This window comes from Perna viridis, chromosome 8, assembly GCF_037379345.1.
Source record: "Perna viridis isolate PV_CMFRI_1.1 ecotype Kerala chromosome 8, ASM3737934v1, whole genome shotgun sequence".
NCBI classification, from domain to species: domain Eukaryota; kingdom Metazoa; phylum Mollusca; class Bivalvia; order Mytilida; family Mytilidae; genus Perna; species Perna viridis.
The window spans coordinates 29,394,323-29,466,411 of record NC_142452.1 but is presented as its reverse complement, the minus strand read 5'-3'; the positions used below and the strand labels follow the sequence as shown (position 1 = coordinate 29,466,411).

Genomic DNA, 72,089 nt, shown 5'->3' with positions numbered 1-72,089 from the left:
TAGTACTACTTACTCTTGTATGAAGTATTATAGTATTCGCCTATGTTGGCTTTCTTGATTAACCCCATATCATAAGTATTACTGTTAAAAAAAACTTTCATTTCATTGAAAGTTACATTGCCTACTTTATACCATTCATGTATTTTGAAAACCATGGAATTCTGGGTCCACTTGTAATGAACTACATAGCATACACAAAAGTAAGGAATAAACATTTGTACTCTCATAAAAATGAGAATAAGAACATCAATTTACGCTTTATTCTATAGTTTACCTGCAGTTTGATTGTGAATTATGTTTAGAATACCATGAATCGTCAGTGCATGTACGTGTACAACATCAAACGCTATTAAAGTATGCAGGTTTAATATATAATAGCTTTAATTCACATTGATTTAAAATGGTAGCCACTCCTTCCCCGCCAAGCATACAACTTGTAAGAGATAGAGTGATGACTGGTTAGCTCAAAGTCAGAATAACGTGTCGGAGAGGGTTGAGATGCCTTTTTGCTGGCTTTATTTTCTACGAATACCAGTGTGTTTAATTTTGTAATATTTTTTTAAGTGGCCAGATTTTAAAGTAGGAGGGTTGTGATCACGCCAAAGTACGTTCACCCTGCCATATTTTTTACGCCTGTCCCAAGTCAGGAATTTCTGATTTCTGCATGCCTTGTTTTACTTTCTCCTTCAGTTTATCTTCTTATGTTACTTGAGTATATAAGGGCAACTCGTTCTCTGTACCTATGTATAATGATATTTTGGGGATAGCTGCAGCCTGTCCCGTGGTATGAGGATTTCCTCGTTCTAATGGGTGGCCTTGGGCTGACATTTTCATCCCAGTGGGGTTGTTGTCTTTTTGACGTATACACCATACCTATTATCGTTACATTTGTTCCCACTATATCGCGGGTCCCACCGCATCGCGGTATTACTAGAAAAATGAACACACAGCAATGCACATGTTGCTTTGTATGAACTAAGAACCAAGTGTAAACTTCGAATTCAAATATTTATCCAGTTTTACATTTTCTCCGCGACATACCACTTCCGACTGATATTTTTTTGTTCTCATAATTCTGTACCCCACTAACATGCACGTGCCTGTTTGCGTAAAGTGTGCTCGCTATTACTTGCCAATATGCAAATCACCACATAGCAAGGCTATTGTATCAATCCAAATTGAACATACATTTAATAAAATGTAAATTATGCTTTCTCGTGCTGTGTTGATGCGGCATCCCCTTGCTTGAAGTGTATACCCTTATATTTTAACAGTTATGGGGTGTTTATTCAAGAGAGTCATTTACCCCTTACTAATGTTGATATAACCATTTTACTACTGCTATCTATCTTATTTTTACTCTTATTTGATGTTTTAACGAAGCACTCATGCTTTCTTTCTAGATTTTCCCTGTATTTTGTCTGTTTGTTGGTTGTGTCCACATTTTGTCGTCGGGTATCTATCTAATAACAGAATTTGTATAAGTTCTTCCGCTCTTCCTAACACATTTATGCATATATTTATTTTACTATGTGATTTTTATTCATTGCTAGGATTTTCGACCTTCCAAATACTTTAGATTTCATCGTAGATATAATCATGATATTGCGGAACGGAAAAATAACACAAAAAACGTTATAACAGGTACCAACATTCACCAAAAGCCGAGTTTCTAACATAAATATATTGATTAAAATTCATACCAGTCCTTGTATCCTGATTTTTAAAACTTCTCCATCTACATTTTCTACTTTGACCAATTGTGCTGAGCCTGGTAACGTATTGCCGCTCTTTTATTTGATAAAAATGCGCGTAGATACCTATAAATTACTCTGGAAAATGCCAATAAATGACAGACTTGTCACTTTCGACTATAGTCAATACAGATAAATTTATAATTAATCGTAGGAACTTTTATTTTGAATTTCTATATGACATTGATTGAAAATCCAAAGGTATTATAGGCTAAAAACCACTAATTCCACTTCCCATATGCTTCTATGCTAATTTCACAATATTCAATGGCTTCCTGGACTTTACCTTAACTTTAACCTACAGAGGACTATATATCAGCATGATTCTACATATGTCAGCTCACAATCCTCAGAATGGCATGTGGGGTTTGCAGACTTACAGTGCAGTACTGGTCACCGGATGTGAAGGGTCTATAAATAGCATGGGAAATCCCAGTGTTTTCACAGATAGGGGTATATTTAGAAATCATTATGGAGATTAGGCTTCACATCACAAGAAGCAAAATGCACCTATAAAATGTACAGAAATGTTTTTCCTTTCAGAAACTGTTTAAATTTTTAAAATAAAATGAGAACTTTTTTCACAGCACTATGAGGAACAGGGGTAATTTCTGCGTAGGACTATTTTTGCATACGTTCCAAATGCTCATTGGTTGAATTGGTGGTCTGTAACCTAAATTATATATGCTTTTTAACATGGTCAGCTCCAAACTGTTGGTTCAAATATGTGGTGCAAACTAGACGTGAACTGTTTAAACGTACAAGCGAACATCTACATGTGTATATCGTTTTTCAAAAACATAAAAAGACATCAAATGTTTAGTCTATTAACATTTATCTAAACACATTCATAATCGTAAAACCTTTACACCTAAAACTCTAAAGGTGGTTATAAAACAACCCAGTAAATATCATAAACAATTGGAAAATACAGGTAAAACAACAGAATTTAATTGGGTTAAAATGTACAAAACGTTTATTCTCTCAGTCGCAATGATAATATCACGGGTAAAGGGAACATATCTCAAACATAGTCTATTAACATCATAGATATTTTCATCGAAGCAAAATATTTTCACAGGTTTCATGGTAAATAAATTGATCGAAATAAACGTGCTAAATAACGCACCGATTATTCACTGTAGGGTTTACTAACTATATATAAAAACCATTGTAGATATCAATTGTTGTATAAATTGGGTTTCTTACCTATAAGAAAGTTACATGACATATCTAAAGAAAATGAAAATATATCTTTTTATATTCAACTCTAAGTAATTATCAAATTATCAAAAACGTAAACCCAAGAGGACGTTTATTAGACAGAGTCAACAAAATTCAGCAAAAACAAAAATAAAATCTTTGCAATAGAAAATTCTGTGAAAGTTGTTTAAGGACGTATTCATAGGATAAGAGACATAACTCTTGAAATCAGTGGTATGTTTCTGTCTTATTCAATTTCACCAAAGCCTATCAAGTTTTCATTTGAAACAGAATGAAATAAATCAAGTCACTTTGATGCTTACATTGATGTAAAATGTTAAATACAAACCTTCTTATTACATTTCATATTCAGACAGACTAGATGGATGTGAGGTACGAAATACGGCAGATAAAACGGTCAGATATTGACGCAGTATATAATTTTGTAAACGCCCACGATTGGAATATAGAAAAATCCCACCTAGAATGTGTGTTTGATACCGGTCCAAGTGGAGTTGTTGTTGTGGTTAAGGATTGTTTGTTTGTTTGTTTGTTGGGGTTTAACGTCCGAGCAGCAATATTTCAGCTATATCCAGGCGATGAACATGAAATTGATGATAAAATGAACATGAAATGATGATGAAATGAAAAAGGGATGAGACACAAGGACAATGGGGTCGACAAATGTTGATTGCCACTGAAAATAGGGAGAGGTGGGTAGGGTCGGGCAATTTAGCCTCCTGTGGCGGAGCCCTATGGTTCCTACTCCGGGAGAATACCACAGTAGGGTTCTTTAACGTGCGAGGAACGTGGCATCTTTCCCAACACGGTGCACCACTATGGTTTGCGGTCAGGTTTTCCGTATTATAGCCTGACAACCCCAGCATGTAACGCCAGGGGTACCCCATTCCACTACCTGGGGCACACATCCCAGTTGCTCTGTGGGCAGAGCTCCCTAGACCCGGCTAGGGTTCTGAGCACTATTTAGTTGCCTTTTACGACAAGCTTAGCGCTGCTGCAGGCCTATTCTTTTGACACCCGGACTTGCACGGGGCTGTGGTTAAGGATAACGGTGAAATCATAGGTATAATAAAAATATAAAAGTAATCTAATCTGAACTGGAATCATAGTAAGAATAATCAAGGGAACAAAGATTCTAGCAAAAATGAAAAGAATCTGATCCAAGGATTAAGACATGTAAAATAAACACGCACAACGAAGAACACAACGCGCACGACAAAACCAAAGTAAATGAGCACCCATTCTACACTATAAACTGGGAGTATGGACCAGTTGGAAAAGTAGGGTAAGCGTTAGAAGAAAGAGGAAAGGAAACTATGACGCAGTGTACTAATCGGTTTTCATGAAATAGATGGATACACCATGACTATCCACGAGTTCATTATGACGACCATAACTTTTGTAGTAATGACTTAAATAATGTAGCAACATCACTCGGTTTCAGAAGACTAATTATAAGAAGTAAAACATAGTACAAAAAGTTCGCGTAGTTTCAGTAAGCTCTTACCTAACGTATGAGATGTGATATTAAAACTCCTTACGCAAGTGCTGAAGATGAAAGGCGTTGACAACTAGGAATTAGAAATCATACCGTTAGTCGCATAGTTTGGTCATAAGATTTCCTTTTCAATCAAAATGGTCAAATTATGAGGCTGACTTCATAATGACATTAGTCATAATCTCAAGTGTCCTTTTGGGTTGATGCGATGTATACAATTCCCGAAACTAACGACGATACGACATCTATATACCGGGATCAAAGGATCTGGTTAAACAGTGTTCTTTTTTTTTTGTCTGATCAGATAATCGACATAAAAATATCTCAACCAGTTAAACAGAAACCTTGAAACTGAGTTGCAACGGAAAAGACGAAAAGACACAGCACTTATAGAGGGTCCAAAAGCGGAAGCATCGATCCTTGTGAATATGTTTTGTTTTTAATATTTTTTTTTAAATTCAAGCATCAAAAATACACAATAAATTTATTTTTTTCAAATTACGGACACCGGGTTATTTGCTCCCCTCCTCCATCTCTAGTCTTACAAGTGAACATGAACAAAATACAAAATAGGAAATTCTGCAATTCCTTACCGAATCGAGTAACATTTTATGAGCAGTTTGGTTTCAATGTCCAATCAATTTTGCTGAATTCGTGTCAAGTACCAGTGAGTAAATCCTCTAAATGTGACGTTCCAACAGGTGACTTTGAAATTGTTAAAATGAAAGATATTGACTTTAATGACGTCATCGCTTATGATGCTTCTGTAAATACTGTATCTCGTCCCTGGTATCTAACAAATATAGCGCTGAATGAGCATGCAAATGGTTATGTAGCTCTGAAATCTAGACAAGTAGTCGGTTATGGTATCATTCGGCCTGCAATTATTGGGTTTAAGATGTACCCACTCTATGCCGACACTAAAGATGTCGCAAAAGCACTCTTTTGTTATCTAAGATCACAGATCTCAAATGAAGAGAAACATATATACACAAGCCTAGAGAAAAATGACAACTCAAATGAAATAATTATGGCGAACGGTTTTAAAAAGACGTTCTCAATGGTGCGATTATACTACAAGAACGATATTCCTGTTGATTGTAAGAGGGTTTACTCAATTGCATGTCTTGATTTCGGCATCGTCTGAACATGGATGATTTTCAGTCACATTCTTTGCAGTGTAAGACAGCAGTTTGAATTACTACTATCTAAACGTTGTACTAATCTTGTGTCCGTGGTTTCATATGTGTGTCAATAATGACGAATTTGCCTTAATCTGTTGAAAAAAGTTTACATTTATGTAAAACGAAAGGTTTTTTCACGGTATTTTTAAAGGTCGGTTAATATGATCAAAAATTAAAAAGATAACACAGGATAGGTATATACTATACGAACTATTTTTTTTTCAAATCCGTGATTTACGCGTCTTTATCTGTTGTAAATAAGAGCTTTAGTACTTTAAAAAGGGATTTCTTTAGCTATATTCGAGGAAAGTTAATATACTGGAAAAAAACAGAACATGTAACATCAATTAAAATATCGAACGCATCAGAATATGGAACATTCTGTTGCACAAGTTCCGCTATAGAAATAATCAATGACTCGTTATGCACGATTTGGTGTTATATTTAATTTCCAAACATGAAAAACAGATCACAAGACAAGAGATGGAACCAAAGGTGTAACACATATCACACTGAACAACCAGTTCTTACAATCCCATATATAAGAATAGTTTGGTGAAAGCATGGTCGAATAAGTTTATATAAAAAAAAATAATAATAATAAATACGTAACTGACGGCGTAAAAAGCCTACACCTGACTTGGACCTGGAGAAAGGGTCGTTGTTGAAATTTACTTACTTTAATCGAGTCTTCATGGTGTTATCAGAAGGAATATTTTCTCTTACATTTAGAACTTGTTGTTCTTTGTAAGTTCCGTTATTTTACTTGATATTAATTGTCCGGCTTTTTTTATGAATAACTTCACATTTCGAATGATCATTTAAAAAATTACACCATAACCATGATAAAAATACATGAATATTCATTGTAATTACATGTATTTCTTTCAAGAGTTTATTTGTTTTGTGGCCATCTAATCTTTAAAATAAGCATTTTTTTTTCATTTTTCTTACTTTATCTTAATTTGTTTTAAAGGTTTATTATCTTCAGTACATTTTTGTTATGATTTTTACGATAATATATGAAAGCCCCCTCAGCTCATTTTCGTAATTTTTTGTAAGACCCATTATTACGTTTCAAAATAATTTCAAACTACTTACAATTTTTCTTTCAAAATTTATGCGTATCAATTATTGTAATTTGTGATTTTATGGCATTTAGGCTTAGGATAAGTTCGGCAAGCCTATTTACACTTGCATGATTTAAATAATTTTTATTAAATTTTTATCGTTCTAGCAGACATGTTGCAGGAAATATGAGAGAATTTGTAATTGAAATACGGTGCATATTAAATAAAGCAAGCCCATGCGTCGACATCGAAATCCAGTTGATATTTTCTCAAAGCTTAAGCTGTGATTGCCTTTCAAGTGATATGAGGAATGTAACAAAATGAATATAGTGAATAGTCGGAGGTATTGATTTGTTCAATTTTTGGCATTATTCGTTTAACTTGACAAACAAATCTATTCAAAATAATCATACTATTGCATATTCTGTATTGGATACGGTAATGGAATGAAACAAGTATTTTAACATTTAAATCAACAATAGCAAAAACACTTCCTCTATTGGTGTTTTTCGTAAATGCAAATGAAATGGATGCGCATACGGAAATGAAAAGGTATTTCCCATCGAAAGGGAGGTATATCGTAAAGAGGGTGATATATCATGGTGATATACCGAAACTATCAATAATTTAAGGAGGCGGGGCTAGAAAGGAATAGACCCCAAACATACACACAATTCTGATCCAATAGAAATTTGTATTTTGTGTATTAACTATAAACGTCAAAACCAGAAATCCACACCACCTTTAACAGATATATAAAAGACGTATTCGTATGAATAGTTCTTGCAATATTGTAAGAAAAAAATGTGTTTTTTTTTTCGAATTTTTCGATTAGGACAACACTAAAAGGCCTATGAAAACCTTTATTTCTTTATTTATGTGCGACTTGCGGCAATACACCATTGTTTTTCTGCTGTTTGGCTGACGAAGTTTATGAACAGGTGTTATATAGGTTACAGACAATTCAACCAATGAGCATTTGGAACGTACGCACAATTGTCCTACGCAGAAATTACCCCTGTTCCTCATAGTGCTGTGAAAAAAGTTCTCATCTTATTTAAAAAAATTAAACAGTTTCTGAAAGGAAAAACATGTCTGTATTTATAGGTGCATTTTGCTTCTTGTGATGTGAAGCCTAATCTCCATAATGATTTCTATATATACCCCTATCTTGTGAAAACACTGGGATTTCCCATGCTATTTATAGACCCTTCACTTCCGGTGACCAGAACTGCACTGCAAGTCTGCTAACCCCACATGCCATTTTGAGGATTGTGAGCTGACATATGTAGAATCATGCTGATATATAGTACTCTGCAGGTTAAAGTTAAGGTAAAGTCCAGAGAAGCCATTGAATATTGTGAAATTAGCATAGAAGCCTATGGGAAGTGGAATTAGTGGTTTCTAGCCTATATATACTTCTGCGAGGCCGGGATTCGTGTTTAACAAAAGATTTTTTCTCGCGGAAGTATACATGTGTAATTATGATGAATGCACCGTCATCGAGCTTGTTTATACTCGGCAAATATACGCAATATACAAAATATACACTAAAAATATAGAACATATATTTTTAGCAGCAACTCGCAGCCGTGTATGCTTTGTTGCTACTGGAATTAACATATTCATAACGTACCTATTAGACGGCTATGGTATATACGATCCGGAACTTGTTCTTTGGTGGGGATGATTAAGCTACCTAATTGTAATAATAAACAAATATATACATATGTCATAAATGTAATTGTTAAAGTTTTATTAAAATTCTCATATTTTCAAGGTTTTTTTTCAGAAAAAAAGCAAATGTCGTCATGAAGTGTTAATTACGCAAATCAACCTGTAAATTAAACTTAATATAGAAACAAGAAAAGTATGAAATTTAGAAACGAACCCGATCGTTGACAGTTTATGTGCGACTTTATAGCGCATTTTTTCGCTAATGACGATACGAAAGAAATATTCAATATAAACAAATATATATATACGTCATTTTATACTTCTGTGGTTGTACATGTAAAGATTAAAATGCTTTTGAGATAAATAAAAACATGAACTTGAATGTACTGTTGATAAATGGCAAAAGTCCTCCAAAAATGGTCATTTTTGATCAGTGCAGTGAAAACAGTTCAATTACGTTTGAATGTACTGGACCAGGTAATGTCAAATAAAATGTGCTTTTTTTTTTTTTTTTTTTTTTTTTTTTTTTTTTTTCTCAAATCTCAAATCACTTTTATTGTAGGGAAAATATTTCCCGCTGAATATAAGAAAATAAGTCTGAAACGATATGTCCACGAATTTGAAGCATGAATTATTATGTCAGAACTAGAAACTACATCTACAAGTAGGAAAATTAAGATACTCTCTCTTAATTTCGACATATCAGACTTTGTCTGGTCCCTGTACCGATAGACACGCGCTTTTATGAATAAGCTACACTTTGAATTTAACACATGGCTATTGAAGATTATTTTGCCATTTTAGGAGAACCGGATTCAGTTGCGGAAAGATGACAGAATGCTGACTCAACGCTATCAGTAGAGAACTCTGGAGATATATGGGCAATATGACGTTGGATGCAATTATATTCCCGAAATCAAGGGTTTACGGGTTCAAGCTTGCCGAAGAAGTTTCGGCAATAGACTACGAAGGGAAGGTATAAAAGTAGGTGGCATAAGATGCTCAGGAAGGGGTGGAGGGGAAAAATAAATTATTAGGGTATGTACATTTACTAACATCAATTAAAAATCAAATTAATGGAAGCGATTATTTTAGATAACAGATGCTGCCATTACTAACATGTTTGTTCTTTTTCGAATCATAACACCCCTTTTCCTGCACTCTCCATTTTAATTTGTAATTTTAAAATAAAATAAAAAAATATGTTTCACAGTTACCAAAGTATTCCGAATTTCTTCCTCAATTGACATTTTTGTTTCTCCTTTCAACTGAAGTTAACTGCAAATATAGGTGACGACGGCATTGGGAGGGATGGAAACACATAGCAAGCACAAAAAAAAAGATTTTATTAAAACGTTTCCTTAAAAAGACTGAATTTCTTTTCAGAAATGCTTTTAAAACATAAAAATGCATTGCTACAGAAATGTTATAATAACTAATAACGTTTTCAATAACCACTCAATAAAATGTTTTTAAAATGTTTTTGTATCAATAACATTCTGTCAAAACATTCAAAACGAATTTCAGAATCATTTTTATAACGTTTTTATAAAATATTATTTTATCATTTTTTAAACTATTTTTTTACTGTTATCAAATATTGCGACTTAAAATTGTTCAAACTTACTTTTACTGATAGTTTTTGTAAGATCCATTAATCATCTGCAGACATTGACTTGGATGTTTGGTCGAATTCTACTACTCGAGAGATACTTTTGAAATGTTTAGTAGCGCAATTATATCGAAAACAGTTTCGAAATGCACCATCAAACAAATCGAAAGAGCAATTTGAAACTTCATCTTGTGTGATAAAACCAGTGATTGTTTGAAGATGAAAATTAAGACCTAAAAAGCATTGTAAAAGTATCAAACTAACGTCTTACCGCAGCACAATGAAAAGACTGTTTGTCAATCAACAATACACGGGTAACTGTTCGGAACTATCTACTTGAACCGGGGAATCCAGGTGAATGACGCTGGTATAAGCCATTAAAATGTATTCCGGTAAGGACCATCTTGAAACAACCTTAAGATTGTTGCAATGAACTGATGAAATAAGTATATAGACACGGGTCTTATATATGATGCTCTAGTGTAAATGATAGGTTACATGTATGTACTGTTTTATGAAAGTATGGTTGCGATTTTGAAAGAGACGAGTAAAAGTTATTATTTGAATATTGTAAAAGGACAGGGCTAGGCAATTAAAACATTTTTCCTGCTTAAATAAGACCGAACATAATTTGAATTTTTAGAAAGTGTTTTTTTTTTTTGGTTTGTTGGTTTGTTGGGGTTTTACGTCCGAGCAGCAATATTTCAGCTATATTCAGACGATGAACATGAAATTGATGATAAAATGAACATGAAATAATGATGAAATAGAAAAGGGATGGGACACAAGGACAATGGGGTCGACAAATTTTGATTGCCACTGGAAATAGGGCGAGGAACGTGGCATCTTTCCCAACACGGTGCACCACTATGGTTTGCGGTCAGGTTTTCCGTATTATAGCCTGACAACCCCAGCATGTAACACGCCAGGGGTACCCCATTCCACCACCTGGGGCACACATCCCAGTTGCTCTGTGGGAGGAGTGCCTTAGCCCCCGGCTAAGGTTCTGAGCACTATTTAGTCGCCTTTTACGACGAGCTTAGCGCTGCTGCAGGCCTATTCTTTTAACACCCGGACCTGCACGGGGCTTTAGAAAGTGGGTCCATAGCTTAAATCAATTTATATACGTGTATTTACTAGTGTATAAAGCTTCATGTTGTCATCATCAAACCATATATTTCTACAATATTCTGCACGTAACAGCTGCACTATAAGTACTTGGATACTTTTAAATATCTTATGTTAAACCATTCAGGTACTAACCGAATGAAAATACTTAAAGTTTTCAAAACAAATGTTTCCTGGCATTCCATTGCAAAATGAGACAGCTAACCCAGTTGTCGTGTTTGATTGAAAAAAAAATGGCTACACTGGTTTGCATCCTGTCAATTAGAGAAATGACTAATGAACATGACATTACCCTCAATTTCATGTCTTTCCTTTCATATTTTGTAAAGTGTAAGTATGATTAGTTTCAGCCTATGATATCACCTATTTAAATGTATAAGTTTAAATAGTTTTTTTTTAATTTTTATTGTTCCAGCAGACATGATCGAACTGTTTCAGGAAATGTGGAAGAATTTGAAATTGAAATGCAGAGTATATTATATAATGCAAGCACACGCGTCGACATCGAAATTCAGTTAATATTGTCTCAACGCTTACGCTGCGATTGCCTTTCAAATGATATGAGGAATGTAACAAAATGAATATAGAGTAAAACCGGAGGTATTGTTTCTGTTTTATTTTTTTTACATTCTTCGTTTAGATTGTCCCATTTGCTGTGAATTCTCGTCATAGATAGCACTGTGGTCAGATCGTTTGATTCGACAAATTTCGAAGAAGCTTCGTTTTCAAAAACATGCGTATAAATCAAATCCCCCCCTCTGAAATGTGACTTACGAGTTTGCAGCAGAGGCTTTTGCTAAAACAGAATCATCTGCATAGATATGGTACATCTTATTACCCTCATCAGCTGATCGAAGTATTCTGTTTCCCACAGATCGGACACTTTTTAAGGCAACGTACCCATTAACACAAATGTGCCTTGCCCATTGATAAATAAACTGGGTGCCAAAAGGTTTGAATTTCAGTGTCATAAGAAATAACGTCATTGAAATTCACATCGTTAAGTGGAACAACTTTGATATCACCAGAGGGAACGTCACTTGCAAATGACTTTCTTTGATTGAAATGCAAATTGAATGAACGATTGGTCAATCCAAATTGTTCGTAGAATGATATGCGATTGGATAATGATTATCTCCAGCATTTCTTTCTGCCACGAAGTCATATAACCTTCGGTGTAGCGTGCTTCCAATACCAAGTTCTCTGTAACCATATTTAATAACGCAGTCGTTGTGGCTTGACAACCGGAATGACCTATAAAAAGGTAAACGAAATTTATTTTATAATGAAGGAAATAAGCCTAAAAACTGACCAAAAATAGGGTCAATTGCAAAATCCGATTTGGTAATTTATAAAAATGTCTAGAATAAAAACACCATTTTTTTCTTTTGTGGCCAAGTGATAATGACGTTTTCAGGCTTTCATCAGATGGCAGCGAAGTGAAGAGTTATTCTTATACAGTATAAAATTAAAAAAATATTTAAAAAAAAAGACAGATTTACAATTATGAAAATCACACAAATTAGTCTATTATTCCAAAACATATACAATGTATCATAATATCGAAATATGCATTTAGAAAACACACAACGATATAAATAAGATTGATGAATACTCTATTGAAATAAACAGATTAAATCAATCGAAATCAACAAATTATTTATTTATAACCAATAATCCAGTTAAGTATACATGCACGTATTATGTCGATCAAACACGAAATATACAGTTAACAATACCTTACATTAAGTCTTTCAATATAAATCATTAAATTTATCTCAAACATCTTGCAACAGTTAAAAAAAAACGTTTATGAAAAACAAAACACAAAAGTAAAATAGGAATGGATAGCTTCTGTAATCAGTTAACTCGAAAAGTCACAAAAAGTATCAACCATAAACATAAATGTCTTCTTAACTTGCAAGTCTATGTAAATTCTGGTATTTTTGTATATCTAGTCTTTGGTGCCTTTTATTAAACTACCATGCAAAAACCTTATTACTTATTATATAATTTGAAATAAACTACAATAAACCAACTATTTCAAAAAGTTTGTCATCTTATAGTGTGATGTTTACTCGTTTCTATAAGTCATTGTTCATATCTTTTGACAAAACATTAGTTTTCGTTTGCTTTCCGCTATAATCTTGGTTCCCTTTATTACTCTATGTAAGGAGACAAAAAGCACTATATATCCTCCAGGTTTTGACGTAGACCCGCTCAGGGATATTCAATGCAAGTCAAGTACCTACATATGCATTGTACCTAGTGAAATATGTACAAACTCTTGTCTAAGTCTAACATCCAAACACACCTCTCTAGGAATGTTTGGAAAATATCGGTCTACTATTACTCTGAAATAATAAAATAAACTTTCTCGATTACAATTGGAGTATTGTTCATTAAATATATATTTCTAAGCAAAAACATATTGTAAACATGTGGTATGGTATTATAATAAAAAAGCACTTTACATTTCCTATTTTTTAGGCCCCGTGCAGGTCCGGGTGTTAAAAGAATAGGCCTACAGCAGCGCTAAGCTTGTCGTAAAAGGCGACTTAATAGTGCTCAGAACCCTAGCCGGGGGCTGGGGCGCTCTGCCCATAGAGCAACTGGGATGTGTGCCCCAGGTGGTGGAATGGGGTATCCCTTGCGTGTTACATGCTGGTGTTGTCAGGCTATAATACGGAAAACCTGACCGCAAACCATAGTGGTGCACCGTATTGGGAAAGATGCCACGTTCCTCGTACGTTATAGAACCCTACTGTGGTATTCTCCCGGAGTAGGAACCATAGGGCTCCGCCACAGGAGGCTAAATTGCCCGACCCTACTCACCTCTCCCTATTTCTGGTGGCAATCAAAATTTGTCGACCCCATTGTCCATGTGTCCCATCCCTTTTTCATTTCATCACCATTTCATGTTCATCGTCTGCATATAGCTGAAATATTGCTGCTCGGACGTTAAACCCCAACAAACAAACAAAACAAACTAAACTCGTAGCCGGGCATTACCACGATGTGAAAGTGCCCGAGGGCATTGTCACATCATGATATTGAGTGATAAAACTTTTTACGGCATATTAATTAAAACCACGTGAAAAGGTTTTATCCAATTGAAATTACTGATTTTTCACTGATATGGAATGTTTGTTTGTTCGTTGGGGTTTAACGTCCGAGCAGCAATATTTCAGCTATATTCAGACGATGAACATGAAATTGATGATAAAATGAACATGAAATGATGATGAAATGAAAAAGGGATGGGACACATGGACAATGGGGTCGACAAATTTTGATTGCCACCGGAAATAGGGAGAGGTGGGTAGGGTCGGGCAATTTAGCCTCCTGTGGCGGAGCCCTATGGTTCCTACTCCGGGAGAATACCACAGTAGTGTTCTTTAACGGGCGAGGAACGTGGCATCTTTCCCAACACGGTGCACCACTATGGTTTGCGGTCAGGTTTTCCGTATTAAAGCCTGACAACCCCAGCATGTAACACACCAGGAGTACCCCATTCCACCATCTGGGGCACACATCCCAGTTGCTCTATGGGCAGAGCGCCCTAGCCCCCGGCTAAGGTTCTGAGCACTATTTAGTCGCCTTTTACGACAAGCTTAGCGCTGCTGCAGGCCTATTCTTTTAACACCCGGACCTGCACAAGGCCACTGATATGGAATAAAACATAGTTTCCATCAGAACAAAAAGTCCATATATAGTTCTCACAATACATGTAAACAGCACATGAGTCGTCATGACAACAATACATGACTGAAAGGTGTAATATCGAAAAAAATCGCAAATATTTTTATCTTTCATAGCAGAATATATTCCCAATGTATTTGTGTATATGACCAAAAACTATTGACGTCATCCAATATTTTTATTACATGTGAACGTGTAAATTATAATCAATATTGAAATAAGGAAAGTATAAATTTAGAAACAAATCCGAACACAATACCAAAACAAATCAAAACAATTGACAGTTGGTAGCGAATTTATAGCGCCTTTCCGCTTGTGACAAAATGAATATATAACCTCGATGCTGTAATGAAATATTCAAAATAAACAAATACATCTACACGTCACAAATGTTTTATAACACTTCGTTTATTCGTCAAAAAATGCTATAAATACAAGTCAACTTTTAAATTAAAATTAATATAAAAACAAGAAAAGTATAAGAAACAGACGCGAACACAACAGTCTTTGTGCGACTTTATAACACGTTCCTTGACTTCTTTGTTCGCTAATGACGAAATGAAAGAAATGTTCGTTATTTCAAGCGACCTTCTGTGGTTGTATATGTCAATATTATAATGCTTCCGAACATGAAATCGAATGCATTGATGAGATTTTATCTTAGACTTAGCCTAATAACATTAAAAAAAATGAAATATTCTAAACTAAACATGCAGTTCAGCTAACATTTGAAGTTGTAGATGGCGCCTTTCAATTTTTACACAGGTTCCAAAAAGGAGCCAACTTTACGCAAAGCAATAATTCAAAGCGTAGAGACCAAGTTATAGGGTTGAAGTTGTATTATATGTATTACATAATTTTGATTGGGATAAGAGATAAGACTTTGCATTGACTGTCAGTGATTCTTAGTAGATTTTAATTCTGCAAATAACCTCTTGATGACCACGAAACCTGATATCGTGAAACCAAATTTTAGGTCACTCCCTCCGCAGGACTCGAACTTGTACCTCTGTGAAATCTATGGCAACACCGCCTGCACAAAGTCCAGCGCCCTAGACCACTCGGTCAGCTAGGCTATATAAAATATAGCTTTCGCTGGCCGAGTCATTCCTCCTCGTAGGATTAATCTTGGGCTGTAACTTAGTATACGATGTATGGTAATACGGGACAGCTCATCTAGGTGTTATGATGTAGGATAGAGGATCAAATTAACGATACATGTCTTAACAAATCAATTTTATGCAAACGCCTCAGAATGTGATGAATCTATTCGCTACACGGCTCCATCGGATCAAATAGATACGGGGAAGATAATGTAAGCATAGAAGGGTCTGAAAAATTCCCAACGATGTTAGAACTGTCAAACTGCAAATTGTTTTGTCGTTCCCTCCGCGGGACTCGAACTAGTACCCCTGTGACATCTTGAGGGAGCGAAAGTGGACTCAAAACCCTGACTTGGGAGGATGGTTATCTTGTACATGTATGATTTAGACTAGAACAAAGAGAGATTGAATTACCTGTTGTGAAATGATAGGACCTTAACCTAGCACTTATGCAACGATACCCATCCCCTTCATGATCAATGATATTCATATTCAAAGTCATATTAGTTTAATTGATGCATACACATGTCATCATCTTACTATACATATATTACTAAATTCAGAAAGGTTATTAGGGACCACACTAGTAAACAATACCAAAAAAAACAATTTTTGATATAAAGTAGAAAACCACACTATGGCACAGTTTCTTGGAAAATGGAAAACCAACAAGGAGTCCAGGAAGAACTTCGAAGAATTTCTTCAAAAGTCTGGTAAGCACAAAATTCAAATTATATCAAATTACTTTCTTAGTAGAAGTTGTACATCTTCTGTTTTGTATACAAATACAATATAGTTTGACGGAGTAATTAAGGGAACCAAGGTTATAGCGGTAATCAAAAGAATGTAATCCAGGGACAAAGACCAGACATGGAAAACAGACATACACAACAAAGAACATAAAGTAACTAAAATCATACATACAAAGTAACAAAAGCAAATGAGCAACTCGGACTCCAATAAAAACTGGGAGCATTGACCAGGTGCATACTCTCCCTTAATTTCGACCGTTTAGTTTTTGTCTGGTTCCATGATGGAGATACATGTACATTAGCTAAATTCAACGCAAGGTTTGTAAAGTTAAGATTTATTTACAATTTTAGGGGTACCGGATTCATTTGCGGAAAGATGGCGGAATGCGGACTCAACGCTATCAGTAGAGAACTCTGGAGATACATGGGTAATGACGCTGAATTCAACTACATTACCGAAACCGAGGGAATACAGGTTCAAGCTTGGTGAAGAAGTTTCAACAACAGACTACCAAGGGAAGGGTGTAAAAGTAGGTGAATTAAATATGTTTGGGAAGGGATGGAAAGGGAAAATGAATTAATAAGGAATGTACCTTTACTAACATCCATTAAAATCAAATCAATGAAAGCGATGATCTTATATAACAGACACTGCTATAATTACTAACATGTATGTGCGTTTCTGAATAGTGACATCCCTTTTCCCCTACAACGTTTTCAAAAAATTTCAATTAAAAAGTTTATATTTTAGAGATTACCGAAGTATTGTGAATCTCTGCCTCAATTAAACTTTTTTTCTCATTTCAACCGAAGTTCACTGCATATATAGGTAACGACGGAATTTGGACGGATGTAAGCAAATCCGAAATAATGGGATGGAAGCCGACGACAACAACTAGAATAGTCGAGGGGAACAAGATGTTAGTCGTAAGTAACCTTTTACATCGTAAGTTTCACACGACACTGACTCCAAATAGACCTTTTTACCAACTTTTACTTCGTTTTTTTTTTATTTTGAGCAAAGGGACGTAACCTTCCAACCCGACAGACTTGTTTACTGTCCGATTTGAGCAATGGACAGCAGTAGACTTTGAATTCAAATATTTTACTTATTGTGGCTGTGGTAAGTACTTAATATCAAATCATTTAGCTACTTACCGAAGTGTAAATAGATTAAGTTTTAAGGAAAAAAATATTTACTATTCTTCGTTTCCTCAATGAAACCGCCAATCAGATTGTCGGGTGTTGGTAGGTTACGCCCCTTTGAAAAACTTCCTAAAATGGCTTGCATTCCGTAAAACTATTAAAAAAAAAAAAAAAAAAAAAAAAAAAAAAAAAAAAAAAAAAAAAAAAAAAAAATAAACGACTTCTGAATACGAGCGCATGCGAACTCGTCTTCCTTCAGACATCTAAACGAATATTTACATCTTCACGTGAACCTTGTCGGGCTACTTGTTTGTGGAATTTACCAACTGATACAAATACATTTTAGGACCAGTGTTTGTAAGAGTCAGGCACTGGACAGAATATTTTGTGATAATGTACTTGTCACTTTGACAGCGTAATTCAAATTACTTGTTTTTGTAACCTACACATAACGACGAAAAACAAAGAGATTTACCACATGCTCTTTGGGCATGTGTTATAATATTTTTGAAAAGCTCTGCAAATGGAAACTTTAAGGTCTGATTTCTATGTCAAAACACTCGATGTTTAAAAGTGTTTTTAAAGATGTTTTAAAAAAAAATTCCAATAATGAAAAAAATGCAATAGGTAGTAGTCGTTTCAAATCAAAAATATCTCTTTATTGAATCGGGGTTGTTTTTATATGCTTGTTTAGGTTTTTTTTTTTAATTTTGGGCAAGGTGAGCTAAAAAGGAAGCTACAAAATTAATGTTCTTTGTCTTATTCATTCTCTCTCTTATATATAATTTAACGGGAAAAATTGAAAAAAAAAAATATAAGAAGAAATAATCGATCTATTTCATAGCCATTGAGGACATTTTGTGTTATGTTTTTCTCTTTATAAGAAGATGATGTACTCTAATTTAAATTCATACATCATTTTGTTTTTTGTAGACGGTGAAAACCGAGGCAGCATCAATGTCATTTGAAATGGACAAGTTGTGACAGAAAGCAGAATATTAATAACTTTAATGAATTCTTAAAACAAATCAATGAAAAAAAAAAAAAAAAAAAAAAACGCTCCTTTGATCCATAAAATATTTCAGATAAAATTAAAGAAAGAAATAGTTTTTTTTTTTTTTGCTCTGGTGCAATTTATGAAATAGAACTATCAACTTAGTGGCGAATCCTGTGCTGTCTGGGGATTTGACCATCACCCTTTTTACAGAAAATGTGTAGTTTGACAAAAAATCAGCAAATAATACAGTAATCCTATTGAATTTCTGGATCGAACTCATCCTTTTTTTATATACTAACATCACACGGTTATACTGTAAATTAGCAAAAAAAATCGCGACGTTTTCATTACTGCGATAAAATGGACTGAAATACAATAGCAATGATTCGAATTTGAATTATGGAGTTATCAATAATGATAGTTTAAAAAATCTAAATCGCACTTCGGTAAACAAAAAATACCAAATCGTTAAACGCTAGCAACAATTTATTAAAAAAAGAACCCCATGAAACACAAATAACACAGGTGCGGGGTAAGTAAAATAAATGGCGATATAGTGTAGCTTAATGTTAAAATATGTATCGAATATGTCGCCTCGCAAAATACCAATAACCTACACATTAACAAAAATATAATTATAAAACACTTACATGAGAGTAGTTCTTTTAGAACAGATTACAATTACAAATAAGTGAATATTTTACAAATTACAATTACAAGTGAATATTTTATTGATTACATTGTACAGTTACAAGTGAATATTTTACCAATTATCAAACAATACCGAACTCTGTACTAGAAATCGAGTACACCTTATTTATGTCAACTGGGATGTCCTTTATATTGTATAATTTCGTCATCGGTAACCGTTTCTTCAACCCATTTCCCACAACTATTTCATTTGAATTTTCATTTTCTGTCGGAGCTGTGTATATCACTTCCTCTTGCTCTGGAACATGCGTAACCAGACGACAAAACAGAGCCTTTGCAATATCTTTATCGTCAGCATAGAGCGGGTACATCTTATGCCCTTCATCAGCTGCTCGAATAATACCAAATCCTACAACTTTTCCGTTTGTCACAGCAACGTATCCGTTCGCAGTGTCATGAAGAATCCAATTTGAAAGGTAGACAGGACGTGCAACTGTATTCAAGGCAGTATCATATGCAATGACGTCATCGAAATCGACCTTCTTTATTGGAATGATATCAAAATCACCTGTTGGAGCATTCGTTATGAAGGACTTGTTCACCTTTCCTTGGTGATAATAAACTGTGAATGAGTGGACATTGAAACCAAATTGTTCATAAAATGTAATTCGATTCGTCAAAGAGAAACAACCAATATTTTTGCCTGTTGTAATGTTTAATAAATGTTTAAACATTTTGCTACCAATGCCTTTCCCTCTGTATTCGTTTTTGATGATATTCAGTCCAAATATGGCTATATCAGTACCATGAGTAAGACAAGCTACATGGCCTACAATGAAAGAAAAATGTTACTATTATGTTGAGGATAATTAAAAGAACACTACTAAAAGAACATCTCACTTTTCTATCAAAACTAAATACTTTATATAACGAGAATAGATATGGTGAGTATGCAAAGGGACAGCAACCCTACCAGGATGAAAAATGTCAGTTCAAGGCAACCCATGTGTCTTCGATGAATGATGAGGAAACCCTCACACCACAGAGCAGGTTGTAGCTGGCCAAAAAGCAACATTATACACACGTACAACGAACGAGTTTCCCCATATACTCCAGCAACATAAAAGTAAACTGAAAATGAAAACGAAACAGTACAAAAAGTGGCCAGATATTCCTGACATAGGTCAGGGACAAAAATGCAGCAAGATTAAATTACTGTGGCATGATCACACCCTCCAATTACAATTATGAAAACAATATTACACAATCAACACACCTAAAACTGAGTTCAAAAAAGGTCGACTCCCTTGTTAAAACAGAAATAAAAAAAAACTGAATATACTTTACACAAATGCACAAACAAAGGACTACTAGCAGTTAAGTGATATATCAGCTCAAGCCTCTGTATATCTTGTTTCGTTTTCACCTTTAGTTTATTTTATGTTACTTAAGTATATAAGTCAACTCTTTCGCTGTACATGGGTCGCCTTGGAATGACATTTTCATCCCAGTGGCTTTTTTTGTCTATTTGATATATACACCATACATATTCTCGTTATATTGTTACAAATACGAGCAAATCGAACCCATTGTGATATAAAACACCATATAATTGTGACAAGGGAAAGTCACCATCTAAGATGGACAGTTAAAAATTTGGAATGCAAAATCATCCCTTTTATCGTATATTGTTGCTTAAGTTTACAATTATTGATTTGAATACCAAGATCAAGAAACGGACATCGTATATTATCAATATTTGCTTTATTCAAAGACAGTTCTACAAAATATATATATTTAGTGCATGTATAAATATTGAAGTCGTCGTCTTTAAGAGTCAAAATATCGCCTAACAATACAGAAAGAGGTCCACAATAAGTGGTACACAATTGGTACCTATGAGAATTCCAATAATCTGGCGATAAACGGTATCGCCAAAGCGAACGAAAATGTTGTCTAACAGAAATTCTAGTGCTGTCAGCATATCAAAACAAGACCAATTAATATATAATATGCATTGTAAGTATTCCGTTACTTCAGGATGTTTCGGTCTATGAAGAAATAACCTCAATCACGTGGTCCATACTCGAAAATCTGTGTAGCTGGATATTTTCAAGTGTGCACCACCAGCATTGAGGTCATTTAAAAAAAAAGACCGAAAAAATACGACAGTAATTCCTTAAAATGTAATTTTAGAATCAAAATTCAACGAGTCAATCACTAAAAAACGTTCGTGACGTCAAAGTCCCATTACAAAATTTTGACTATGAGATATTGGACAAATTCTTTTACCTAATCTTTTTAAAAAGCATGTTACTTTGAAATCAAATTGTTAAAAATATCTAAAAGAATTCGAACAGACATATTCACATCCCGATTTATCAAAGGACCAATTGATAAGATATGCAATTTTTTGTTTTGGATAGAAAAATAAAGCCTTTGAACGTCGTTCGATGTACTTCAGGAACCAATCCCACTTGAATCTCAGCTGATCGCATAAATGTACTTTGCTTTAAAATCTTAAAGTAATTCGGAAACAAGTAGTATCTTTAAAAAAAGATACAATGTAGCCGATGCAGTAAAATTTGTTCTTTTTACTTATTATTTTCAATACAATTTTTTCGAACGCCACTAAGTTATCAGTATTCGGCCAATCGAGAAATATAATTGCGATCAGGTGACTTACGTTTCCATGGAAGAGCGTCTTTAAGGTCAAAGGGTGAAAAGCGAAACTATACCGACTGCGTCGGAAAAAGATACGACGCAACAAAGTCCTAACAGAAATTTATTAAAAGAAATATTGGAGAGTTCCAGACTACCATTTGCACATTTTTGCGCACCAGTAAACAATGAAGGCTCAAATCCGCGGACCCCTCACCCGAATCCGGCACTGATGGTTATGTTAGCTCAAATCCCCCGATCCCTCACCCGAATCCAGCACTGATTATTTTGTTAGTTCGAATGCCTCGACCCTTCACCCGGATCCAGCACTAATTATTATGTTACTTTACCTATGATTTCTCCATCGTCCTTAACGACAACAATAAGCCCACTTGGATCTGTATCAAACACACACTCAAGATAAGATTTGTCCACATTCCATTTATTGGGTGCTAGTAAATCATATAATTGATCAATGTCAGATCTTTTCATCTGTCGTATTTCGTAATTGATTTCCATTTTTTTTATCTGATAAGAAAAAATATCATTTGCGCTTATTTTTGTATTCGAATTTGTTAAAAGAATAAAGTTAGTGAGTATATCACAATCAAACCTGAGTATTTATCGTAGTCAAACGTGAGTAATTGAGCGACCGATCGAGTTTATCATTGTCAAACCTAGGTTATTGAATGATATAATTTATCGTAGTAGATGTATAACCACAGATCGCAACTTAATTGGTCCATTCTTAGGAATCGGGTGTACAGTAACATAGTCAACCCTATAATAGTCATGATCGCATTCTATGTAAAGTTATTTGTAAGCGTGAAGTAATTAACTAATGAGTCAGTATATTACGTAAAACCCTCAGCTGTCTCTAGCTGTGATAGTCCGTAACCAGTCCCAAATATTGAAATTAATTTCTATTTCGAGAGCAGCAATACTTCTCCATGCCATAATTATAGTCACCCGTTGCAGCTACCAAATCGACGATACTATTTTCGTCTTATTGGCCCGCAGTAGAGTAAGATTGTCGTAAAAGGCAACTAAATTGTGCTTAGAACCCTGGCCCACAGAGCTACTGGGTTGCGTGCCCCAGGTGTTGGAATGGGGTACCCCTGGTATGCTACATGCTGGGGTCGTCAGGCCATAATACTGAAACCTGACCGCGAACCATAGTAGTTCATGCGACGTGTTGGGAAAACTGCCACTTTCCTAGAACGTTAAAGAATTAACCCTGCTGTGGTATTCTATCGGAGTAGGAACTTTTACGCTCCGCCACAGGAGGCTAAATTGCCGATCCTGCCCATCTCTCCTTATCTTCAATGGTAATCAAAATTTGTCGACCTTATTATCTTTGTGTCCCATGCCATTTTTTAATTCGTCATTAATTCATGTTCATTTTATTATCAATTACATGTTCAGCGCCCGGATATAAGTGAAATGTTGCTGCTTGGGCGTTAAACACCAACAATCAATCTGAAGTTGACGATATTGTTTCACTAATACCAGTCTAAGAACCATAACTCGTGAGTGTAAACTGATTATATATGTTAGGTAAATCATACATTTAAATATGACCATCATTACATGTACTTAAAATATACCCACATGAACATTGAGAACGTTAAACGGTAAAACACAGAGATATACGAGATAGACATATATATATGTACGAGTGTTTTAAGAAAAACATATACACACGAGTGTTAAAAAATAAAATTTCTATATTACCCGATTCAAGAGAACTGATGTATGTTTATATACGACCGTTTTAACCACCAATACCGTAATCTGAATGGCACAAATGCACGAGTTTTTGACGCATATAATTAATTTTTCTTGTGTTTAAATTATGTGCATGTATTGCATTATTTTTTGAATTTTTGATTGTGTTAAAATTGTGTGCATGTATTTGCATGATTTTTTTTGTATTTTTTTTTCTGGGGATAGACTTGAAAGGTCGCGATATTCTTTGACAACGCAAGCTACATTTGTAACACATTGATACATGCATACACACTATCTGATATTTACATCTTTTAGCTAAAATTATTGACACCATAAGTAGGTAGCCCAAAGTGCTCATATGTTTTTTTTAAAAAGAGACAAAAGAATTCATACAAAAATGTTGAAAAGTTCATAAAACTACTTTTGTGTGCATTAACTATAAACACTTACGTAGTTCGCGTACACTTTCGGTCTCAGACAGGCTGTTTACTGATAATATAAATTGCCTGTTTACTTAAACTAATCCCCTGGACACACAGATATTGACCAAACTAATGGGAATAAACATTCTATATTGAAATGATTTATAAGATATTAGTCCACCAAAGATAAAGATTGTAACTGACTCAGGTTAAAAGGTCATTACACAGTCTCCCATGTACATGTAATACAGCAATTTAGATGTCATAATATCAAAATAATGATACAACATGTAAAAATAAAGTCATCGACCACGGAGTATCAGTTACTTATTGTTTTCGCGATGTTTATTATTATTATCATTATCATTATTATTATTCCGTCATCTTTCGTCTTTCCAGCAGCCCCGTTCCGGTCCTGGTGTTAAAAGAATAGGTCTGCAGCAGGGCTAAGCTTGTCGTAAAAGGCGACTAAATAGTGCTCAGAACCCTAGCCACAGAGCAACTGGAATATGTGCCCAGGTGGTGGAATGGGGTAATCCTGGCGTGTTACATGCTGGGTTGTCAGGCTATAATACGGAAAACCTGACCGCAAACCATAGTGGTGCACCGTGTTGGGAAAGATGCCACGTTCCTCGCCCGTTAAAGAATCCTACTGTAACAAACTTCAGTTAATTGTCGTTTACATTTTTTCCATACAGGACTATTTACACTATCCTAGCTTTAAATACCACTAACACCGGTAAATCGAATCAAGTAGACCTTTTGTGAAATCACGAGATTGTACACGTATAGAAATTTAACAGGTGAGTTTTATATCAGTCGGCACATGGTCATTGAGTGAAGCATTGAGTTTGGTAAAGTAGCAGTGGGGAATTATAATTGTCAATTCAGGACATGGATATCCCTAGGCTAATGTTTACAATACTCAGGTAAGTTAATAATTAATTTTATATGGTAAATTATAGTCTATTTTGCTGTCGAGATGGTATTTCTTGCTCGCGGTCCAGAATGTACGAGAAATTGCCATATTATGCAAAGGTATAGATGTTGTAAGTAATTTTTGGGTTCAATGTCTATTAACAGGGGTTTTTAGACCCGGTTTTGGTGTGCGTCTTGCACATAGCTAGAAGCGTCGACCTGTCGGTGATAAAATGGTTATCAACCTGATGTTCCCGAGATGGTGTAATAACGCCTAGAGTCGGTGAAGTAATGTCGGTGATTAAAAAAAAACCGTTGGAAAGCTAGGAATTTATTATTTTTGGAGCACAAAGTCCGTTATATTAATTTGTAAAGTAACCGAGAAGTCCGTGCTAGATATGTTCGTTTAACCAGTCATGGCTTACTGAATACAGCATTATAGTGAAATATATATCATCTGGTGTTCTCTTCGTCAATATAGAAATCTACAAAAAATGTGTGAAATTAGTCTATATTTCGTCCAGTTATAATTATAACAAAAGTCCAAGGGAAACAACCCATTTCATTCGTTAATTTTACAGTACATGCAACGTTCGACCTTACCGGGAGGTGTGCAGAAAAAATGGTGGTGTGTTGAGACTGTGAATCATTTAGTTTATGTATTTATTTCATTCCATTATATTTGGTTCTGTCTTGTGCGTGTATATTTAGTTACATTTATGTTTATTCATTTCATGATGTCATTTATCTTGAATTTACTTTAGTTTGTTTTGTTTATTAAATTTATGTTTTACATTTTTTTTGTTTTATATGACATTGGCCACTTGACAATCCAAAGAACTTACTTCTTTACAATGGTGGCAGCGGTGGGATTGTCACTGTGTCAATTGTTTGTAAGAGTCAGGCACTGGACAGAATATTTTGTGATAATGTACTTGTCACTTTGACAGCGTAATTCAAATTACTTGTTTTTGTAACCTACACATAACGACGAAAAACAAAGAGATTTACCACATGCTCTTTGGGCATGTGTTATAATATTTTTGAAAAGCTCTGCAAATGGAAACTTTAAGGTCTGATTTCTATGTCAAAACACTCGATGTTTAAAGGTGTTTTTAAAGATGTTTTAAAAAAAATTCCAATAATGAAAAAAAATGCAATAGGTAGTAGTCGTTTCAAATCAAAAATATCTCTTTATTGAATCGGGGTTGTTTTTATATGCTTGTTTAGGTCTTTTTTTAATTTTGGGCAAGGTGAGCTAAAAAGGAAGCTAAAAATTAATGTTCTTTGTCTTATTCATTCTCTCTCTTATATATAATTTAACGGGAAAAATCGAAAAAAAAAATATAAGAAGAAATAATCGATCTATTTCATAGCCATTGAAGACATTTTGTGTTATGTTTTTCTCTTTATAAGAAGATGATGTACTCTAATTTAAATTCATACATCATTTTGGTTTTTGTAGACGGTGAAAACCGAGGCAGCATCAATGTCATTTGAAATGAACAAGTTGTGACAGAAAGCAGAATATTAATAACTTAAATGAATTCTTAAAACAAATCAATGGAAAAAAAAAAAAAACGCTCCTTCGATCCATAAAATATTTCAGATAAAATTAAAGAAAGAAATAGTTTTTTTTTTGCTCTGGTGCAATTTATGAAATAGAACTATCAACTTAGTGGCGAATCCTGTGCTGTCTGGGGATTTGACCATCACCCTTTTTACAGAAAATGTGTAGTTTGACAAAAAATCAGCAAATAATACAGTAATCCTATTGAATTTCTGGATCGAACTCATCCTTTTTTTATATACTAACATCACACGGTTATACTGTAAATTAGCAAAAAAAATCGCGACGTTTTCATTACTGTGATAAAATGGACTGAAATACAATAGCAATGATTCGAATTTGAATTATGGAGTTATCAATAATGATAGTTTAAAAAATCTAAATCGCATTTCGGTAAACAAAAAATACCAAATCGTTAAACGCTAGCAACAATTTATTAAAAAAAGAACCCCATGAAACACAAATAACACAGGTGCGGGGTAAGTAAAATAAATGGCGATATAGTGTAGCTTAATGTTAAAATATGTATCGAATATGTCGCCTCGCAAAATACCAATAGCCTACACATTAACAAAAATATAATTATAAAACACTTACATGAGAGTAGTTCTTTTAGAACAGATTACAATTACAAATAAGTGAATATTTTACAAATTACAATTACAAGTGAATATTTTATTGATTACATTGTACAGTTACAAGTGAATATTTTACCAATTATCAAACAATACCGAACTCTGTACTAGAAATCGAGTACACCTTATTTATGTCAACTGGGATGTCCTTTATATTGTATAATTTCGTCATCGGTAACCGTTTCTTCAACCCATTTCCCACAACTATTTCATTTGAATTTTCATTTTCTGTCGGAGCTGTGTATATCACTTCCTCTTGCTCTGGAACATGCGTAACCAGACGACAAAACAGAGCCTTTGCAATATCTTTATCGTCAGCATAGAGCGGGTACATCTTATGCCCTTCATCAGCTGCTCGAATAATACCAAATCCTACAACTTTTCCGTTTGTCACAGCAACGTATCCGTTCGCAGTGTCATGAAGAATCCAATTTGAAAGGTAGACAGGACGTGCAACTGTATTCAAGGCAGTATCATATGCAATGACGTCATCGAAATCGACCTTCTTTATTGGAATGATATCAAAATCACCTGTTGGAGCATTCGTTATGAAGGACTTGTTCACCTTTCCTTGGTGATAATAAACTGTGAATCAGTGGACATTGAAACCAAATTGTTCATAAAATGTAATTCGATTCGTCAAAGAGAAACAACCAATATTTTTGCCTGTTGTAATGTTTAATAAATGTTTAAACATTTTGCTACCAATGCCTTTCCCTCTGTATTCGTTTTTGATGATATTCAGTCCAAATATGGCTATATCAGTACCATGAGTAAGACAAGCTACATGGCCTACAATGAAAGAAAAATGTTACTATTATGTTGAGGATAATTAAAAGAACACTACTAAAAGAACATCTCACTTTTCTATCAAAACTAAATACTTTATATAACGAGAATAGATATGGTGAGTATGCAAAGGGACAGCAACCCTACCAGGATGAAAAATGTCAGTTCAAGGCAACCCATGTGTCTTCGATGAATGATGAGGAAACCCTCACACCACAGAGCAGGTTGTAGCTGGCCAAAAAGCAACATTATACACACGTACAACGAACGAGTTTCCCCATATACTCCAGCAACATAAAAGTAAACTGAAAATGAAAACGAAACAGTACAAAAAGTGGCCAGATATTCCTGACATAGGTCAGGGACAAAAATGCAGCAAGATTAAATTACTGTGGCATGATCACACCCTCCAATTACAATTATGAAAACAATATTACACAATCAACACACCTAAAACTGAGTTCAAAAAAGGTCGACTCCCTTGTTAAAACAGAAATAAAAAAAAACTGAATATACTTTACACAAATGCACAAACAAAGGACTACTAGCAGTTAAGTGATATATCAGCTCAAGCCTCTGTATATCTTGTTTCGTTTTCACCTTTAGTTTATTTTATGTTACTTAAGTATATAAGTCAACTCTTTCGCTGTACATGGGTCGCCTTGGAATGACATTTTCATCCCAGTGGCTTTTTTTGTCTATTTGATATATACACCATACATATTCTCGTTATATTGTTACAAATACGAGCAAATCGAACCCATTGTGATATAAAACACCATATAATTGTGACAAGGGAAAGTCACCATCTAAGATGGACAGTTAAAAATTTGGAATGCAAAATCATCCCTTTTATCGTATATTGTTGCTTAAGTTTACAATTATTGATTTGAATACCAAGATCAAGAAACGGACATCGTATATTATCAATATTTGCTTTATTCAAAGACAGTTCTACAAAATATATATATTTAGTGCATGTATAAATATTGAAGTCGTCGTCTTTAAGAGTCAAAATATCGCCTAACAATACAGAAAGAGGTCCACAATAAGTGGTACACAATTGGTACCTATGAGAATTCCAATAATCTGGCGATAAACGGTATCGCCAAAGCGAACGAAAATGTTGTCTAACAGAAATTCTAGTGCTGTCAGCATATCAAAACAAGACCAATTAATATATAATATGCATTGTAAGTATTCCGTTACTTCAGGATGTTTCGGTCTATGAAGAAATAACCTCAATCACGTGGTCCATACTCGAAAATCTGTGTAGCTGGATATTTTCAAGTGTGCACCACCAGCATTGAGGTCATTTAAAAAAAAAGACCGAAAAAATACGACAGTAATTCCTTAAAATGTAATTTTAGAATCAAAATTCAACGAGTCAATCACTAAAAAACGTTCGTGACGTCAAAGTCCCATTACAAAATTTTGACTATGAGATATTGGACAAATTCTTTTACCTAATCTTTTTAAAAAGCATGTTACTTTGAAATCAAATTGTTAAAAATATCTAAAAGAATTCGAACAGACATATTCACATCCCGATTTATCAAAGGACCAATTGATAAGATATGCAATTTTTTGTTTTGGATAGAAAAATAAAGCCTTTGAACGTCGTTCGATGTACTTCAGGAACCAATCCCACTTGAATCTCAGCTGATCGCATAAATGTACTTTGCTTTAAAATCTTAAAGTAATTCGGAAACAAGTAGTATCTTTAAAAAAAGATACAATGTAGCCGATGCAGTAAAATTTGTTCTTTTTACTTATTATTTTCAATACAATTTTTTCGAACGCCACTAAGTTATCAGTATTCGGCCAATCGAGAAATATAATTGCGATCAGGTGACTTACGTTTCCATGGAAGAGCGTCTTTAAGGTCAAAGGGTGAAAAGCGAAACTATACCGACTGCGTCGGAAAAAGATACGACGCAACAAAGTCCTAACAGAAATTTATTAAAAGAAATATTGGAGAGTTCCAGACTACCATTTGCACATTTTTGCGCACCAGTAAACAATGAAGGCTCAAATCCGCGGACCCCTCACCCGAATCCGGCACTGATGGTTATGTTAGCTCAAATCCCCCGATCCCTCACCCGAATCCAGCACTGATTATTTTGTTAGTTCGAATGCCTCGACCCTTCACCCGGATCCAGCACTAATTATTATGTTACTTTACCTATGATTTCTCCATCGTCCTTAACGACAACAATAAGCCCACTTGGATCTGTATCAAACACACACTCAAGATAAGATTTGTCCACATTCCATTTATTGGGTGCTAGTAAATCATATAATTGATCAATGTCAGATCTTTTCATCTGTCGTATTTCGTAATTGATTTCCATTTTTTTTATCTGATAAGAAAAAATATCATTTGCGCTTATTTTTGTATTCGAATTTGTTAAAAGAATAAAGTTAGTGAGTATATCACAATCAAACCTGAGTATTTATCGTAGTCAAACGTGAGTAATTGAGCGACCGATCGAGTTTATCATTGTCAAACCTAGGTTATTGAATGATATAATTTATCGTAGTAGATGTATAACCACAGATCGCAACTTAATTGGTCCATTCTTAGGAATCGGGTGTACAGTAACATAGTCAACCCTATAATAGTCATGATCGCATTCTATGTAAAGTTATTTGTAAGCGTGAAGTAATTAACTAATGAGTCAGTATATTACGTAAAACCCTCAGCTGTCTCTAGCTGTGATAGTCCGTAACCAGTCCCAAATATTGAAATTAATTTCTATTTCGAGAGCAGCAATACTTCTCCATGCCATAATTATAGTCACCCGTTGCAGCTACCAAATCGACGATACTATTTTCGTCTTATTGGCCCGCAGTAGAGTAAGATTGTCGTAAAAGGCAACTAAATTGTGCTTAGAACCCTGGCCCACAGAGCTACTGGGTTGCGTGCCCCAGGTGTTGGAATGGGGTACCCCTGGTATGCTACATGCTGGGGTCGTCAGGCCATAATACTGAAACCTGACCGCGAACCATAGTAGTTCATGCGACGTGTTGGGAAAACTGCCACTTTCCTAGAACGTTAAAGAATTAACCCTGCTGTGGTATTCTATCGGAGTAGGAACTTTTACGCTCCGCCACAGGAGGCTAAATTGCCGATCCTGCCCATCTCTCCTTATCTTCAATGGTAATCAAAATTTGTCGACCCTATTATCTTTGTGTCCCATGCCATTTTTTAATTCGTCATTAATTCATGTTCATTTTATTATCAATTACATGTTCAGCGCCCGGATATAAGTGAAATGTTGCTGCTTGGGCGTTAAACACCAACAATCAATCTGAAGTTGACGATATTGTTTCACTAATACCAGTCTAAGAACCATAACTCGTGAGTGTAAACTGATTATATATGTTAGGTAAATCATACATTTAAATATGACCATCATTACATGTACTTAAAATATACCCACATGAACATTGAGAACGTTAAACGGTAAAACACAGAGATATACGAGATAGACATATATATATGTACGAGTGTTTTAAGAAAAACATATACACACGAGTGTTAAAAAATAAAATTTCTATATTACCCGATTCAAGAGAACTGATGTATGTTTATATACGACCGTTTTAACCACCAATACTGTAATCTGAATGGCACAAATGCACGAGTTTTTGACGCATATAATTAATTTTTCTTGTGTTTAAATTATGTGCATGTATTGCATTATTTTTTGAATTTTTGATTGTGTTAAAATTGTGTGCATGTATTTGCATGATTTTTTTTGTATTTTTTTTTCTGGGGATAGACTTGAAAGGTCGCGATATTCTTTGACAACGCAAGCTACATTTGTAACACATTGATACATGCATACACACTATCTGATATTTACATCTTTTAGCTAAAATTATTGACACCATAAGTAGGTAGCCCAAAGTGCTCATATGTTTTTTTTAAAAAGAGACAAAAGAATTCATACAAAAATGTTGAAAAGTTCATAAAACTACTTTTGTGTGCATTAACTATAAACACTTACGTAGTTCGCGTACACTTTCGGTCTCAGACAGGCTGTTTACTGATAATATAAATTGCCTGTTTACTTAAACTAATCCCCTGGACACACAGATATTGACCAAACTAATGGGAATAAACATTCTATATTGAAATGATTTATAAGATATTAGTCCACCAAAGATAAAGATTGTAACTGACTCAGGTTAAAAGGTCATTACACAGTCTCCCATGTACATGTAATACAGCAATTTAGATGTCATAATATCAAAATAATGATACAACATGTAATAATAAAGTCATCGACCACGGAGTATCAGTTACTTATTGTTTTCACGATGTTTATTATTATTATCATTATCATTATTATTATTCCGTCATCTTTCGTCTTTCCAGCAGCCCCGTTCCGGTCCTGGTGTTAAAAGAATAGGTCTGCAGCAGCGCTAAGCTTGTCGTAAAAGGCGACTAAATAGTGCTCAGAACCCTAGCCACAGAGCAACTGGAATATGTGCCCAGGTGGTGGAATGGGGTAATCCTGGCGTGTTACATGCTGGGTTGTCAGGCTATAATACGGAAAACCTGACCGCAAACCATAGTGGTGCACCGTGTTGGGAAAGATGCCACGTTCCTCGCCCGTTAAAGAATCCTACTGTAACAAACTTCAGTTAATTGTCGTTTACATTTTTTCCATACAGGACTATTTACACTATCCTAGCTTTAAATACCACTAACACCGGTAAATCGAATCAAGTAGACCTTTTGTGAAATCACGAGATTGTACACGTATAGAAATTTAACAGGTGAGTTTTATATCAGTCGGCACATGGTCATTGAGTGAAGCATTGAGTTTGGTAAAGTAGCAGTGGGGAATTATAATTGTCAATTCAGGACATGGATATCCCTAGGCTAATGTTTACAATACTCAGGTAAGTTAATAATTAATTTTATATGGTAAATTATAGTCTATTTTGCTGTCGAGATGATATTTCTTGCTCGCGGTCCAGAATGTACGAGAAATTGCCATATTATGCAAAGGTATAGATGTTGTAAGTAATTTTTGGGTTCAATGTCTATTTACAGGGGTTTTTAGACCCGGTTTTGGTATGCGTCTTGCACATAGCTAGAAGCGTCGACCTGTCGGTGATAAAATGGTTATCAACCTGATGTTCCCGAGATGGTGTAATAACGCCTAGAGTCGGTGAAGTAATGTCGGTGATTTAAAAAAACCGTTGGAAAGCTAGGAATTTATTATTTTTGGAGCACAAAGTCCGTTATATTAATTTGTAAAGTAACCGAGAAGTCCGTGCTAGATATGTTCGTTTAACCAGTCATGGCTTACTGAATACAGCATTATAGTGAAATATATATCATCTGGTGCTCTCTTCGTCAATATAGAAATCTACAAAAAATGTGTGAAATTAGTCTATATTTCGTCCAGTTATAATTATAACAAAAGTCCAAGGGAAACAACCCATTTCATTCGTTAATTTTACAGTACATGCAACGTTCGACCTTACCGGGAGGTGTGCAGAAAAATGGTGGTGTGTTGAGACTGTGAATCATTTAGTTTATGTATTTATTTCATTCCATTATATTTAGTTCTGTCTTGTGCGTGTATATTTAGTTACATTTATGTTTATTCATTTCATGATGTCATTTATCTTGAATTTACTTTAGTTTGTTTTGTTTATTAAATTTATGTTTTACATTTTTTTTGTTTTATATGACATTGGCCACTTGACAATCCAAAGAACTTACTTCTTTACACCTACTGTGGTATTCTCTTGGAGTAGGAACCATAGGGCTCCGCCACAGGAGGCTAAATTGCCCGACCCTACCCACCTCTCCCTATTTCCAGTGGCAATCAAAATTTGTCGACCCCATTATCCTTGTGTCCCATCCCTTTTTTCATTTCATCATCATTTCATGTTCATTTTATCATCCATTTCATGTTCATCGTCTGAATATAGCTGAAATATTGCTGCTCGGACGTTAAACCCCAACAAACAAACAAACAAACGTCTTTCTAGCTATCAATGAATTGTTCAACAATTTATTGTGTGTTATATTCCATGCACGGAGATGACCATGTGAATTGGAATAACTCGTGTCTAATCCAAGTTTATGTATTTGCAAATAAAATAAGTTTAAACTAATTAAACTTAACGCATTGAATTTGGCTGGACAAATCCCCAAAAACCTGACAGTTTTAAAGTGCCTGATAATTGAGAAAACCTGCCTTTAATGTAAATTTGGTTAAAGATGTTCACTTAATTTTTGGTCAGACTCCTTTTTGCCACAGGAGGCTAAATTGCCCGACCTTACCCATCCCCCCTTTTTCCAGTGGCAATCAAAATTTGTCGATCCTATTATCCTTATGACCCATCCTTTTTTTCATTTCATGTTCATTTTATCATCCATTTCATGTTCATTGTCTGAATATAGCTGAAATATTGCTGCTCGGACGTTAAACCCCAACAAACAAACAAACAAATCTGGTGATATTCATTTCCTCGTACATGTATAAATATTTTTTGTCCAGTGACCCTCACTTTTCTTTTGATGATTTCAATAAACACACTCTAAAATAATGTTTGTAAAAAATGAAATGTTACCATTATGCAAGCTTCTTTGGAAAGCTTACTTGTACGAGTTCTGTATAAAAGGGAAATCAAGAAAATTAGGATTAGAACATTCGGTAAACACACACACACACACACATAACAAAAACACAAAATAACAAAAATAACACACACACACACATAACAAAAACACAAAATAACAAAAATAAAACACACACACATACAATACAAAAATAAATGAGCAACCCGGACTCACTAAAAACTTTTTTTTTAATTTAAAAGATTAAGACTATATTACCTGTAGCACTGAAGACATTCATTATAAAGATTGATTTATTCTCTGTAATGGTTTGGTAACTAAAAAAATGATATGCACTGCAACTAAAATATATTAATTTTACAGCATGTTCATTACCACAGGTATGTTTACACTATACTAAGTTCAAATATATGCGCAGTAACTGAAAACAAGTACAGACTTCAATGGTTAGAATGTTACCGAAAAATGAAAGCTCCAAACAGCTGCCTTCAAAATGAGGAAACTTAAGCTAAAAATGTCAAGTGTTTTTGAAAATATTGTCGTACCGGATGTAAGTGGTTTCCGTTATTGCATTCATTACACACCAAATCTTTTGTTTTTGTCGGTATCTTTTATCTTGTCATACATGTATTGAGAATAGAAATGTATCCCTAAGTGGAAGGTGAGGTGGGTAACTACCTCATCCGCCTCAAAGGCATGAAGGTGAGGGTGGATAACTACCTTTTCCGCCTCAAACGCATTTAAGGCTGAGAGTCGAAACAGTTTAGTTTTATTAAATTAAATTAAATATTCTGTTTTTCCCAATGGATCCCTTACATAGATATTTTTTCCCAATATCACAACGTTCAATAATTCTTCGGTCATTTAAGGGGCATTTGGGTATGTTTATACTCTCAAGACAAATATGAACTTTATAACACCTTTTGTATGCTGAGATGAGCCTGCACCCAATACATTATTAATAAATGTCGGTTTTTCTTTTAAAGAACGTGATATAACAAACAAAATGTCTTCGGATTAAGTCTCTTTGTATATCACTTAAAGCTTGTACATCGATATCTCATGACCAAATTTGTATATGTCCAAATTAACACACGCATGCAAATATGTCCATGTGGACGCATTTATTCACGTGTGTAAATTAACTTCGCATAAATGCAAATCTATTTTGGTAATTATTTTTCTAGATCTACAGGTGTGGACATATACTGGTATACTGCCTGAGGGGCAAGTATGAACGCAGACTGGTATTGCCCGAAGAACAAATTTGAACATACATACGTTTTGTCTTGAATGTGTATTGTCTAGAAAACTCCTCCATTTATTGATATCAATAATTGAATTATGCACATGTTGATAAATATCCATTAATATATGTTACTATATATCTACTGACATCAATAAATGAATGCATATAATGCATCAGAACAGAATATAAGAAATGTAACTAACCTTTAGATATGAATATCTATAACTAGAATAACACTCTGTCAATACAAAATGTGGGACTGGAAATTCAATATGTCTCCTCAAAGGAAAATTGACAAGTGCAACTCACAAAGGAGTTCACAAATAACCAATCAGAATGGAGAGGATGAAGGTCCCAGGATGCACAGTGTATCTAAATGAAAATCAAAGTACTGAAAGTCCTAAAAGTGATAGTCAAAGTCTGGTATGCATCTATCAACAAATATACCCATTTATAATACATATTCATATAAAAATATCAAATCATATCAAATCCGTATATACTATATGTACATATCACAATGCTTTTTTCTTGGAGGTGTACTTGCATTGATGTGTTGAACTTGATATGTCATGTTAAGGATTGACCATTTCACTTTAAATACGCTATCTTGGCAAAATTCTGGACTCTCAGTTTTTTTTTTTTTTGTTTTTTTTTTTTTAGATTAACAGAAACCAACAGTGTGGCATCTGTCAGTTACAGGTCTCAGTATCGTATTAATTTTCCCATAGACTTCTATAGTGAAGTGCATATTTTTAGGATTTTTAAAAAAATATGTAAATTGATTCAATAAAACTTTCACTTATGTAGCATTTCTAAGGACATGTGAAAAAATAATTTCCCGCAAAGAAAATAGGGTGAGTCCACGAAGATCGGACAGAAAAGTAGTCTCGAACTATAAATAGCCATTTTCCCTACTTTCACTTTCGTTTTGTACTCACCAAACCAACCTTTTCAGTGGAACATTTTTATGATATTATGTTAGATTTTCTTTTTAAAAAGTTCTTCATCTTACAGTGTGATGTTTGCTCTATTTTATAAGTCATTGTTCATATCTTTTGACAAAATATTAGTTTGTAGAGAGGCAAAAAGAAAATGCACTATATTTTTATAGCATCCATGTTTTGACGTACACCTGCTCAGGGATATGCAATACGATACTGGTACCTACATGGATGGCCCTAACTTGAAAACGGTAGGGGCCATAAACTCAACATTTAATAAGAGCACTCCTTTAGTAGTTAGTAAAATCATATCAAAATTTCATAACAATTGATCAACCATAACTTAAGGTATCGCACGAAAATCACGTGAATATGGATGACAACGATGACGCCGCTGACGTCGATGTCAGCACCATACCTTTCCCGATTTTCACGCAACAGAGTTATCGTTCGTAAATAGAGTTGTCTTTCTTGGGAGTAGGTATAATCGACTTCCGGAATAAACGAGCGTTCGTGAGCTGCATCAATATGGGAAAAAACTACTGTGCTATAAAGGATTGCCACAACACCAAAGGTGTCATAGGACGGTTTGGCATCCCTGTCCGATTGCATCACCTCCCGACAGACAAGTATCTTCGAGCGGCGTGGTTAAGGGCAATAAGCAGAAAGGACTTTACACCATCAAGTTACACACAAATTTGTTCAGATCACTTTCCTGGTGGATTAGGCAGATGCTGGAAATACACCATTCCAACTCTTTACCTCCCCCAGAGAAAAGAAGGCTGTAATGAAAACTACCCCAAGGAAAACTCAAAACAGTGGCAAGGGTCCATGGTACATGGATGACTTCAGCCCATCAGTACCTCTTTCACAGAATTGTTCAGAGCCAATGGAATTTGAAGGTTCCATTCACTCGTAAGCTTACATGTTAATCATATAAATTTAGAGGACACACAATTATTAAGTTTTAAATTATGCAAGATAAAATTGATACAATAAATGCAAGACTTGTACAAAAATTATTTATCAGAATACTGTACCTACATGTACATGTATGTAACTAGTTTGTTTTCATACATGAATATTATTTTTATAAAATAAATTTAGTATAGCTTTTAATTAACGAATAATTCAATATTCCAAAAATTTATGTAAAAGATGCATTATTTTAATTCATTTTGATGCATGTATGTTTTTGAATTTTGGTTTTAAAATTTATAACCGCAGGCATTCTTTACTGTGTCACAATATTTTACTTTTTTTATTTTGAACTGGGGATTACAATGAAAGGGTGAGAATTGGTGGCATACATTATTAGTACATGTACATTTGTAAACACTGGTTTAAAATGTTGACTGATATGTTTTCAATTAACACGATTAAGTACAATACATACATCACATGTACATATGTATACTCTCTAATATTGTGGTCATTCCTTAAATGTTAAACTTGTCATTCCCAATGCCAAGCTGTCATATCATTAATCTTGAACAATTAGCTAAATTAATGTATTGATAAATTTTGTCTTCCATAGATATTCAAAAGTGGCTTGTGAACCGTGTAGTAGCAGAAATGATGAACCATTGATAACATCATCATCATCATCATTGTCGTCGTTTAATCATACCTTGTAAGTTAAAATATTTGTAAACTAAAGTACTTTGTTAACTACAATATGTTTGGAATATATGTGGATAATCTGCCTATGTCACATGTCCTGTTGGCATTGTTGTTTATAACAGATCACATACATTGTACATGTAGATTACATGTACAGTATATCATAATTATCATTTAAATATTAAAGACTATCTATATTTATTGGCCAGCAAACAGGATTCAACATATTATTTTTGAATCAACCTTTGCTTGGCAATTTTTTATGTTTGGTCTTATATGGTCTGATGGTCTTAAAACAGGATTTCCTACTAAGTTAAATGTTGTTACTTTATCTTCACTGCACCTCTTTCAAGACTATATCATACAAAAAAAAATTTCGCTATAGAAAAACATGTCGTCCTAGATGGCTAGCCTCCATACTGTGTTAATTCCAGTCCCTATCTTCTAAACATCTGATATTCTATATACATTTCCTATAGGCCATTCATATTAAAGTTTGATAGTCAAAGATATTTGTCCTGATTATGGCCAAACTATCACCAACTGGAAATTAAACAATCAACAATCAATCATATATACATGTATGAAGTGAATTATAAATTGTGTATCAAAATTAATTTTATTTATAAACATAATTTATGTTTATAATTTTCAGGTCCTTTGACCCTAACAAAAGAGACCACAGTATACAAACAGACGACATTGCAATGGTCGATAGGAGTGGAGAAATTCGGATGCCAGAAATTACAATTGAGGATATAATGTCCTCTGATGAGGACATTTTGTTCTATACCGGTCTTCCCGATTATAATACTTTTAATGCTTTTTATCAAATATTAATAGAACATGGAGCTGACAAGTTGCTTTTTACTTATGATGATGTTGATGAAAATGTATCTAGAAGAAATATTACCAGAAAACTTAGACTTGTGGATGAATTTTTACTAGTGATGATGCGTCTACGATTAGGGCTTCTTGTGAAAGACTTGTCCTACCGGTTTCACATTACAACAGCCTCAGTGTCAAGAATCTTCAATTCATGGATACCGTTTATGAAAGAATGTTTGCAATCTTTGATCTTTCTTCCAGAATTGAATGTCTTACAAAAAAATATTCCGAAATGCTTTGAAAAATTTTCTGATACTCGAGTTGTACTTGACTGTACAGAGATTTTTATTCAAACCCCATCATCTTTGGAAAATAAAAGTTCAACATACTCCAACTACAAATCACATAATACGTTTAAGGGTTTGGTTGGTGTTAACATGTCAGGAGCTGTTGTGTTTTTGTCTGACCTATATGGAGGATCGGCATCTGATGTTGAAATTACAAGAAACAGTGGTCTTTTTAATAAATTAAATGAAAAAGATGCAGTTATGGTGGATAAGGGATTTGCAAATATAAAATCTGACTTGTCAAAACAAGGTGTTAAATTATATTGTCCTCCCTTTAAAACAACGGCTCAGTTTTCAAAAGAAGAGGTAGAATATACTAGAAGGATAGCCTGCGCCAGAATACACGTACAACGTAAAATGGAGAAAATAAAGAACTTAAGACTTTTACAGGGAATTATGCCCATCTCATTAAGTCCACTCGCAAACGATATTTTTCATATATGTGCAGCTCTAACCAATTTACTTCCTCCTCTTGAGTAATGTATGAGAAATGTTCTTTTAACTTGTATATATGTTTGAAATAATTCTACCAATATAAGTATTCTCATTTTTTTAGCTCACCTGGCCAAACAACAATCAAGCAAAGCAGTTCAAAAAAATCACAAGAAATATTAAAGTTACATAAAATGGTAATTTCTGTAGCATAACTTTTGTACCTTAAGTATAGCTTCATGAAAAATACACAAGTGATGGTATCAATTACTTAAAAAATTTTGCAAGGCAGGGGGTATCCAGTAGTACTAGTACTGCTCCGTTATTAAAAAGAGAACAAACTTGAAGATAACATAGACGATAAAGAGATGTGGAAGAAGTGTACATGACACAACCTGTTACCATGATAAACAGGATTTTAAAAATCACAATGGAAAACAGTATATGTATATACATGTTGAGTTTAATTATCCTCAGAGATGTCATAATAGAGTATATATAAATATATGCATACCATTTTCATCAACCTAAGACCTATAGTTCATGAGATATGGAGGAACATTGACACATAAATTAAGGACACGTAAAGTAATACCCAGGTCCCGCAGGCGAGATAAAAACTCATTCAACTTAACTCAGCATTGATTTTGAAACAAGCCGTAATACATGACAGAACAACAAAATTGCAACTTTATCATAGGTTGAGTAATCGTGGAACGACTGAGGAAATGTAAAAATTTTCCAGTTTAGGTAGTAGTGAGCTCCAGAAACCCTCATCAAAATCAATCTCTATGATTTTTATGTCTTTCAAAGTGTATAAAACGAAATCGCACTTCCTTAAGTTACAAACGGCCATGAGTCCTTGAACTTGGGTATAGTACTTGTGTGTTTGTTTAAGTCTAATTTCCTATATAGATGGCCTATTCCATTCACATGGTTTTGATGTACTCGGTATGCTCTCTCTTTTACTTGACATGTCCTCAATGGCAAACAAAAGGCCAGATATGTGTGTGCATCCCTCTCCTAATCTGAAAAATAGGGTAATAAACCAATACAAAGTTAGCCCAAAAACAGTTGATTTTTTATACCGACAGGGCCCACCGAGGTTTGGGGGTCATTTTTTCAAAAATGTGAAGGAGTATACAAAGAGCTGATAGTCCAAATGTCAATGTCGATTATCATTAATACACATTTCTTGACCCCCATCCATGTTCGTCTGTTTTATATTGCAACTATTTGATTTTCTTTGAGCTTTGGTAATTATTTATTGTGAGAAAAGTGTGACAAAATATGAATCTGACTGCAAATGTTTGAAAAATATTCGACATTTGAAAGGAGGAAGAAAGCAACCAGAAGACTGAGCAGGTTAGGTAGTTCTTAATGTTGTTGCATGAAATCATGCATTTTATTTAGAGTAGAATATTTCTTTAATGGTTAAGAATGGTGCAACCTCTGTCGGTATTGAAATTTGAATAAAGTTCGCCATCGAGTTTCCCCAAAAAAGATTTCTTGGTTACCAAGTTAAATGTATTTTAATCATATTAAAGAATGTTAGGGGAAGATATGTGTAGTATATACACTTAAACTTCACTTGAACGTAAAATGATAAACTCGTATTGTACGAACTGTATGAAAATGTGTAACAAATTGTGTTTTTTCATCCTGTAGGCTAACCCCTACTATAGGCTGACATTAACAAATTTGCGCTGAACAGATATTTTAAACGGGGGTTAGTCTCTGTGTGTTTTCAACCTGTAGGCTAACCCCTACTACAGGCCGACAATAACAAATTTTGCATGATTTTTCAATTTTGCTGAACAGATATTTTAAACGGGGGTTAGTCTGTGTGTGTTTTCAACCAGTAGGCTAACCCCTACTACAGGCTTACATACTAATTAAAGATTATTTCACATTATTTACAGCTATCTTTCAAATTTCATTGTATAATGATAAGGTACAAGAACGGAAAAAGATCATTATAAGCGGCTAATATTATTACCCAGCTGGACATGAGCAGCTAGCTTTAACAATCTTGACCGGTTGTTTCTTTGATAGAAGGACCCACTGCCAGTACACTAAATCCTTCTTCATTGACGGAAAACATTTGGACCGTACGTAGCAGACGTCACTTTCATTGTCTATTTCATTGATCATCATCTTGTGGATGTACCCCTCTTTAAAGAAATTAAACCCCCTTATAAACTGGCGATAACAGTTCATTTTTTCCAGGTCTTGCGTCCTGTGACTGCTACTAATAAGATAGCTTTCAACATCATTGTGTGTTAAATCGGGTACAGATTTTAGGTCACTACTCCATCCGAAATTCAGTTCATTAATATTAGGGGTTTCATTCGTGATAGTATCATTTCCTTCAATGTCATTTTCGTTTTCCGAAACACTTCTTGTGGCCGCGAAATTTAATGCAATGTAATCACAAGCTCTTTGAGCAATTACGGCCTTATTGCCACTTATCGGCTGTCTTTGCTCTCTTAAAAAGTTTACTATGTCAATCTTTTTAAACGTTAAAATGTCTTCATATGTTGTTTTTGCCGTGAAACAACTCATTTTAGTTAACCATAGTTTGTTTTGAATTTTACCGCTGTGGAACTTTAACCGGAAATATTTTATACCTACTATAAAGGGCGACAACTCTGTTGCACGAAAAGACCGAATATACGACCGCAATTTTTTTTTCGGTGACGCTATTATATATAGAAAGGTCTGAACAATTCCCAACGATGTTAGAACTGTCAAATTTCCCGCGGAGGGACCGACCAAAAAGTTGCATCGCAAATTTGACAGTTCTAACATCGTTGGGAATTTTTCAGACCTTTCTATACGTTTACATATCTTCCCTGTATCAATTTGATCCGATGGAGCAGTGTAGCGAATAGAGTCGTCACATTCTGAGACGTTGTATATATATATATATATATATATATATATATATATATATATATATATACAGAAGGGTCTGGAAAATTCCCAACGATGTTAGAACTGTCAAATTTGCGAAGCAAATTTTTGTCGTTCCCTCCGCGGGACTCGAACTCGTACCGCTGTGACATCTATGGCAACACCGCCTGCACTAAGTCCAGCGCCCTAGACCACTCGGCCATATAAAATATAGCTTTCGCTGGCCGGGTGATTCCTCCTCGTCGGATTAATCTAGGGATGTAACTTAGTACATGATGTATGGTAGTAAGGGACAGCTCATCTAGGTGTTATTATGTAGGATAGTGGATCAAATTAATGATGCATGTCACAACAAATCAATATTATACAACGTCTCAGAATGTGACGACTCTATTCTCTACACTGCTCCATCGGATCAAATTGATACAGGGAAGATAACGTTAACTTATAGAAGGGTCTGAAAAATTCCCAACGATGTTAGAACTGTCAAATTTGCGAAGCAAATTTTTGTCGTTCCCTCCGCGGGACTCGAACTCGTACCGCTGTGACATCTATGGCAACACCGCCTGCACTAAGTCCAGCGCCCTAGACCACTCGGCCAGCTAGGTTATAAAATATATACGATGTATGGTAGTACAGGACAGTTCATCTAGGTGTTATTATGTAGGATAGAGGATCAAATTAATGATGCATATCACAACAAATCAATATTATACAACGTCTCAGAATGTGACGACTCTATTCGCTACACTGCTCCATAGGATCAAATTGATACAGGGAAGATATGTAAACGTATAGAAAGGTCTGAAATTCCCAACGATGTTAGAACTGTCAAATTTGCGATGCAAATTTTTGGTCGTTCCCTCCGTGGGACTCGAACTCGTACCGCTGTGACATCTATGGCAACACCGCCTGCACAAAGTCCAGCGCCCTAGACCACTCGCCCAGTTCGAACATCGTTGGGAATTTTTGAATGAACTTGGTCTTATGACAACTAATTTCCCCTGAATACACCATGACCCTCATTCACGGGTATGACTGTGCCTGGGGACTGTGTAAACGCTTCTAAGCTTTACACTGTTCGTGAGATACCCCAAACGATAACCAAGGGCGTTAAGAAACCCCTCTGCTCGTCATGTATCACAAATACCGCATATGTGTGCAGACCGGTTCTAACAGTATTAGGTATATATGTTAGCACGAAAATGAAAATTAAACCAAGTATAGGAATAGTCAGCTGATGGTCGGCGTCACTAATATCGTACAAATGATAGGCTAACACTGTGTTATGAAAGATTTTTGGAATTATCTGCTCCTAGCTTTATAATGCACGAAATGAAGGGTTCCGTGGTTTGCCTTTTTCAAAACATATTTGTTTTAGTTTTAGTTTTTACTTAATTAATGCCCAAATCTGTCGGGCATCGGGGTGCAAAGAACATTATACATTACATGTTCTTGTTTACTCGTTGGTTTCTGTGTGTCAGAAAGTTTATCAACCAAGAAAGAAGTTTACAGAACCTTTGATCCTTGATATCTTTGAAGTAGAAGAATCAGACGCCGATTATATACAGAATCTTATGAAATGCTTTGCTTTTGACACAAAAAGTTTTTCATGCTTTACAGCGCAAATTTAATGAAAGTAAAACATGATTATATATTTAGATTAATTCTTGGCAAAAACAGAAAAATAAAAAAAGCCCGATTTATTGGTCCATGAGGTCGGATGTAAAGAAATATATATAAATGTGTAGTTGAATATCATGTATTTTGCCAAATGATGAATTGACATAATTGGACATCCTCGCTTGCCACTGATTATGGTCCTGTGAAGGAATTGAACCAGGCCATAACCCTTGGCCACCGAAGATTATAATTGAAATGGGTGAATTGGGTAAATAAGGACGTATTATTTTTTTTACCATTAAATCAAATTCAAGGTCACGGCAAAAAAATGGGTTAAGTTTTAAGTTTAACATGATGATCGAGTCGTATCTGGAAGAAACCAAAAACTAAACCAAACACGTAACGGCTATATTTACACTGGCTTTAAGGAACCTCAAGATAAGGACTAACGGTGTTTTGTCACGAACCTGGTACACTATAAAGGCAGAGTTCAACTACTTTGTCGTATTGAGGATAGAAGACCTACCACAATGCTACGATTTGTCGCAGTTCTGTGTTTAAGCATCGCTGTTGCTAGGGCGTCTATCTCTGGGCACATAGCAACAGGCACATGTGTCTGCGTAACCGCTAGTCACGTTAATGCTAGACATACAGGTATGACTCTTGCTATAGTGTTGTCTGCGTAATTTGTTTTGAATTCGAAACGAGTAAATACGTTTCGTGTACGTGAAATTGAGCAAACTTCGGCATGCGCCTAATGATACAACGCCATTGATAAGAAGAGAAATACTTATGAATCAAATTTGAGTAACCTTGACTTTCATTTGTTTTTATAGGAAGCAAAGCAAGTACTTTTATATGTATTAAATGTTGTTATTGTTGTTGTTTTTTTCTTTGCGTTTTGTTTTGACTATTGTCTGATTTTGACTTCATTTGCTTTGTTTTGTTTTTGTTTTTTTTTGTTTTTGTTTAGTTTTGATTGGTTGGTTTTGATTTTGTTATTGTGTAATTGAATTTGAAAACTCAAGCCGCTTACAACATGTATGTATGATTTCCTTTGTTTTATTTATTGTTTTATGTATCTATTTAATTTGGAAAAATTGCGTCTTAGGGCAAATTATGATAGCATTAAAAGTGTGGTATACCCCAAAAGTACAAATATAGACAATTAAAGGTAACCAATGAAAGACAACTAACATGAGCATGTTTACAAAAGCGAGCAGACATCCTGGATCCACCTATGTTGGTGACCACACTCTACAGTTAATCGTCGGCAATTTAACGTCTTATCATGAACTTTATACTATCATATTTTGTTGATTGTGTTTTTTATTTATTATTATAAAATAATAAATGTAAAATAAAGCGTTCTATTACCAATAATTGATTCATTCTTTAATAAATTAATTTGAGATAAATACTGTAATCTGATTGGTTAAACTAATTTTGTTATATATTTGTAATGGATAAAAAAAATATTGACATGCCCCTATTCAGTTATATTCAGAGCTACTTTTCATATGTTTAAAGATAAAAATATGTTCTAAAATTAATTTGTAAGAATTTGCAATAATAAAATTTTTTCCTATTGAAAAATTACATAAACTTTCCATATGCATATTTTGTTTATTGCACTTCACGCAATGTGCACTTGGAAAATTTATGTTATTTTTCAATAGACAAAATTTTTATTATTGCCAATTCTTAATAGGAAAAATGATAAATATGCACTTCAGAAATTGAATAAAATACTTCAACTTTCTTTTTCATAAAACATTCGGTATGGACCGCTGATTATAAACGATGTCGTTAATAGAGCTGTACAAATGAGACGGTCCGTGAAAATTTCTTGGTTTTAAATTCAAATTTCTGTACTGTTTATTTTTTTTTTCACATTCTTGAATATGCATGATGCATTGCTACCTAAAGGGATCTCACAATCGAGGCGGTCCTTATTTACAAAGCATAACTACGAAACTGATGAAATAGCATGATCAGGCAGTGAATCTTAATACATGTAGTGTTCGTTGAAGTAAAAACAACGATATAGACAATGAAAATTCTTGGCCGTGAATGATATACTAGTACATGAAATGCTTTGATTTAAACGATGTTGGAAATCAGTGGATCCAGGACTTCAGTTTAGGCAGGGGTGTGTAAATAGAATTAAAAGCCAAGCAAAGCAAGGCGAAACATTAAGGGAGGAGGTAGACTTTGTAAGAAATCGATATTTCGTGCAAATTTGTTTTCCTTGTTTTAGGGGGGTTACACCAGACCCGTCCCCAATGAATCCGTGCCTTGATCCAACCCGCATAATCACTGTATAAGGTAAATCGTTTCTCTCTGAAAAAATGCTAATGGAAAAATTAAGGTGGTCAAAGACCACCACATATGTACCGTTATATTCTAGACCTTAACAGAGATATATGAAAATATTTTGGGATCATGTACAAAGTAAATTAAGACATGTGTATGCTCCACATTCTTTCTGATAAAATTAGATCAGTAATCTTTACTCGTTATCTTTACACTACTGGACCTCAGTATGAGAGCAACCATTTTATTTTTATCGAAATGGGGATCTCTCCCGATTTTGTCATTCATATCAAGGGCAGATCCAGACACTTTCAAAAGGAGGGGTGCCAGTCGGAGTCCCTGAGAAAAAGGGGGGTGCTAAGACATTTTTTACCATTTTTTGTCAATTTTACACATGAATATGACAATATTTTCATTAAAAAAGAGGGTGCCAACCCCCTTCACCCTATCCTGGAACCGCCACCGATATTGTGATTTGGACTGTTTCAATTTACCCATACAAATAAGCACACAATAAAACCCTTTTTTTTTCGATAAATGCAGTTTGAAAGGATTTATTTTTTTATCAATTTAGATCGAAGATCTGTATTGATATAACAGTCGCCAGAATCTTCAGATTTGAAAGTCTGATAGCATCTGCAATTGTCTTACACAATCGCAGTAAAAATAGTTCCATTGACACACCCCATTTAGGTTCAAATAAAGATAGCTACACATGTAGGTCAATTTTGTAGCTATTTCTAATATATTAAGTTTAATTCTATATTATTTACGCCAATTAACAAACCCAATAAACAACTTTGATTGCGAACTAAATATGCTAATTAATTTGGCTTGTATTAACAACGACCCAAATTAAAAATTGTTGGCCTCTAGCCTCTTATCAGTACCTGCATGTTTATTTCCCAGTGTCGATATAGTCAAGTGGCTATTTTTAGACGCATACTAATTCATTTGATGTTTAGTTAAAACTCTGCGAGATTATCGACCTTAGAATTGAAAAAGTAACAGGAATGCTGATAACCAATAGGAAGAGCTGTCTTCAGATATTTCATGATAGCCTTGGGGGATTAAAATATTTACAAAATAGGAGCAGTGGTTCCTATCAAGAAACTTATACTTAGTCTAGTATAAAGAAAGGAGTTTAAGGCTATTACTTGTTGCTCATTTTTTGTCATTTTTTAAACAAAAGGATAGCATAACCTCAGAAACTATCCTGATGTATCACCCATTGTATCGAGTATTTTTATTACGGTTACTGCCTCCTGACATCGGAAGCCCGGAGATGACGGTATATCTTGGGAATTTTGTCAGTCTGTGGTCTGATAAATTTTACCTTTTTTTGCAATAAACATTCTATTCGGCTATTTTGGCCATGTGCATGTTACGATAATAAAGCTGTAAGTGCTCCAGGGTCTTAAAAGTGCATGGCAAATGTTTTCCTAACAAGACAATATTGTTGAAATTATAATAATTGTTATAAAGCTTATCAACTGACTTACGTTTAAATGATTTAACAGTCTCGACCTTGAGGTTGATAAATTAAATTTCGACCTGAAAATTTAAAAACTGGGAAAGGCCAACTACATGTAGTAGATTGCACATTTTTGTAGTTCAATTATGCAGTGGGTCGGAGAGTTTTGTGTTCATTCATCTAGGTGTTCCATATTAACCGATATGAAACCCGAATATTACGCAAACTGGTGATCTGCTACAATGCATCATACATGAATTTTAGTGTGTGTGTTTTTTAATGTCCTTCGTAATCAGAATCGTGAATTTAAAAATAAAACAGAGAGTTCAATATTAACCATTCAAAACAATAAGCTTGTGTTTAGATACATGTGAATTCGATCCCCGTACTTCCCTTTTATCACATATTTTGCAAGTCAAACGACCGGTTTAAATTGATTCAGTACATGACATACTTTGATTCTTTTCATTATTAGCCAGACGCATTCCTCTTTATATTCGCGTTTTATTTTTGTAGGTAAAGATTGATGGTGTGTATGTCTGTTGTGATTGTCAGAATGACCCTGTTTCACATTTGTCCAACTTATCATTTGTTTTTAAAGAATTGGGATTTCCTTATCAGGACATTTCCTTGAACTTCCCATTGAAATACTTGTATTCGATGAACTGTTACAGTAATGTAAGTTCAACATGCAAAACTAAGGAAAGTGGACTAATGATGGTATACAATGTAAGTAATTTAGCCAAACCTACACATATAAGATTCAGTTAATAAGGGTTTGATTTAGAAAGGTCCGGATTACATGTTTGTATACAGATAATTTCATCTAAGTAGGTTCCGATGTATCGTTCTTGATTCTTTTTATAGCTGGACTCCATGGCAGTGTAGTTGGTCAGGTCAACACTGGTGAATGTTACAAGTTTAATGGAGGAATCCATACAGTGGATCATTATACCTGGTATCAGCTTCAACATGTTCATGGTCAGGTAAGATTACACCTACAGACCTGATAGCAACTTCCTGCTTTTTATCAATTTAGATCGAAGATCAGAATTGATATAGCAGTCGCCAGGGCCTTGAGCTTTGTAAAGACTGATAGCATCTACAATTATCTTACACTGACGCAGTAAAATAGTTCCACTGGCATACCCCATTTAGGTTCAAATAAAGATACGTAGGTCAAAGCTATCATTTGCCACAAATTTGTTGGCCAAACGTTGTACAAAAAGGTAGTAAAACCCACGAAACATCCCGATGCATCATTCACTGTATCGTATATTTTAGTACTGTTACCGTCTCGTGACATTGGAAACCCGGAGATGCATGACAAATAAAAATAAAACTTTGCTTAGACGATAGCAAAGGAATGCATTTCTCGGGAATGGAGGCAGTATGGGGTCTGATGCTATGTTTTTTGTAATAATCATTTTATTGGGTTATTTTGGCCATGTGTGAAGATAATAGAGCTGCAGGTGCTCCATGGCATTATAAATGCTTGGCTAGTATTGTCTGCACTAGACATAATTGTTGAAATTATATTCTAAGACTCTGGCGTTTATATTATTGAACGTGTCTCTGGAACTATGTGTCTAAGAAACTAAGCATTTTAGATGACACATTAATGTCTGTGCGGTAAGTTGTAGCGCTTGAGCTATAAAGCTTATCAACTGAGGAATATAGCTGTAGTTGAAAGGTACAAGTATCTAAGGAGCTGATTCATTTTAATGACTGTGGCGGCTTAAGTTTTAATCATTTTACACAATGTTTCGAACTGGAGGTCGATAAACTGAATCATTTAAGTGTTCCATTTAAACCGAAATCGGACCTGAATATTACGTATACGACTGGCGCACTGCTACGATGCATCATAAATTCGGTGTGTGTTTTTTGTTATGACATTCGTAGTCAGAATGATGAATTTAAAAGTAAATGAAACAGTTCAATGATGATCATTAACACTACAATGAGTTTATGTCTAGCTTCGATTTTCCTGTTACATTTTTTTGCAATTTGACGATTATTTGAGGCGTAAAAAATCTAACGGTCGATATGAATTGATTTAGTACTTTGATTATTTTTATATACCACTCCACTATAATTATGAAACTATTAAAATTATTATATGAATAACACAGTTTTAGAGAGATGTTGTCAAATTGAATGCCATTTTATAATATGACTAGACGCCATAGTGAACTTTGACCCTAAACGAATGACCATATTACGAAAATTTTGATCGATTTTCCAATATTAATCCTGGAAATTGTCTTAATAAAAGGAATCGTCAAATGAAATGCACATTTGGTTTGGAAAGGGGGGTTTCAGAAGAATTTTAATTTTAATTTGATTTCGGCTTAAACCTTTTTGAAAAGTTAATAATTTGATCTTGAAGATGGGAGATAAAATAGTTTGATCACTTCAGAATACTCTGATCCGAATATTATGCTTGATGTATACGAAAAATATTTTTTTTTATCTTTATCACTGTGGAAAAATACATTTTGATCCGAAAAAGTATTCCGAATCCCGATCCTCCCCAATATCAAGTTATATTTCAAATGCTGCATTGTATCATAAAGCTATACTGCAATGCCTATAAATATGCGTCAGTTGCGCGTGCATATATGAATCATGGGTTGATAATGCATTTAAGTCGCGTAAGTAAACGTTGTATTTTCAGCTTGCTTGGGTTGCAGGCAGTTTCTTAAGGACTTCATCATCATCTTCATGTACCTCAGGGGGATCAGTCGGAACTCAAAGTGGCACTTTCGCATCAGGTAGATCAAGGTGTTAAGAGTAGCACTGAAATATCACTTATTACTTACCACATATTATGAAAATAACAATATATATATAGATGTATGAAACAATGATTTATTTGATTTGTTACCAACTTTCTGATTGGTCGATGCTCTTTGAGCAATCAAAGATATTTTGTATAGCCCTGCTTTGTACTGCGACGCCATTAACGTCGACCGTCCCGATTCGAATAATCTTTTTAAAAAATGAAGTTTTGATATAAACGAGTCAATTCTTAATACTTGGATTTGAATCCATTAAAAACTGGATTATAAGGAATGTATAGAATATTATACGAAACAACTTAGTTTTGACCAGTTTTCACTTTCTATACACTGCTTATACAATGTAAATACTGCAAACTGCAGTAAACGATGTTATTTTGAATTTGTCTTCCGTTCAAAAACTAGAAACATTCTCAAAATAAATCAGGATTGTACTGTACTGTACATGTACATGTATGTCCACGACTTCTTTCTTGATTGAACTAAGAGGATGTACGAATATTATTTCTGAATAAAATGCTTTAACTTCATATGTAATTAATATATTTACGTTGTGTAACGACAAGAATTTTACACATTAAGCTAGAAGAATGTTTCTCTGCTTTGACCCTCTATCAATGATTTGTTTCGAAAATTCCATTGACTTAATTTTAAAAATAATTTCAGGAATCGTCTCCCAACATTGTTTACAGTGTATTTGTAATGTAAGTATAAAATATAATTAATTATTCAATTCGGGAATAATAAATAATTTGACCAAAATTGTTATTTAAAAAAATAAATAAATAAAAACTGAATGTTATGTATGTGCATGTAGAAAATGCTTTGTTGAATAACGAGGAAGACAAATATGTAAAGTATCAAATTCTATTAGCGAATGTAAAGCTCACTAAATGATACCCCCGCTTCCTAATCCAGGGACCATGCGAACCGAACGCGCTGACGGTCATCATGATCGATACCATTTGGTGCGTACAAAAGTCTTGTAGATTCAGCATTTATCGTTTTGGAGGCTAAAAATCACTAATTCCACTTCCCATAGGCTTCTATGCTAATTTCACAATATTCAATGGCTTCTCTGGACTTTACCTTAACTTTAACCTGCAGAGGACTATATATCAGCATGATTCTACATATGTCAGCTCACAATCCTCAGAATGGCATGTGGGGTTAGCAGACTTCCAGTGCAGTACTGGTCACCGGAAGTGAAGTGTCTATAAATAGCATGGGAAATCCCAGTGTTTTCACAAGATAGGGGTATATTTAGAAATCATTATGGAGATTAGGCTTCACATCACAAGAAGCAAAATGCACCTATAAAATGTACAGAAGTGTTTTTCCTTTCAGAAACTGTTTAAATTTTTTAAATGAGATGAGAACTTTTTTCACAGCACTATGAGGAACAGGGGTCATTTCTGCGTAGGACTATTTTTGCGTACGTTCCAAATGCTCATTGGTTGAATTGGTGGTCTGTAACCTGGATTAAAGTTAAACACTGGTGCATTTGTTGTGTTACACACTTCCGGCTCTTTTTCAATGTGGTGGAATAACTACCAATACAAACAAAATAACTACCAGTACAATAATTCTTGTCAGCTTTATAAACTATTTGTATTGTTTCTTACGCAGCACGAATCCGGATGTCGACCATTAGCGTGTAAATGGGACGTAAACTCAGACTCCTGTGGCTACTTCCAATTGAAACAGGTCTATTGGACTGACTGTGGAAAACCAGGCGGCAGTAAGTACCGGTTTCATGAATGAGTCGGTAGTTTAAAACAAATTCCTGTGACTTCTAAATCTGTTATAGCTAAATAAATATCCAAAAATTGATATCTGTTAAACGAAAAAATATGTATTTTACTAGCCTACCAAATGTTTAATTAATATATTTTTGAGGATTTTGAAATTTGAAAATGAACATGAAACCAGAAATCTACATGCTCAGGATGAAAAGTGTGGTCTGTTATTACTTCAATTTAGTTAAAAGATAGAACTTTCAATTTTGTAGGTCTGGAAGCATGTTCAAAGGACTTACACTGCTCATCTCAATGTGTACAGAAATACATGTCAAGATATATTGGTCATTACGGATGTGCTCACAACTGTGAAAGTTACGCTCGAATGCACAATGGCGGCCCAGCCGGATGCAAACATAGTAACACTCTGAACTACTGGCACCACATTACTGCACAAGGTTGCTCAGCAAATAGTTAAAAAAAATCTGGAATAAAATAGTAACAATCATTATTTTAATCTACTTTTTTTTGTGTACATTTGTTATTCCTTTTCCCTTAATCGATTGGAGTTAAATATTAGCAAAAAATACCGAGTCATCAAGTCAGAACGCCAATTGGGAGTTTTCAGAATCCAAAGACGTGAAGACAGAAAACATAATCAACCACTTATACAAGAAGAATACTATTCAATAATCAATAGGATATGAAAAAAAGAAAACCAAGACAACTCACATATAAAAAAAACTAATAAAACTAATAAAAGCATTTTCAATATGATGTTCCACGAAAAAACTGGAATGATATCCGGTGCCCAATACAAATAAGTACATACATCCTTTGTTTGAAAAAAAGTTTTTTGTCAAACTATTTTTCTCGGCGTAACAAGTTAAATAAGTGTGAAACTTATGGAAAATCATTGAGAAAATATACTGAATACTCTTTTTGAATAGTTGAAACGACCCTTTTTATAGACTAACACTTGGAAGTATTTCACCATTTAATTTATCAATGACAATATTTACATAACCAGTTAAAAAAGATCAACAAAAATGTCTTTTAGTGGTGTTTTATATTTTCATTTAAAAAATGTCAAGATATATTAGGTATTTTAATATAAATATGTATCAAAATGTTAAAAAAAATATCAATAAAATAACCCAATTACATAAATCTTCCTTAAAATAATTTCTTAAGTCATTACAAAAGCTATCAACCCTATAAAATAAATTCACATAAAAATGATTTTATATCAAATAGTCAGTACAATATGTACTATAACATAAGATAAGCATTTTGCAGTCATAATATCACTTTACATTCTGGATTGCTGGTACAGAATGCAGGCTGACTACTCTGTCTTTGTACCTGTGACACTCGCCAGGGTAGCAGACCTTTGTACTTAAAAGGCTGTGAAGAGTCTGGTCACATAAATTGTCTTTTGGATATTTTTCACTCTTTCTGTGTCAGCATTTGAATTAGAAGTAGACAGAACAGCTTCGGTTAACTGGAATATTAGAATGAATTGTTTCTGACCACTGGGAAGTTTCACACTGAAGTTTCAAGCTGACAGTGTTCCACTGCTGACCCAAAGACATACTGTTCTGGTTATATGTCGACAGTTCGGATACTGAGGTGACACATTTTCTGTGACTTTGTTGTCCAGTTGCTTCTTTTCTGGTCAAAGAGTAATCAAAGGAAGCAAGGTTATAGTGGTAATCTAAAGAATGTAATCCAGGTACAAAGACCAGACATGGAGTGGATGATAAAATAAAAACGAAATGATTTGTTTGTTTGTTGGGCTTTAACGCCCGAACAGCAATATTTCAGCTATATTCAGGCGATGAACATGAAGTGGATGATACAATGAACATGAAATGATGATGAAATGAAAAAAATGGGATGGGAAACAAGGACAATGGGGTCGACAAATTCTGATTGCTACTAGAAAAGGGAAAGGTGGGTAGGGTCGGGCAATTTAGCCTCCTGTGGCGGAGCCCTATGGTTCCTACTCCGGGAGAATACCACAGTAGTTTTTTAACGTGCGAGGAACGTGACATCTTTCCCAACAATATGGTTTGCGGTCAGGTTTTCAGTATTACAGCCTGATAACCCCAGCATGTAACACACCAGGGGTACCCCATTCCACCACCTGGGGCACACAACCCAGTTGCTCTGTGGGCAGAGCGCCCTAGCCCCCGGCTAAGGTTCTGAGCACTATTTAGTCGCCTTTTACGACAAGCTTAGCACTGCTGCAGGCCTATTATTTTAACACCCGGACCTGCACGGGGCCAAAAAATGATGATGAAATGAAAAAAATGGGATGGGAAACAAGGATAATAGGGTCTACAAATTTTTATTGCCACTGGAAATAGGGAGAGATGGGTAGGGTCGGGCAATTTAGCCTCCTGTGACGGAGCCTTATGGTTCCTACTCCGGGAGAATACCACAGTAGGGTTCTTTAACGTGTGAGGAACGTGACATCTTTCCAACACGGTGCACCAATATGGTTTGCGGTCAGGTTTTCCGTATTACAGCCTGACAACCCCAGTATGTAACACTCCAGGGGTACCCCATTCCACCACCTGGGGCACACAACCCAGTTGCTCTGTGGGCACAGCGGAACACTATAATTCGCCTTTTACGACAAGCTTAGCGCTGCTGCAGGCCTATTCTGTTGACACCCGGACCTGCACGGGGCGATTCATGGATGGAAAGCCTATATATTTTTGTTTTTGATATTTTGTTTAAAATGTTATAGTAAACAGAAATTAACATGTGGTTTTTCATATAAACCATGTTCTTAGGAGAACACAATCTACACAGACTCCTTGTTTAGATCACTCTGGCATTTGATCATGGAAGTTCTACGATGAACTACGTTTGCATTTAGGAACTTGCCTGAAAATTGTAATGAATCTGCCGAACATATTTGTATATTTCATTATTAAATTTATTGACTGTGGATCAGATTAGTGTGGAATAACGAATATAAATTATTGTGGTTTGCACCAATGCCTGTAAGTTTGTAAAAATATATTCTTCCCTTTTCTTTTTTTTTGTTTTTGAATTCACCCTATTTCTGTTGAAAAAGTTTGGTCAAACTGTGAACATAACCTGTCCCAAACCTTTAAGGCTTACATCTTATTTTGATGAATATTGACACAAAACTCAGTGCTAGATGACAAATTACATGTGACAAGACTACTTACTTGTTCAATCTCAGCCGCAGACCTATAACCGCTTCCTGATTTACTCCATGTACGCATCACTCCGTTACTTTTTGTATATGCGCTGATGCACAGGGTGACATTATTATCACAAGTCATGAGCACTTACTCATTACAAATCCGTTGTGTGTGTCTGTTTCCTATGTCTGGTCTTTGTCCCTGGATTACATTCTTTTGATTACCGCTATAATCTTGGTTCCCTTGATTACTCTTTTAGGAGAGAACATCTGTAAAAGTACAACTGATTCATCTTAAATTACGAAATTGTAATATATGTACAGATTAGGATTACTCAAAAAATGTGTTGTTACATTTCAAATTATTTAACCATATTAACAATCTGAAAAATAAGATTCGAACGTTAATTAGAAAACACAACCCAGGAACGCGAAGACAGAATTATTAGACACACACAACAAAGAACATAAAATAACTAAAATAGGATGCAGTGAATGAACAACCTGGACCCCAGTAAAAACTTGGACGAACATGGACCAGGTTCACACGTATGGAAAGCGTCATCTGCTTATCAAAAAAAAAAAAAAAAAAAAAACTACCGAGTTGCTCATAACATGCCATGTCCGGAGCGAGTAGACGAGCTATGATAGAATATGCTCATTACGAATGCTGAAAATACTTAACCTTCACATACATGTAACTACAAATATACCTTAAGTCATATTGACCTATTTCATCGAAAGATAGCAGTCATATTTCATTTCATAATGGCGCCCTATATACATATCATTATTACATAATGGCGTCCTGTTTAAGTTATTTGGTATATATCTATACTAAATCAAATAAAGATGGCTAAATTTATCGGTAAATGGAGTAGCGATCACAGAAAAGCGCTGAACAATTTTGATGAATTTGCCAAAGCTGCAGGTTAGCTATTTTGTTGTTTTTGCTTTTTAAAGAGTAATCAAGGGAACCAAGGTTATAGCTGTAATCAGAAGAATGTAATCCAGGGACAAAGACCGGACATGGACGAGTAATCAAGGGAACCAAGGCTAATGATATATCTTCCTCGACATCTTGAAGAACCTGCAAAACAGTAAACAATCGTTTTAAAAAAATGAAATATCTATATTTCCAAAAATTAAGGGCCAATATAGGGCATATAAATGACATCACATCGGAGAAAAATTTTACCGATTTCCGATCAAAAGCACAGGTATTTTGGGTATGGACCCCCCCCTTTTTGGGTCCCAAGGTAAAACAATGAAATCTTTTCACTTGCGGATCGTGTGGATAGTAGAAAAGGTATTGTAATCGACTGGTTATGGAGTTTTGAGACTTGTTATATGCCTACATGTTGTAGAAAATTGTAAATATGGAAAAATAAATAGATTTTTTTTACATTTGGGCCAAAAAAGGGGGTCCATGCCCCGAATAGTTGTGTTTAAAAGCCTTCAAAAAGACAATTAGCGTAAATCAGTCTAATTCAATTATAAAATACACACCTGAGAGAGAACCAAATCATCGCTTTCTACATTTTCAATGTCAAGCCAATCTGGTAGAGAGAATGCGTCTGACATACTGCCTACTGTGTGGGTTATTAGATTTTCCCGCCAAACGTTATTTTTTTCTGCACGGACTGTCATGGGCGTGTCATTCATGTTACAAATCATTTATAGCAACGCCTTCCTCGTTAGCCAAATAAACTTCTCACGCTGCGCGTTCGAAAGTTTATATGTCTAACTCGGAATACTATGCTATAAATATAACATATAACTCACTTACAAAAACAATAATGCGAAGATGTTGCGAGCAAAGCTCAAGCGAGGAGCCCTATGGCCACATGCACGTGCAAGTAAGCGGGGTGAAGAATGATGAGAACAAAAAATCATAGACCGGATATGGTATGACGCGGAGACAATGTAAAATAACAATAATTGTTCCCAATATTTTTGGTAATATAACTAAAACGATTTAATGAACGTCTATAATTCTACCTTAAGTGGTAAGTACGTACAATGTTTACATTATGAGAACGTCGCATTGGAATTAATGTCGTGCGTGCCTTTACTTTGTTCCAAACTCAGTTCCGAAGACGAAACATATTAAATGCCAGAATATTATGTAAATGAACAGATGCATATGCAGTTCACAACAAACGAATAGTTAAATAATTATAGTTCATAAATTTTTATGATATTTTTATTTCAAATAAATATGAATAAAAAAATATAATAATATATACATGTATTGAGTCAATGTTCTCTACTACTACTACTTGTCATTTACAATTAAACCTAAAACTGGTTCTTAAAAATGCAGTGCTCGCTTATATGCTATTTTAAGAAATTTTCCATATTAAGAATCTAACACCACTGAGAATGCAAGAGAGAGAAATTTCAGACACCTAAGGGTAATTAATTGGAAGGTGTGAATAACCAAAATATGATCACGAGTGCCGAAGAACGCCTAGATTTACGAGTGTGCGCACGAGTTAAATCTTAGTGCGTTCTTGGCACGAGTGATCATATTTTGGTTATTCACGATAGCCAATTGATTATCCTTTTTATTATATAGATTTCCTACATTATTCATTGCTATTTTCAATATAAAGTTTATATTTTGTGAACGGCGGATTGATATTCGTGTTGAGAAGTTTTGGCGGGAGAAAGTGCGAGAGTGAATTACCAAATTTATTTGACTGTGTGAATTACCGTCTTTTTTTTTTCAGACTGGGAACATTCGGTAAATCACTGCTATCTATATAATAATTAAAGTTCTGTAACGAAGCTTTGTCTGTTTTCCAGTCTTGCAGCTTAATACCGGTGTTTAATTCTTATTTTCACTTTATGAATTACTTTTGTGATTATTATGTCAATTTAGAATGATAATTTGCTATTTATAAAAGAAAATGATGCTCATTATCTGAAATATGTTGAAGATGTTACACAAAACCATTCATTTAATGGGGACCATTTTATCGGTTGACCACTGATCTTCATGATTTGTGATACGGTCAAAATTTAGAAGGTGCGTCAGTTGATGAAGCGATATAACAGGTGGAGGTCGGCATTCCACAAAATTAACTTGTTAACATCTGTAGTGTATTGTTATCAGGATTATATAAATTCTACTCTAACAGCAGTGAGTTACGACTTTGTCAGTTCTAATGAAAAATAAAATCAGTCCGTCCTATGTAGTAAGAATAGCTCGAAGTCCAAAAGACGATAAACATTGTAAGTCATCTTTTTACCATCCATGTGTATCTTTAATTTTAAAATAGTACTTTATAGTTAGTAACAAGCTAACAAGACAAGATGAACATCATCTACATAACTCGTAAGACCATCATGGTTTTTCCACATTATCTTTCTTCAGCCGAGAGCAGAGCAGACGATTTACATGCACATGTAAAAATGCAGCAAATCTTTCTTGCACTGTGGCTATGAATAATATACCGTATTGATATATTATACAATTTCAGGATAAAAGTATTTTCTTTTGTATTCGTTTAGTACTATTGTTCACAATAACGATTTGAAATACACATTTGCTGGTCGTTGCAACGTCATAGTAAAACGCAGTTTAATTGGTCTCCCGAAAATGGGGATCATTACGAGGGAAATTGGCGCATGCTTATTGCAAACTGACCCCACAGTTGTATCAAGTCAGTTTGCCGATCCAAGCTTTATCTGCAAGTACACATCAAAGAAATTTTGCATAAATTAACGATAAAACGATTGTGACACCACAAAAGTCGCGTGTTTTATCTCACCTGCGGGTTAGATATACTGAATATTACATGTTAAAATCTGTATCACATGTTGTATCAACCCTCGACCTATATCACCCCGCGGGCTGGTGGCTCTTGTGGGTAATATAGGAGTATTGGGTTGATTCAAACTGTCATATCAGTTGGGTTTTGACATGCATGTTTCTGATTTTTTCCATTTTGCTTGTCTCTTACAAAAAACTTACACTTTAACAACCATAAGTATTTTTTGGCATATTCTTATTACATGAGCGTTGTCGTTCTAGTTACATATAAAATACAACGACGTACAAAGAAGCAAAAGTAAATGAGCTATGAATTAAGAGCGTTAACCAGGTGCATTGGTAAAGTAAGCGTCTGTTTTCCAAGAAACTCCTGCCGAGTTGCTCATAAATTATCACGTCCGAAATAGATGAAAGAAAGTAATACTATGACACAGTTTATAAATCGGTTCTCGTGGTGCAAACGGATACACTATTCCTGAATTTGTAGTGATATTTCAAACTTAAAGCAACATATCTCTGTAACAGTTCTGAAGCCTATTTGTAAGACATCTGCCACATTAGTAAATGTCTGCTTAGTTTTAGATCTAGAATTTGATTGATTGATTGATTGTTGGGGTTTAGCGTCCGAGCAGCAATATTTCAGCTATATTCAGACAAAGAACATGAAATGGATGATAAAATGAACATGAATGGTGAGGAAAGGAAAAAAATAAGGGATGGTAAATAAGGATAATAGGGTCAACAAATTTAGATTGCCACTAGAAAAAAGGAGGGATGGATAAGGTCGGGCAATTTAGCCTCCTGTGGCGGAGCGCAAATGTTCCTATTCCTATCGAATACCATAGCAGGGTTCTTTAAGTTAACGTGCAAGGAACGTGGCATCTTTCCCAACACGGTGCACCACTATGGTTTGCGGTCAGGTTTTCCTAATTATAGCCTGACAACTCCAGCATGTAACACACCAGGGATTTATGAAAACTCAATACGCAGTTGCTGCGGGATGTTGCCATGGATGGAAGGAAAGTTGACAATATGGAATAAGAAGTCACCGCGTTTGTGGTATATTCTGATCATGAGTGAATGAGTTGAACACTTCTTCAAGGAACTTTTAAAAGCAGAATTTCTTTCAAAAATTGAGATTTTTTCATTAACTCTATTTTACTGTAAATTCATGAATAAGATATACCTGTAAGCTTAAATGTGTGCAGATTTAGATTTACAATCTTCATTCTCACTTAAATCAGTTTAGGTGCTATCATAAAGTATATAAGGTAGGAATGATTCTGCATTGGCAAAAATGCGGATAAAATGACATAATTCAGCATTTTTTGGGTTTAATATCATTTTATATCATATATATAAATTAAATATAACTTTTTTTATATATGCACCAAAATATAGGCATGATTATGTATAGGATAATTTTAGCGCCATTATGTAAAACTTGACATTGATTTTCATTTTATTAATTTTGTAAGGTATGCCCCAAGATGCCATTGAAAAGCTAAAAACTGCAACATCAACTGTCGAATTTTATAAAGATGGAGACAAATGGATAGCCAAGGCAGAATCGTCAATTTCACAGCCATCAATTTACCCCTGGACACCTGGGGTCCAGGAAGTAACAACGGACATATTTGGAAAAGGTTTTAGGGTGCGATTTAAATTTTTAATACAATCATTCATGTTGACGAAAAATTGTGTTTTCAACAGTATTACTTCAACAGTTACAGTGTTTTAAAGGCGAAAATAAGTTTTAATAGAACTTCAAGTTATACTGAAAACTATTTATTTTTAAATGATTGATATTGTATTTTCTTTTATATTTTACCTGTAGTTTTCTTATGTAAAATCAACTTATGTCTTATCTTATGATACTTATACTTGGCCAGGCCAAGCCAAAAAGTTAACTTAAAAGTTATCGAAATCTTGACGTAAAAACGTTTTAAAACAATCGTTGCAGTACATGTCAAAGTTTGATTCTGACAGTAAAATGACTGTTAAAGAAGAAGCAGAAATAATGGACTGGAAAACGGTGATTACAACAAGGGAGGTAATAGCCGATAAAATGATTACTGTAAGTACCTGCTTTTCTGTTAAAACATGTTTATGTCGGCAAATATTATTTATGAAGTACATGTTGTAAAGATATTGGTATATTATTAAAAATCACTTACATTGTGACATACTTGTATATAAACAACAAAAGAAGAATTTTAGAAAAAAATAAAATAAAAAATAGAAACAAACAACATTCTTTAGGGCTAAACCATACAATATAAATAAAGAAATAAATACTGAGTACTTTGTCAAACAAAATAATGCTAATCGTTTCTCATGTCTGTCGTTCCGAAACCGTTCTATTCCAATTAAGTTTGAATCATTTCGACTGTCAAATTGTTTAAAGGTACGGTCATCTGTTATATCGCTTTGTACATAAGGAAACAATTGAACAACTCGGAAAACTAGAGGTGAATACCATCTCAGGAAGCAAATTATAACAATACCGTTCCCTTTTAACAGTTTTTGTCCTGACACTGCTTGCAAGAAATTTTTACCTTAAAACAGCATTGCTTCTATCTAACTACTAGCATCAGTTGTTGTTTTAGTGATGCCTTTATCAAATGTCATAACAATTACTTTCAGACTAAAACATTGCCAGATGGGACCAGGATGTCGCAAGAATCAACAAGATGCTAAGGTTAAAAAGTCTAATGTTCCTTGACAGATGGACATACGTTACAGAAACAACAAATAAACTAAACAAAATCTCATAATATCTGCAATACTGAGAAATGATATACCGTAATGTGTGTTTATAGTAATAAAAACTTATTTAGGGTACATGCACTATATATCTTTGCGTATTTTCTTTTTATTCTTTACATTCAAACATCAGGCATGAATTTCCTTCAGTAGATAGAGCTTAATGGATCATCGGTGAATATAAGACAGTTAAATCAAAGAAGGACCATGACTACTGTGACAAAGACCGGTGTACAGCTCTTCGACGAGGTAAACTTCCCACTCTCCCCATTCCCCATCCCCTTCACTTAGTACCCGACCCTATTTCTACATTTGCCATGCCCCATTTTCTATGTCTCATTTTCCATTCATATTGAACTCGCCCCATCCCATATGTAATAAACATGATTATACATGTAAATAAATTCATTATTAATATTTCTAATTTGACGTCTTCATATCGTCAAACAGTATATGTCGGTACATCCCAACCTTTAGCACCTGCGCCCTCTTTTTTTCGCTGTCGTTTCGAGACAAATATTCATTTAAAAACGTTTACGTGATGAGAGGTTATCTAATACTATACTGATACTGATACTGATACTGATACTTATTCAATAGATGGTTTACTTGGATATGTGGTTTATTTCTTAATCCAACTTCCATACGAGGGAGGTTGAACGGAACAGCCGTTATTTTGGCTACTCCTAGGGAAATTTTTGTAAAAAAAAATACCGTATTTGTCATATTAGGAAAGAAATAATTCCTTTCGAGGATAGATTTGTACTCATTTTAACATAGGTACGGTAAATTTAAAATAAAAAAAGTTCTTAGATAGTATACGAAAATGCCAATCTATTGTAAATATTATACATTTCTAATTTATAATGTTTAGTAAAGAATAGGTTTATCAAGTACCAGTCCAAAAAAAAATTAGGCACTCCCCATGGTAAAGTGATTCATGGTGTAGAAGAACCCATCGATCAGACGATGCTTTTTTGGTCCACATATGCTATATATTTATGTGACAATAGTCCTTTCTGTATTTATTTTTGTACTTTTGAGAAAACTACACTTTAACTTCCTATTAAAATCAACCAAATCAAACCACATCAAGAGCAATAACTCTTGCAAAGTGCTAGTTTCATGTGCAATCTATATAGATTTTATCTCAAACGCGCAACCCCCCCAATGAAAAACTAAGACTGGTTATGTGATCATAACGGTTTCTGAACAAGAAATAAAACTGAGTTCTGTGGGTTTTTACATGCATGAATCACATCCTGTATGATTTTTATAAAGACTGATACTTAAGTTTAATTATACATATTTTGTCAATTGAGTTGACAATTTCTCATCACACCTAGTGAGTAATCCGGCAGGTGTTTTAAGATAAGAAGAAAAGAAGGACGCTTACCCTACAGGTGCACTTGGTCCAATTTTATTGGTTTCAAAGTTGCTCATAATGATCTTTGTTCGTGTTTATTTCATGTCCTCTTTAAGTGAGGCTACTTTCTTTGTCTAGTTGTTATCATTGGATTTTGTTCGTATATTGGTTATGTTTATTTTTGCTTCATAACAATGCCTCTTTCATTTGAAATCAATTCGACTGTCCGAATAAAATACGTATTAAGTAGCTGTCTTTGTAAGAATAATGCAAAAATCTGAAAAATGTGATACACCCCCAAAAGGCTACATATTTTTATTTTTGTAATCAAGTTGTTTTATGGGTCTATATTATGAAATGTGTAATTATTCATTCAATTCTACCTGCTCTTAAGAGATAATCAACATTAAAAAATTAATAGATTCTATTGTATTTGAGTGTCATTTACAGAGTTATCGCCCTTAATTTTGAATTTTACAGTGCATTCTATACAATTTTTATCTCCTATGAGCACAGTTTATACGAAAAACCAAATATTAATTTCTGTTCACTGACGCATTTTTAAACAAAATATCAAAAATAAAAATATGTATGCTTTTCACCCATGAATCCTTTTTTTGCATGATTCTTAGCTGGAGGGCTACTTAAAATCCAAAAACCCAAGAAGTACTCAAAACCAAAACTATTTAAATAGGAAACCAAATCTATCACCGAGAGTTTTTATCATGTGCATTACAAGGAATGAAGCTTTAATGTTATAGTGATTTTGATATTTGTAATACGCAAAATAATAGTTGATTTAATTCGAGGTTAGACAGGTTGGTGAATACCCTCGGGGACAAGTGGCAAAACATTAACAAATCTCTTCTTGAAGATACAATCAATTTAATTTTGGAACAATCATGATGCAACATACCTGGTAATGTTTGATGTCTAAAAAGTATTTGTTACTAATTTAATTTAAGATGTAACACGCTTTCTGATTGGATAAAAAGTATTTGTTTATGCATTGTTTACTGTACAAACACTTTTACGTTCTAGTTCAATATCATACAAGCTTTTTTCAATCGAGACTTGATCACAGGAATGCGAAATGCATAAATGAATGGATAAGCGATAAAATTAAACAAGTGAATGATATAGACTGACACACGAACATCCAAGTTAACATTTTGAAATATGACTTCGATCCAAACAGACACTAGAAACGGTCCCGATAAAACAATTGTTGTAAGAATAATAAGTTTTGAAGTGGAAAAGGCTCGAAGTTCCTTGATCTTTCTTTTTATGCTTTCATTTAAGACAATATCTAGTGGTTTTGCGTTTTCGTCGCTGTTCTTAATTTCGATTTCACCAAGTTCCCCTACAGCAATATTCGTTGTATTTTTCTTGATCACACACTGATTTACATTGCCTATACTCCGCTCCGTTTCTTCGTATGGTATCATTTCTATAAGAGAAATAGTTGAAGGCTTTTGAATCACTCTTGTTTTGTTGTTATAGTCTTCTGGCAAATGATCAACAGCATTTAGAGAATAACTTTTGTTCGAATGATCCAGTTCTGGTATCTGACTGTATTCTTCCTCGATTATTGAAATGGGATAAACGCTCCCATTTTGTTGACTGGTTTGCGCATCATCAGTGTTGAACGGTTCCACATGTGTACTGTCATTTATTCTTTGTTTCAAAATACTTTTAAGGAACAGATTCCATATCGTGTGACCAGACAGAATTGTCATAATGATATATAAATATTGTCATAAAAGTTACCGGTCCAAATGTAAGAGAAACATACAAACGGAGCTTGCCCCCATAAAGATTTTGAAGGGTACATTGTTCAGGGTTTATTTCGTAAGGAGTCAAAAATGTTGTTAAAACGGCATACATAAAAGAAAGTGTAAAAATTCCAGCAAATATTGAAAATCTGTGCCTTTTCCATATTAAACCAAGCGTATCACCAATCCGTATTTTTCGCGATACAGCGATTAACCGTTGTAAACAAATAAGAAATAGGAAGAGATGTGTTGAAGTTAAGCCGAACGTGAACGCAAGAGCATGAAATAAACATAGACTTGAATAATCATTCAGTAGATGAAATACTAAAGAAGAGCCGAAACAAAAGGAGCTGAATGCAGTAAAAGCGTCACAAAAAAGCAAGCCGAGAACGGAGAGTTTCTGGAAATCTTTAATTAATAAATGAGCACACAGGATGATGTAAAACATATTGATAATAAATGCTATCAGCGATATAACCATGATGATCGTTCCATAAATTAAGTAAGCAGCCATTTTTGTCTTACCCTTAGCTCCTTTATCTGAAATGAAGAAAATTGAAAATAAACTATGATTTTAGCTTCATATACATATATATCATATATATCGATTGTGCACAGGAATCACATATTCTTCTGGTGTTGTTTTATATTTGGACAGAACTAGATCTGACCTGAATATAATAAATGAAAATAAGCCAGTTATTGCCATTAGCATCAAATACTTATGCTTTACTTTTATTTTTACTGTTAAGAGAAGTAACGAAATTTCTATTTGCAGATTTCTTTGTAATTATATTTTAGTCAAGAAGTTCTATGTGTAGAGAGTAATAATAGGCTAATACAAATTAGGCATTGCCTATATCAGTGAGAGCATTGTGAGCTTTACCATACTTTTACCGTCTGTTCGAGACATAGTAAAAGACATTTTAACACCTTTGGCACACAGGGGTGGGGGTCGAATGAAAATGTTTGTGTATCTTTATTTTTATTTCAGCAGCAAGCGAAATCAATATATTTTTTTGAAAATCTGCCTTGTTAAATAATGGGGGAAATTAGTTTTTTTTCATGAATGAGTAAAAACTTTTTTTTTTTCCAAAAATTAAAACATCTAGTTTTTTTTCAAAAAAGACCCCAGCCCCCAGTTCCCCTTTTCCCCTCGCTTTCAAAATGGTCGATGACTGTAGCACTTCGCTATACTTTAAAATTTTCAACCTTTAAGTGCATCTCTAGCAACATCCTTTTTAGTTTTAGCGGGTCAGATTAATCTGTACAGATACCGGAAATATTACATGGATGGTTGGAATATTTTACACATATCATGGGACGTAAACGAAAATTAGACGCAACTGACAGCTGTAAATTCCTTTCCTTTCTTAGAAAAGTTATGCTTCGATTTGGATGCTACAATCGGAGTTATAATTTTTCCCTGGTTGGTTCAGTTCTTGACAACAGCAACAGTGGAACAACGAAGATACACGTAACTAAGATATAACTTTCGACAGTCATCCTTGAATCAGCAATGCGTTGTTTTGTTAAGGCTTTAGAGAAAGAGATTGCAATAAATAAAAATAATTGTAAAACATTACACTTTATTTTTATTTTTATTTTTGTTTTTCAAAAGCCATTGTCTGCGTAAAGTAGAAATGTATAAAACTGACAAATGCAATTTACGATATAACTGCTTAGTGACACTGAGAAAGTCTCTTGTATAGAGGGTATGTTCACTATTTCAAAGCTTTACACCTCTGTTACAATCTGTGCTAAATCCAACCCCATTATGCAAATCAATAGAGTGCACCGAATACAGCTTCGCGTATTTGTACTAAGTAGTGCTCTGATTTTGTTCACATCTTGTATAGCAGAGCATATAAACCAGCGTAGTGATACGCAGTAATTCGGAAAGACTTATTGGTCTGCGGAGGAAATTACTACATTGAGAAATATATTGTCGATGGTCGGAACAGATTAACTGATGTCTGTTTTCATATAATCTATTGAGAGATATTTCTGTAGTGTTTTACTACTTTTTTGATATGATGGTATGATACAAAATATGCCAGTAAATTTATTTTGTGTATGTCAAAACATTTTGCAAATCGGGAATTAATTTAATTGATCGGAGTGGGACAAATGTCGTGTTATTCATCAAGTTAAAAACCCGAAGATGACATTAAAAAAAATAAATGGCACGTAATTTGGCTATAAAAATTAAACACTCCTATTCAACTTGGTACATGGTATAGACTTTTAGGCAGTTAACCCGGTCAAATAGTAATCAATGTCACCAATATTTCAGTGAATATAACCAAAAATAACGACTAGAAAAGACACACAACAAAGAACATGAAATGACCAAAATAATACGTTCAAAACACAAAAAAGAATAGCAAGCGGACTAAAAATGGGAGCATTGACCATTTGCAATGGTTTAGTACGCGTCCTCTGTTTTTTTTCTAGAAACACCCACTGAATTGCTAATTAAATATCATGTCCGGGGTAGACAATATAGGAAAAGAAATTTATGACATGGTGAACTAATCGGATCTCATGTTGATGATAGATGCACCATAACGATCAACTAGTTTGTGATGACGACCATAAAACGTCTGTAATGATGACTTTCAGTAATCTTGTAGAAAAATAACCCTGTCCCAGAAGTTTAGAGCTTTAATTGTAAGAAGTGTGGCATGGTACCAAACGTTTGTGCAGTTACAGCAAGCTCTGGCATAATGTATGAGTTTTGAAAACCCATCCGCAGTTACTGAAGGGATGGTGCCACAGATTACAGAAAAGCTGACAAAGCGGAATCATTGCGTTTGTATAGTTTTGTCATAATTTTTTTCCATTGAAATCAAAGATATGAGACTGACTTCATAGTGTCTGTAGTGTCATTTATTTAAATAGTTATCTGAAAAGTTATTTGATTCTAAGGTTGTGAAAGCGGTGTAAGATTTGAATTTCACTGATTTCAAGAGTTGTATCCCTGGCCTAGGTCTACTTCTTTAGTTGGTACGACAATTGATTCATTTTTGTAACGGAAAGTACAAAGGAAATTTGTCATTTGCAACAGTAGGTATACTGTTCATGACTTTTTTAGTGTACTAAAACTAGCATTTTCACCTCATCAACAATATTTTGCTACGAGATGATTATTTCATTAATCACAGAACGTAAACAAATATTCATTGTAATGATTGAAAAGGTGCTCCTTTAAAAGCTTAAAAAAACTCCCAATCCACATAACATAAGAAAACAAAATTAATATTTGTGGTGGGTGTAATATTTTGAATTTTTCATATAATTATATAATAAAAATACAGTACAATAATTGTACTTCAAGTATTTACCTGAGTCTTGCAAACACTCCTCTGTACCTTTATAGAATTGAAAGACATGTGTGATGACGTCTTATATACCCGAGATACGTCAGGTGCCTAGATACTCCCAGGCAAAGTACTTTCAATCTTGAACTACTGACTTTTTCGTTGGAGCTATTTCTGTATCGTGTGTCAATCAATCACGTTTATAAGATAGTGACAACAAATATGCTAATTGGAAAATTTTCAAAAAGTACAAATATTATTTTTCTAATACTGAATAATGAAGGGATAACTGTGATAAGTCGGTTTGTGAAATCTTTATTTTGACCTTAAACTTAAGCCTACTGTATTATATAGGAGTCGTTATTCATGCATTTCACAAACCCACAAAATGAAATTTGATTTCATATGCAGACACAATTACAGACCACATAGCCAGTCTATGCTTGTTAATTGTTTATTTTACTTTTCGGAAAACTATAAGGGTCTGAAAAATTCCCAACGATGTTAGAACTGTCAAATTTTCGATGCAAATTTTTGATCGTTCCCTCCGCGGGACTCGAACTCGTACCGCTGTGACATCTATGGCAACACCGCTCTAGACCACTCGGCCAGCTAGGCTATATAAAAATATAGCTTTCGCTGGCCGAGTCATTCCTCCTCGTAGTGTTAATCTAGGGTTGTAACTTAGTACACGATGTATGGTTATGCAGGACAGTTCATCTAGGTGTTATGTAGGATAAAGGATCAAATTAATGACGCATGTCACAACATGTGGTTAAAATTTCTTGAAATTTATATATTTTTTTTGCTTCCTTAATCATAGTCAAACTCTGAATAAAATTCTAAGAAATTTAATCGAGCCAAATTAATTTTACAGAAGACGTTTGGTATCACCTTTAAAAACAAAGGTCTTTGAACTGCATAAAATCGAACTTCGACACAGTAGTACATGTGTAAGTTTCAAATGAAAGTAAACATAGTTTTCTTAGAAAAAAAAACATTTGATGAACGAAACAAATACAAAAAGAAACAACTGTAAGACGTTCGTTTAAAATAATCAAAATGTCTTACTTTTATCATGTATGCGATATTTTTTAATAAAACAAGCGACTTGGGGTTATTATCACATCAATAATAAAACATATCCAGGGGTTTACCCACGTACGTCTTAGCATCGTTTTTAATCTTTTGAACGTCATCAAGAAGTGTCAAAAAATATCAAATACGTCATCATCGTTCTTTCTTTCATAATTAATTTTTAATATATCTGGCAGTCTCACAGTATACCGATATTTACACTGCTTTCCATCTAAACAGCAACCTGATTTTGAATCGACAACTCGATCTTATTCAAGTATAATTCGAACAAAAGTAACAATTATACGATCATCACGACTCTAAGTGATACGAGCGTTGAGTTAATTGTATTATATTTTTGACATAGTTGCCAGATTTTTCATAAGATTCAAGCGTAAAATAGGTCAATAAATAATTAAAGGCTGATTGAAATCGAGGGAGAAAACAGACATATACAACAAAAATACGAAATAACCAAAATGAAACGTACAAAACAACAAAAGTAAATGTGCAAGTCGGAATCCACCAATTATTGGCAGCAAGGACCATGTTCACCGGTAGAGTAAGCGTCCTTGGCATTCTAGAAAACTCGCTGAATTGCTCATAAAATGTGGAGTCTGGGGTAGACAAAAAAAGAACGGAAAACTATGACACGGTGAATAAACCGGTTTGCATAGTCTTAAATCTTGTTACAACATTAATCTGTTTCAAAATCCTAACTGTCAGAAGTCGACGGGGTACAAAAATTTGCGTAGTTACGGAAAGCTTTAGCATTACTTACGAGCAGTGGTATGAAAACTCTACACGTAGTTGCTGAAGGGATGTAACCACAGATGAAAGGAAAGTTTTGTCACGAGTTTTTCTTTATCATCGATTTCTAATTCAAGATATAAATACATTGCCCCGACCAAACGCTTCTTTTGAAAATAATCAGATATACACTGCATATGTAGTTAATGTGGTTACTTTGCCATTCATTTCAAAGATTTAAATTTAGTAGTTATCATGTAGTTACGAGCGGTCAATTTAAAGAGGTTGTTTGCATATATAGTACAAATACAGTAAAAAATGTTCTGGAAAATGATTATTTTTCATGATCTTGATCTAATTGAAAATTAATAGACTTTATAACGTCTTATTTCATCATTGTTTATTTCCAGAGGGAATCATTCAAATAATATTGACTGAATTGATCTATATGAGGGTATACCATGATAAGTGAGAGAAGCTTGCTCGTAAATGTAAAGAAACTGGTCTGAAAACCCATCATATAGATCCGCATGAAAAACGTTCACCAACGCACAACGCCACATTGCGATCTATTGACGCTTTAAACTGGCCGCATTTAGCTGTGATATTTGATCGAAAATACTGAGACATTTCTCACAAAAGCTAATTCCGATTAAAGTGACCATTATATAATTCTGCATGATATGCAGAACCGCTTAACCTTCGATCGATTATTACAAATATTCGAAATGTCCTCTGCCGGCTTCCACTGATGACAACTTAAAAACTCATAAAAAGACACGAAGTCTACTTCGTCAAAAAGAAACCTAGTATTTAATGCTTAGAATATGCTCACACACACAAGGCCAATGCTTTTCTTATATCACAAAGCTATCTTTGAGACAATGACAAATTGGTTTGAATATATTGTTCGGAAATTAGTTCCTTCTATCTAA

The 72,089-nt window shown here is 34.4% G+C and overlaps 7 protein-coding genes, 2 long non-coding RNA genes and 1 pseudogene across 10 annotated transcripts; 6 read left to right on the top strand and 4 right to left on the bottom strand.

Annotated features, from left to right (window-relative positions):
- Window positions 1–11,591: 11,591 nt before the first annotated feature.
- Window positions 11,592–12,421, bottom strand: LOC148610148 (uncharacterized; annotated as a pseudogene).
- A 4,076-nt stretch (window positions 12,422–16,497) lies between these two features.
- Window positions 16,498–26,802, top strand: LOC148610145 (fatty acid-binding protein, liver-like). Of its 2 annotated transcripts, none has more exons than XM_088542251.1 (4): window positions 16,498–16,665; window positions 17,056–17,234; window positions 17,518–17,631; window positions 26,696–26,802. In XM_088542251.1, the coding sequence occupies exons 1-4, from the start codon at window positions 16,590–16,592 to the stop codon at window positions 26,744–26,746; spliced, it is 420 nt and encodes a 139-aa protein (XP_088398377.1). In that variant the 5' UTR covers window positions 16,498–16,589; the 3' UTR covers window positions 26,747–26,802. The 2 variants fall into 2 exon arrangements, with proteins under 2 accessions (XP_088398377.1, XP_088398376.1); XM_088542250.1 differs by lacking the exon at window positions 26,696–26,802 and adding an exon at window positions 18,784–19,373 and having other exon boundaries at window positions 16,499–16,665.
- LOC148610147 (uncharacterized) lies at window positions 19,561–24,593 on the bottom strand. The gene is made up of 3 exons (XM_088542248.1): window positions 24,341–24,593; window positions 22,510–22,687; window positions 19,561–20,327 (listed from the first exon to the last, which is right to left on the bottom strand). The coding sequence occupies exons 2-3, from the start codon at window positions 22,676–22,678 to the stop codon at window positions 19,621–19,623; spliced, it is 876 nt and encodes a 291-aa protein (XP_088398374.1). The 5' UTR covers window positions 22,679–22,687; window positions 24,341–24,593; the 3' UTR covers window positions 19,561–19,620.
- Window positions 24,995–26,025, top strand: LOC148610146 (uncharacterized). Its single transcript, XR_015914746.1, has 2 exons — window positions 24,995–25,241; window positions 25,396–26,025. It is a non-coding gene; the product is annotated as an uncharacterized LOC148610146 (long non-coding RNA).
- Window positions 26,803–27,215: 413 nt separating the features above from the next.
- On the bottom strand, window positions 27,216–36,443 carry LOC148610143 (uncharacterized). Its single transcript, XM_088542247.1, is given in 5 exon segments — window positions 27,216–28,227; window positions 30,410–30,587; window positions 33,555–33,614; window positions 35,096–35,154; window positions 36,290–36,443. Coding segments are annotated over 4 exon segments (963 nt in total). The 5' UTR covers window positions 35,114–35,154; window positions 36,290–36,443; the 3' UTR covers window positions 27,216–27,520.
- LOC148610144 (uncharacterized) lies at window positions 32,895–33,923 on the top strand. The gene is made up of 2 exons (XR_015914747.1): window positions 32,895–33,141; window positions 33,296–33,923. It is a non-coding gene; the product is annotated as an uncharacterized LOC148610144 (long non-coding RNA).
- A 1,226-nt stretch (window positions 36,444–37,669) lies between the features above and the next one.
- LOC148610142 (uncharacterized) lies at window positions 37,670–40,371 on the top strand. Its single transcript, XM_088542246.1, has 3 exons — window positions 37,670–37,945; window positions 38,568–38,663; window positions 39,309–40,371. The coding sequence occupies exons 1-3, from the start codon at window positions 37,818–37,820 to the stop codon at window positions 40,306–40,308; spliced, it is 1,224 nt and encodes a 407-aa protein (XP_088398372.1). The 5' UTR covers window positions 37,670–37,817; the 3' UTR covers window positions 40,309–40,371.
- A 440-nt stretch (window positions 40,372–40,811) lies between these two features.
- Window positions 40,812–42,901, bottom strand: LOC148610141 (uncharacterized). Its single transcript, XM_088540795.1, has 2 exons — window positions 42,260–42,901; window positions 40,812–41,288 (listed from the first exon to the last, which is right to left on the bottom strand). Exons 1-2 carry the CDS (start codon window positions 42,823–42,825, stop codon window positions 41,168–41,170), a joined length of 687 nt encoding a protein of 228 aa, XP_088396921.1. The 5' UTR covers window positions 42,826–42,901; the 3' UTR covers window positions 40,812–41,167.
- A 2,369-nt stretch (window positions 42,902–45,270) lies between these two features.
- LOC148610140 (lysozyme-like) lies at window positions 45,271–53,643 on the top strand. Its single transcript, XM_088542245.1, has 6 exons — window positions 45,271–45,453; window positions 49,457–49,575; window positions 51,270–51,366; window positions 52,060–52,097; window positions 53,023–53,134; window positions 53,405–53,643. The coding sequence occupies exons 1-6, from the start codon at window positions 45,330–45,332 to the stop codon at window positions 53,608–53,610; spliced, it is 696 nt and encodes a 231-aa protein (XP_088398371.1). The 5' UTR covers window positions 45,271–45,329; the 3' UTR covers window positions 53,611–53,643.
- Window positions 53,644–57,168: 3,525 nt separating this feature from the next.
- On the top strand, window positions 57,169–62,822 carry LOC148610139 (uncharacterized). Its single transcript, XM_088543179.1, has 4 exons — window positions 57,169–57,247; window positions 61,576–61,751; window positions 62,061–62,174; window positions 62,760–62,822. The coding sequence occupies exons 1-4, from the start codon at window positions 57,169–57,171 to the stop codon at window positions 62,820–62,822; spliced, it is 432 nt and encodes a 143-aa protein (XP_088399305.1).
- The last annotated feature ends 9,267 nt before the right edge of the window (window positions 62,823–72,089 follow it).

Bases quoted from the DNA above. Each gene is read 5' to 3' on its own strand.
- LOC148610139 (XM_088543179.1), top strand. From the start codon at position 57,169: ATGGCTAAATTTATCGGTAAATGGAGTAGCGATCACAGAAAAGCGCTG. The intron at 57,248-61,575 runs GTTAGCTATTTT...TAATTTTGTAAG, and splicing joins TGAATTTGCCAAAGCTGCAG to GTATGCCCCAAGATGCCATT. The intron at 61,752-62,060 runs GTGCGATTTAAA...CAATCGTTGCAG, and splicing joins TATTTGGAAAAGGTTTTAGG to TACATGTCAAAGTTTGATTC.
- LOC148610145 (XM_088542251.1), top strand. From the start codon at position 16,590: ATGGCACAGTTTCTTGGAAAATGGAAAACCAACAAGGAGTCCAGGAAG. The intron at 16,666-17,055 runs GTAAGCACAAAA...TTACAATTTTAG, and splicing joins AGAATTTCTTCAAAAGTCTG to GGGTACCGGATTCATTTGCG. The intron at 17,632-26,695 runs GTAAGTAACCTT...TGGTTTTTGTAG, and splicing joins AGGGGAACAAGATGTTAGTC to ACGGTGAAAACCGAGGCAGC.
- LOC148610141 (XM_088540795.1), bottom strand. From the start codon at position 42,825: ATGAGTTGTTTCACGGCAAAAACAACATATGAAGACATTTTAACGTTT. The intron at 41,289-42,259 runs GTAATAATATTA...CCTATTTTTCAG, and splicing joins AGCTGCTCATGTCCAGCTGG to ATTAGGAGAGGGATGCACAC.
- LOC148610142 (XM_088542246.1), top strand. From the start codon at position 37,818: ATGAAAACTACCCCAAGGAAAACTCAAAACAGTGGCAAGGGTCCATGG. The intron at 37,946-38,567 runs GTAAGCTTACAT...TGTCTTCCATAG, and splicing joins TTTGAAGGTTCCATTCACTC to ATATTCAAAAGTGGCTTGTG. The intron at 38,664-39,308 runs GTAAGTTAAAAT...TATAATTTTCAG, and splicing joins TCGTCGTTTAATCATACCTT to GTCCTTTGACCCTAACAAAA.
- LOC148610147 (XM_088542248.1), bottom strand. From the start codon at position 22,678: ATGGAAATCAATTACGAAATACGACAGATGAAAAGATCTGACATTGAT. The intron at 20,328-22,509 runs GTAAAGTAACAT...CTTTCATTGTAG, and splicing joins GGACGATGGAGAAATCATAG to GCCATGTAGCTTGTCTTACT.
- LOC148610140 (XM_088542245.1), top strand. From the start codon at position 45,330: ATGCTACGATTTGTCGCAGTTCTGTGTTTAAGCATCGCTGTTGCTAGG. The intron at 52,098-53,022 runs GTAAGTATAAAA...TTTCTTACGCAG, and splicing joins GTTTACAGTGTATTTGTAAT to CACGAATCCGGATGTCGACC. The intron at 53,135-53,404 runs GTAAGTACCGGT...TCAATTTTGTAG, and splicing joins CTGTGGAAAACCAGGCGGCA to GTCTGGAAGCATGTTCAAAG.